Source organism: Trichomycterus rosablanca, chromosome 4 (assembly GCF_030014385.1).
Source record: "Trichomycterus rosablanca isolate fTriRos1 chromosome 4, fTriRos1.hap1, whole genome shotgun sequence".
NCBI lineage: Eukaryota > Metazoa > Chordata > Actinopteri > Siluriformes > Trichomycteridae > Trichomycterus > Trichomycterus rosablanca.
Genome location: NC_085991.1, coordinates 5,654,725 through 5,706,909, shown reverse-complemented (window position 1 = coordinate 5,706,909; position 52,185 = coordinate 5,654,725). Strand labels below are relative to the sequence as shown.

At 42.5% G+C, this 52,185-nt stretch overlaps 1 protein-coding gene across 1 annotated transcript; it reads left to right on the top strand.

Moving 5' to 3' along the window:
- The first annotated feature begins 8,902 nt into the window (after window positions 1–8,902).
- On the top strand, window positions 8,903–51,415 carry slc4a2a (solute carrier family 4 member 2a). The gene is made up of 23 exons (XM_062993876.1): window positions 8,903–9,008; window positions 15,106–15,261; window positions 28,193–28,355; window positions 28,835–29,094; window positions 29,177–29,313; window positions 29,922–30,148; window positions 32,502–32,638; window positions 36,003–36,183; window positions 36,672–36,807; window positions 37,811–38,009; window positions 38,128–38,233; window positions 39,475–39,659; window positions 40,068–40,284; window positions 41,286–41,489; window positions 41,600–41,748; window positions 42,679–42,873; window positions 42,964–43,179; window positions 43,815–43,904; window positions 44,448–44,614; window positions 45,030–45,283; window positions 45,384–45,553; window positions 46,018–46,191; window positions 47,053–51,415. The coding sequence occupies exons 2-23, from the start codon at window positions 15,202–15,204 to the stop codon at window positions 47,131–47,133; spliced, it is 3,708 nt and encodes a 1,235-aa protein (XP_062849946.1). The 5' UTR covers window positions 8,903–9,008; window positions 15,106–15,201; the 3' UTR covers window positions 47,134–51,415.
- The last annotated feature ends 770 nt before the right edge of the window (window positions 51,416–52,185 follow it).

Here is a 52,185-nt window from a genome sequence, read left to right as displayed (position 1 = left end):
ATCTAGATCACCAAGCAGGCAGTGTAACATGAATCAAGTTGAATGGGAAATAAACAGATCATGGACAAAATAACAGAAACAATATATTTATTTAATGAAGCATATAAGGAATAGAGCAAGCATGTACCTCCTTTAATTTTTGGATTGCTGTCATGCATGTCTACAATAGTTTGTGCAGGATGTTAAGGCTTTCTTTCTTTAATTAATGATGAAATTGGAAATCTACCTCACAGTATACACTCCAGAACCTTCCATAAAGTTTTATAGATGTTTAGATATAAAGTGATTAACTTCATAAGTTAAAATAGGTGTTCAGTTCTATCTTGCCTTTTTTTTTTTAACAGGATGGGGAATTCTCATCCTAAAATATGGAAACTTGAACAGGAGGGAGTGCTTGCGTCACAGGGTGCACCTGGTCCTGGAAGATTGCACCAGTGTTGCCACTGTCCATTTTAAGAATTCCCAAGATCTTACAACAAAATTGTGAATTTATGTAGCATATTTTCACAATTATTCACAAAAACAAATCCAGAGTTAACTGACAAAGAAAAAGTGGAATCATTATCAGTATTAATATTCACAAATTGCAATATTTAAAAAAATTAAGGTCTTTCAAACCCAGAGAGTGTCCTGTCTAGTCTGATTCACTATCACTGTTGTTCTCCGAAAGTCCGGTAATAACATTAATTGATTATGCTTAATTGCCATAAGAAAATCATATTTGTAAGTGTTTACACTACAACGATTGATGCAGATTTATGCCTGCAATCTATCACAACAATTACCAAAAGTAAAATGCACTAATGACAACAGACGTGACGTCATATTCTCACGTCCAAGAAAATGCAAGTAGGTAAAGAACTAAACTAAATGTACAGTAGGTGTAGAAATGGCCAGAGACAACCAAAGCTTATTATTTAGTAGTAGTAGTAGTACGCTTTGTCATTCCTTATTTATGACTGTAGACCATAAAATTGCAGGCAGATTTTAATTGCTTGAGCACAAAATAAAAATCCCAAAATTACTTGGCAAAATTCCCGAAATCCCAAGGAGTGGCAACACTGCCTGTAAGATTGGATATTTGTTGGCGCCCTAATAGCAGTCATACCAATTTTTTTCTTAGTGGTGTGCTTGCATGTTAGCCATCGTGAATAAATCTATAAATTTCATATACAGGTCCTTCTAAAAAAATTAGCATATTGTGATAAAGTTCATTATTTTCCATAATGTAATGATAAAAATTAAACTTTCATATATTTTAGATTCATTGCACACCAACTGAAATATTTCAGGTCTTTTATTGTTTTAATACTGATGCTTTTGGCATACAGCTCATGAAAACCCAAAATTCCTATCTCAAAAAATTTGCATATTTCATCCGACCAATAAAAGAAAAGTGTTTTTAATACAAAAAAAGTCAACCTTCAAATAATTATGTTCAGTTATGCACTCAATACTTGGTCGGGAATCCTTTTGCAGAAATGACTGCTTCAATGCGGCGTGGCATGGAGGCAATCAGCCTGTGGCACTGCTGAGGTGTTATGGAGGCCCAGGATGCTTCGATAGCGGCCTTAAGCTCATCCAGAGTGTTGGGTCTTGTGTCTCTCAACTTTCTCTTCACAATATCCCACAGATTCTCTATGGGGTTCAGGTCAGGAGAGTTGGCAGGCCAATTGAGCACAGTAATACCATGGTCAGTAAACCATTCACCAGTGGTTTTGGCACTGTGAGCAGGTGCCAGGTCGTGCTGAAAAATGAAATCTTCATCTCCATAAAGCTTTTCAGCAGATGGAAGCATGAAGTGCTCCAAAATCTCCTGATAGCTAGCTGCATTGACCCTGCCCTTGATAAAACACAGTGGACCAACACCAGCAGCTGACATGGCACCCCAGACCATCACTGACTGTGGGTACTTGACACTGGACTTCAGGCATTTTGGCATTTCCTTCTCCCCAGTCTTCCTCCAGACTCTGGCACCTTGATTTCCGAATGACATGCAAAATTTGCTTTCATCCGAAAACAGTACTTTGGACCACTGAGCAACAGTCCAGTGCTGCTGTTTCTGGTTCAAAAGTGGCTTGACCTGGGGAATGCGGCACCTGTAGCCCATTTCCTGCACACGCCTGTGCACGGTGGCTCTGGATGTTTCTACTCCAGACTCAGTCCACTGCTTCCGCAGGTCCCCCAAGGTCTGGAATCGGCCCTTCTCCACAATCTTCCTCAGGGTCCGGTCACCTCTTCTCGTTGTGCAGCGTTTTCTGCCACACTTTTTCCTTCCCACAGACTTCCCACTGAGGTGCCTTGATACAGCACTCTGGGAACAGCCTATTCGTTCAGAAATTTCTTTCTGTGTCTTACCCTCTTGCTTGAGGGTGTCAATGATGGCCTTCTGGACAGCAGTCAGGTCGGCAGTCTTACCCATGATTGCAGTTTTGAGTAATGAACCAGGCTGGGAGTTTTGAAAAGCCTCAGGAATCTTTTGCAGGTGTTTAGAGTTAATTCGTTGATTCAGATGATTAGGTTAATAGCTCGTTTAGAGAACCTTTTCATGATATGCTAATTTTTTGAGATAGGAATTTTGGGTTTTCATGAGCTGTATGCCAAAATCATCAGTATTAAAACAATAAAAGACCTGAAATATTTCAGTTGGTGTGCAATGAATCTAAAATATATGAAAGTTTAATTTTTATCATTGCATTATGGAAAATAATGAACTTTATCACAATATGCTAATTTTTTGAGAAGGACCTGTATTAATGATTTTACCAGGTTCACTTTTCACTCAGTTTCTATTTTTAGTCTTTAGTCTTTGTCTGTCATGAGTTAATAATATCCCCGTCCGTATGTTTATACAGTCTGCTTAAAAATATTGGCTCAGACCTGTCTGTCTGGATGAAAGCTCACAAGTGTGTTGGCTCAGACTGACCAGCAGGTCTGGCTTAAGTAGTGTCAAGGCCATTCCAGTGTGGTCAAACAAGGTGTTACTCAATGAAAACAGGCACTAAAATAAATCGTGTCTTTGTCTGGTAAGTTAGCATTAGCAGCTTACCTTTTAGAGGCCAAAAGATCAATTTCAAATTCTTTCAACCACTCCACAATTCTTGGCAACCCTGGTAAAGATGAGTTAAATGGGTTGTAAGAGACCTTTTTGTGAATTAGCTTCATCTCACATGGAAAAAAGAGAGAAATCTCCTACTTTTAGTACATTTATTTAGAGAAAGAGACAAATTCCTAAAAAATAATAAATAAATAACTATTTTTAACAAAAGTGCATGTGCTACAATTGTTTGCACCCCAATACATGTACAGCAGTTGTAGCTTAGTGGTTAGTAATGGACTAGTAATCAGAAAGCGCCCCACCACTGCTCGGTTGCCACTGTTGGACCCTTGAGCAAGACCCTTAACCCTCTAACCTTCATAGTATTGTATAGTCACAACTGAGTCACTTTAGATAACAGCCTCTGCTAAATGGCAAACATGTAAGACATTTTAGACATAAAATGTAACTGAATATTTTGTTCTTAGGTGGGCAGTGGTAAATTATTAAATGCTAGCCTACTACAGCCTACTCAGGATTCGAATCCCCATAGGTTCTGCCATCCGGTTGGCTGTCTAGTCTACATACAGACATGATTGGCTATGTCTGTGGAGGGATGGATTGTGTTCTAGTCCAGGGTGTGTTGTTGCATAGCGCCCAGTGATTTTGGGAAAGCTGGACCCATCATGACTCGGACCAGGATAACATGAGATTCAAGCTGTAAAAAATATATTTTGCCCTGAAGGTAACACGCAGCAATAACAACTGACTTGGATCATTTGCAAGGCAAAACAGGCAAACGACTCAAAGATGGGTTATAAATTAGGTGAGTTTTGGTTTAGTTTTATTTAATTTTTTCCATGGAAAAGTATAAATACATACAAATACAAATAGTCTTGATGGTATAAGTGTGTATAATGTTTTGTAATATGTATTCTGTGAGTGGCAGGAAAAATAATGATATCAAGTTCTGTTATATTCAAGTCGTTTAGCTCATGTCAGATGTATCAATCTGTGTTCTATACAATTTAAACAGTACATAATGTAATACCACCTAACAAGGCTGTTATAGACATAGTGTACCATCTTTACAGTACACTGCTTCCTTAAGTGACGTTTATTTATCTTATTTACTTGATAAGTCGATATTATGTCTAACCCACAGAATATTTTGCTATCAGATAAGTTCAGCATGTAAGAGGGTCATATAAATGATATGGCAAAGAAATACATTCTGTTCTTGAGAAGCTTGAGCTTTACTTTGTCATAATTAGGCCTTAATAATGAAATGTTGTGTTGTAGAACATCTGGATGATCATAGTGCAATATTAAACAAACCCCTTACACCATAGTGATGGCAAGAGCAAAGTATAAAGAAAAAAAGGAATTGCCCATAATCCAAAGCTTAACCACCTCATCTGTGAAACATGGTGGTGGAGGTGTCATTACTTAAACATGTATGGCTGTTGCTTGTACTGGTGCACTTGTCTTCATTTATCATTGGTGTACATGTATTAATAAACGTATAAATAGCCTATTACAAATCTCCACAGATAAATAAGAAATAAACAATATCCAATTGGTATATCACCATTTTTTAAAGCATAACACAGCAACACTCACAAATAGTACATAAGTCGAACAGCTTAAACAAAAAGAAGGACTGAAGTATGGCAGAATGCAGAATTAGTGAGTATTTATAATAATCTTTGTGCTTTCTAAAGCCAGTACATACAAACATTGTCTTGTAGAATAGGTGTGTTTGTATTATGAACTTATTACCAATTAATTGTCATACAAACATCATTAGTCAATGCTTTTGTTGACTCATATATAAATCTTCATAGTAATGTACTAAACACAGGCATATAAAAAGTATTTTCTGCCTTTAGATGGTATGTTGTGATAAACTATATGGACAAAAGTATTGGGACACGCCTTATGAATTTTAAATTTGTGTGTTTTAGCCACAACAAGTGCTAACAGGTGTTATCAATTATATAACGGAGAGTTTTTGCTTCCAACTTTGCAGCATCTCTATCAAGACATGATGTAAACCTTGGTTTAAAGAAACTCGGACCTTCACAGAGCCCTGACCTCAGTTCCACTGAACAACTTTGTAATGTATCGGAACATCAACTGAGGCTCTCTGATCAATATCAGTGCCCAGCCATACGAATGCACTTTTCAGTGGGTACAAATTCCCACAGACAAAGCTTTCTCAGATGAGCGGCTGTTGTTATAGCTGAAAAGATCACATTGAGGTCACTCAATACCATTTTTTTTTAAATGGGATGTCCATCAAGCTCATGGTCGGGTGTCCAAATACCTTTGGCTGTACAGTGAATGTTAAGGAAAGACATGGCAATTAAATTGTATTACTTAAATACCCAAATGCCATGCTGTTAAAACAAGTCTGTCACATCCAGGTCATTTTTACAGTAGTGGCCGAGTTGCCACCACTAAATATTACCGTGTTACATAAATTATAAGTCATTAATAATTCAGTGACCTGAGCAGAACATGACAAACTGGAACGATGCAGTGATGTGAATACACTGATGAAGGCATTAATAATGAACCCTGTGTTCAAATATGCTAGTTAATTCTAATCATTAAGTGATGAAATCATTGTGGCTTCATTTGCACATTGTTTGTTGGTCTTTAGTGTAAAAGGTTATAAAAGGTGCAGTCCTGCACCCCAGGGTTTAGCTTTGTAAATCTCATGAAGTGCGGGTTTGTTAAGACTGAGTCAGGTGCTTATTTATGTGGATTTTTTTTCTCAGTTTTATTTATTAGCTTTTTCACACAATACAAACAGAATAATTTACATACAGTTTACAGATTTCAGCTTTTTCGACAGCGTTTTTCCTGAGAATTAAACGTTAGATAACTAGAGATACACAGAACAACAATTTAAAAAAAACCCTGGCCTGTTTCATATTAATGCCACACCTGTATGTTATTCAAAAAAATTATACTGATGATTTAAAAATGGATAAAGAGCAAATGACTACATCTAGAACCTGTCTGAATCAGGTGGAGGCTAGACAAAACCATCTGGATAACCAATAGACTGGAGGTGCTCCACATATCTAAGAAAGGGCTCCCAAGTGTTCCTAAATCTAGAGAGGGAGCAACTCACTGTGCTTCAGATTATTTTCCACACTACTTTTCGTGACTAACACACGCCCCCTCTGACACGTGTGCAGTAGCCGACTGCATCTTTTCACCTACACGAGGCGAGTTCATATGAGGCTCGGTCTTGCACATGGAGAGTCACTCGCTGATCTCCAGTATCCCCCGTCTCTGCATAGGCAGCATCGATCGGTCAGTAGAGGTCGCAATTGCATCAGTTATAAGGAATCTCTTCTGGCACCTCCCCTACGATGAGCCAATCATTGTCTGTGTAGGCGTTCAGCCTTCAGTAGCAGAGCTAAGATGTCAGCTCTGGTGTGCTAGCTTGTTTTACTATTGTGCCACCTGGGCGCGCAGGGTTTTTTCCAATTTAACAAAATGGAAAATCTCCCTAATCCATGAGGAAAACAAGAATGAGCTAGGCCGTCTCCACCACAACAGGGTCAGTCGCCTAGCCAAAAGATCTGTAAAGGCAACCAAATCGGCTTCACATTCAGATAACCGTAAAGAGAAAGAAGGAATTCCAAAAAGAGCTGATGCGGATTTTTTTGACGTGTACTTTTGAACCATGTAGCAAATATTCTGAACAGCGATGTCTTCCTGTCGGTAAGCTTCATCAGCACTGGCTGTTCCTTTTTGCTAACTCACGCCGCTATGACTTTGAGACTGTTGCCTCTGACACATTTCATCAAGTGTTTGTGACTAATACGTCCATAATTTGACCTAATCAGAGCTTCATCAGCTGGGCTTTGGTTCTGCAACAGCTGGATTATATTTTGAAGTGCCAATCAGATATAGGTTTTTTTAATAGATGATACATGCTGTTAATTTGCAATCGACCTATTATGCTCTTTTGTTCTTACATGTACATACAGATGTGGCTAAAAAACAACAAAAAATTTGTTTTTTCAAAAATAAATTTGAAATCAAGAGTGTTGTTGATGTTATTCTTTATTTCACAGTGAAAAAAACAAATCAAAAGCAAAAAGTATGTTCTAATCATAATATAAAATGAATCACATGCTTTATTGATTAATAGTAACATATTGAACATGGCAGTGATGTAAAACGATAAGACAGACATAAACAACCAATTCAGCATTACAAGTTCATTACAAGCGCTAACTAATCATGCTAATAGAATTTAGAAATTCTGTTTAAATGTAAAAGCTCTTCCTGACAACATTATAAGATGTGTCATTTTTATAAGATGATAAAACGTAGTTCCTGCTTTTATTCTGGAACATGATGCAAAATATCCACATTTATGTTTGTAAGCAATCGGCTCTTGGCTGCTTTTTAACGTGTGTATCGGGTCATTATCTCTTTGGAGGACCTAGACTAGACTATATGTTCTGGTCCAAAAAGCCTTGGTGGTCCTTTGACTTTATAGCACCCTGCACAAATGCAACCTACTGGCTAAGGCAGCAAAGCAACCCCAAAACATTACTGAATCTCCTCTATGTTTAACATAGGCTGGTGTTCTTCTGTTTCCCCCCCCCCCCACTGAAAGCCTAATTCCATTAAAGCCTCATCTGTCCAGAGCACGTTCTCTGAAGTTATACAGTGGAAAAAGTCTACACACCCCTGTTACAATGCCAGGTTTTTAAGGCTGATATGAATCATTTCTGAACTTTTCCACCCATAATGTGTACAATTGAATTGAAAAACGAACTGAAATCTTTTAGGCAATACAATAATGTGGTTAAGTAAATAAATGCCTGCCCTGATTTTATGAATTTCTGACAGCATTTGGTCTGTTTGCGTAGTCTATTATTATGGCACATCATGACTTGGCAATCTTTGCCCACACTTGCGTGCAAATACACTCCAGATCTGTTCGATCATGACAATACAACTTCGAATTGTGAAACCGAACAGTCAGTTGTGTTATTTATATGATATTTGCTCAGCTCACAGACTCTTGTTTAGGTGGGAATGTTTGGTTGAGGTGGTTGAGTTCGGTCTGATTAAAATAATGTAATTCGGGTGCTGAAAAGAAATCAATTGTTTGCCTGAATCCTCCTCTAATGCTGGGTTTACAGAACGGTGTACCTTTCAAATCCCACAGGCATGTGGGAGGAGGAACATCATTAGCAAAACTAGATCGGAACTCTAAATCAAGCGGACGAACCCACACGCTGAAATCTCTCGCTAAATTTAATCAGAGGTTTGGGGTGAATGTAATTTTCTCAAACGTTGCTAAAAGCTTCTTATGTTACTTGGCTAATCTTTGTTGACCTGTACTCTTGCTGGTCAGTCTATTGTCCAAAACGAATTGGACTTTAACGCATGAATGATCACATTCAAAGTGCTTTGTGTGATGAAGTGCACTTCAGGTCACGCTGCCTTCTCTTTACAGTTCGGTGAAGGTGCGCAGACTCGCCCGGACCGGCATCCTCATGCACCAGACTTTGAATTTGAATGTTCGAATATCTGTAGCTTGTGTTTAGGTGCCGAGGGTGTGTCTATAAGCGTGCGTCTGTGTGTGGGCCGGATCGGAGAGGTTTTTCGGAGCCTTGAGCCGAGTCATGTAGTCACATGTTCATCAGAAGGAGGAAGCCTAGTGGAGAGGGCAGAGCGAACGGCGCGCATGTGGATGTGTGTCAGAGCTAGTGTGGGAATGTGAGGATAAAGTGTAGGGGCAGGGTATCAGACAGCCAGGAAAACACTGCCGGTCTCCAATCACACACTTTTCTTCTCTTGTGCCCCTCCCTCTACCTCCCACCCTCTTTTTCTGTCGCTCGTAACGCCTGGACGGGCATACAGTAGGCTTGCCATCGCACTAAGATGACCACTGTGGCTGTAGGCTCCCTGCAGTGAGTACTCAAAGGTAAGCCAGACTATTCTCTCAGAGAATGTGTGTGTGTGTGTGTGTCATGGCTCACATACTGGCTGTCATATTTTCAGTCTGTAACCAGCCCTCTGGCAGTGTCATTCATAGAGAGCATACCCATGATTCCACAGCCTATCCTTGTCTGTCTGCATTTGACTGTGTGTGTGTTTAGTGATGTTGGCAGAATTCGCCCATCCTGTAACTTTATTTTGCTCGTCTCCTAATTGCTGCCGTGCTTGAAAAGGGCACTAACTATCTGGGTGAAAAAAGGATGCCAATTTGTCCCAAAAACATTAACACCCCTTCCGGTCCTACAGAATGTTTCCTGTTTAACTTTTTTTTTTTTTTTGTGAATTTTCCTCATTCTGCTGGTGAAAGTCTGACAGAAATATGCAGGCAGCAGCCGCATATCAGATCTAGATGCTTTGCTGGTTCACTGCGGCTTTCGTCTGTCCTTTCAGCTGTCCTCTGTCCCAGTGCGGATCTCAGAATGGCCCTAATGATGCAGTGTACCGTTACGAAGAGTATCAAAACAACACTGACTTTAACTTTGGCTTGCACTGACAACCGTGTGTGATTCAGCAAATTATTTCTTTGATAATTTCTTGGCTGTTCATAGGTCTGCATACCTGATTTGAGACACAACCCTCCTTATTTATTCAAGCTTGGAACCAGCATTTCTAATGACTAGGCTTTTTGGCCACCCAGCCCCTCAGACATAGCCGACCATGTGTGTGTAGATGCCCTATTGGCCGATAGCACCGCTGAGATCCAAACCCCGGATCCCCGGCTGGTGTATTGTACCGCTGTGTCACCCAAGCGCCCTTGATACTCTCCTAAAATGTTAAATCTGTATTGGTTTCAATTTAACAGGGTCTATTATAGGACAGTATCTGTTATCATGGCTCATATAATTGTTGCTTATATTATTGTAACAGTAATAATAATATAGCACTTTTGTGTGTGTGTGTGGGGGGGGGTAATAAAATTACATGTTATGTAAAAATCAAACCATAAGGAAACGACACATCTGGTCTGCCTTTTTCCTTACCCAATTTCACCTCAATGTAATCATTGCCAATCACTGCCATCGGTTCCTTGGTGCTCTTTGATGTGTGTAACGTGTGTATTGGGTGCCTCAGATCCATGTCTGAGCTTTCTGACACTAGACTATATGTTCTGGTCCACAATGCCTTGATGGTCCTCTGACTTCATAGCACCCTGCATAGATTCAAGATTTATAGTGGCTAAGACAGCAAAGCAACCCCAAAACATCACTGAACCTCCTCTATGTTAAATCTCAATCAGATTTAATTTAAGAGAGTCTATTATAGGACAATATCTGTTATCGTGGCTCATATAATAGTTGCTTATATTATTGTAATAATAATAATAATATAGCACGTGTGTGTTCGTGGGAGGGGGTTTATAAAAATAAATATTGGGTAAAAATCAAACCATAAGGAATTGACACATCTGGTCTGCCTCTGGTCTCACCCCATTTCCCCACAATGTAACCACACCAATTCCCCATTTTTTCAAAAAAAAAAAAAGTGTAGTGCCCTGTCCTGTTAATTCAGGTTATTTGTGTATTTTTATTAGTTTGAAGTAAAATCTATTTACATGTCCTTCTCTAGTAACATTTATGAATACGAATACGCTTTATAATAGTCAGCGTTGATATCGACCAGTCAGGCATCTATACAGACATGGTCGGTTATGTCTGAGATGCTGGGTGGTCGAAAAGCCATTGGAAGGTGCACCTGTCAGTGCTCTCTCAGTGCCGGTTCCAAACCTGGATAAAATAAGATAAGATTCCTTTTAGGGGTGGGTTTATAAAATCGATTTTTCGATTTTAATCGATCTTTATTTGAACGATCCGATATCGATTCATATAAATGCGAGATCGATTTTTTAAATACGCCCCTTTTTACGGTGCACACGGAAATCTATTACTATTGTTACCCCCTTTAATTTCGCGTGACCAGCCACTGTTTTTTCATGCAACGAGATCTGACCTGCACATCAGTTTAGCATGACAGAAGCTCAAGTTATGACCACTACACAACTTTTTGCACTGATTTTCGCTCGGCTCTGGATTCGGGAGGAACTCTGTGTTCGCTCTGCGATCAAAACTCGGCTCTCAATCAATGTGAGAAACAGCGAGGGGAAACACAGGGGAGAGGTTGGAAACAGGTGGTGGAGCGCAATATAGTTTCTATCAGAATACATCAGCACACGCGAGATCGTTCTCTACAAAACAAAATATTTATTAACCTCCAACTCACTACAGAACGATCCATGCTGCTCGTGTTGCCAAATCCACTCAGATTCATTTATTTCATCAGCGCACAAACTTTGATTGCTCGCTACTTGTTGATGTGCATGTTTGGACGTGGTATCATTAAACCTTTCATCACTTCTCACGTGTGTTTTCGTGACAAAACGTAGTTTTGGAGAGCAGAGAAGCTCGCCTGTGATTCCCTCTGGTGATGGATGGTGTAGTGTAAAACTCCCCATCGCCGATCAGTCGTGTAGTGTGAACATTACAGTGACCACGTGTTAATCAGAGTGTCGTGTAGTGTAAACTTGGCATAAGCTGTACAACAGCCAGGTGTATGTTTACATTACATTTACAATGTTGTAGCATGTCAGACAAATGGAAGAAAACAGTATCATTCATTTTTTATTATTATTTCATTTGTCTGACATGCTACAACATTGTAAATGTAATGTAAACATACACCTGGCTGTTGAATGTTACTGTTTTCTGTTTTGGATTAATTATTTATGTAAACAAAATACACAAATATTTTTAATAATGAGTGTTCTTTGTACAATTATCACATTCGTTCTCTGAACATCTGTACATATGTAAACAAAACCTGTTAATGTAACTCAAACATGCCTAAATGTGTTGAATCGAAATTGGATCGAAAATCGAATCGAAAATCGAAGATCAAATCGAATCGGGACCTGGTGAATCGGAATCGAATCGATCCAGGAAATTGGTGGCGATACCCAGCCCTAATTCCTTTATTGATCCCCATGGGGGAATTTCGAGTAGGGTTGTGTCAGGAAGGGCATCCGGTAGTGTGTCTCAAATAACTCACTGTGATGACCAGCTGTAAGAAAGAGCAAGAAACTAGGAACTGAAACTAATGTAGAAACTTCTGAAACTTTGAGACTTAAACCATCTTTACACCTACTTATCTAGAGAAGATCTAAGGCTAAATGACTGTTCATACCTCTCCAGTTTTAGAAGGAGCAAAGCAGGATGTTTCAGGTCAACTAATGATCTCTGTGGTAGATAAAGCACTGTTAAAAAGAGAGAACATTGGATGGGTTTGATGTCATTCTTTGCTGCCATCGTTTTACAAAAATTAGGCTAGAAATATAATCGCTGAGGCGTGTAATATAATGTCTTACTACTGATGCTGTAGAAAGTGCAGTGCCCCTGTGACAACCAGCTTGGCCCCCCTAATGAGTGAGTCACCTCACTCCTGCGAACACAAGGCGACAAAGCTGCACACCAGAGTGACCCACATTTTCCAGTCGGACCATTTTAAGGGGTTTTTAGACTGAAAACTGCATAAATAAAATGTTGAATTCTATTGAATATCGACTGTTTCCTCTTAATGCCCACAATGCACATTTGGGCAGAAAGTAATTGGCCCCTCTAACATAGCTTCTGACCCCTGCCTGACCCCCCCACCTCACATGGTCTAGAACCGCCACTGTCGCCATCGATCCAGACTAGATTATCAGCCCTGGTACAAATAGCTGACCTATTAGCTCTCCATAAATGACGCTACCACCGTCATGATTAAAAACGAATAGAATGCCTTTATTTGTCAGTATACGTATACAGATGTACAGTACAATGAACATTTTTGGAATGTTTGGAAGCTGGGGTCAGCCATTGTATTGGCACCCCTGGAGCTGAGAGGGTTAAGGGCCTATTTCAAATGCCCAACAGTGGCAACGTGGTAGAGCTAAGATTTGAACCCACAACTTTTTGACTGATAACCCAAAGCTCTACCCACTAGGCTACCACTATCCTTTCGCAGCTGGGATGGCTTTGTTTGGCAGATTCTTTGTATCCAAGAGTGTTTTTTATATTATAATCTCTTCAATCCTCGGGATGCCTATGTAGATGTGATTGGCTAATAAGCAGGGTTGCGTCAGGACGGGCTTCGGGCAAAAAAACAAAAACAAATGCCAAATCAAATCAAATGTGCAGACCTGACTGATCTGCTGTAGTAAACCCTAATTAAGGGGTGGCATGGAGGCTCAGGTGGTAGTACTGTCGCCTCATAGCAAGAAGGTCCTGGGTTCGATCCCCAAGGTAGACTGGTCCGGGTCCTTCCTGTGTGGAGTGTGCATGTTCTCTTTGTGTCTGTGTGGGTTTCCTCCGGGAGCTCCGGTTTCCTCCCACAGTCCAAAGACGTGCAAGTGAGGTGAATTAGAGACACTAAATTGTCCATGACTGTTTGACATTAAACTTGTGAACTGATGAATCTTGTGTAATGAATAACTACTGTTTCTGTCATGAATGTAATCAAAGTGTTTAAAACATGACGTTAAAATCCTAATAAATAAATAGTGATACCTAAATACGGGAGCAACAGAAAGAAAAAACACCCTAAATAAGTGAGTGGCAGCCTGACCTAGATAGTGTGTCTATGCTTCACTGTGAGTTTGGTGCCTTCTTCAGAACAGTCTTGCATCCTTCTCCAGAACTTTCCATTCTGTGCATGTTCTTGTATTCATTTTGAGCATCTTTCTAACTGATCAGCTAGAATCAGGTGTCGGACTGTGGGTTACATGACGATGCTGTTTCGCTCTACTGTCTGTATGTTTATGCCAGGTCGGCGGTTGGCCTCTGTGGTGGAAAAAGCACTTTTAAATAAAGAAGAACCTAGAATGGTTTAGATGTAATTCTTTGTTGGCATCATTTGACAAAGAATCAGGCTAGGAATATAATCTTTGAGGCGTGTAATATAATGTGTTATCACTTGTAATAGCTGGGTGGATGCAGCTTGGTCTAGTTTTAGTTCTCCTTCTTTGGAAGGTGCAATTCTCTTAATCGTTTTGATTGCTCTGAGTATTAGTGGCTTTTGCAGAAGCTTTGACATTGCCAAGGCAAGTGAACTCCAGACATGTCTTAACATATCAGGTGCACTCTGAATACGAGATGCCCAGTCATCCTGTGCTGAATGCAAAACCGAGGACAGCTCACCTCTGCAGAAAGCGAACCTATCTTTCTCGGGGGGTAAAAAGCATCCTAACTAAAAACGTCTGTTGTGCACAGAGAGTGTTTCTAAAATCTGGTTTAATTCATAATGGAAGGCAGCACTGTCCCCTCACAACAAGAAGGTTCCCAGGTGGAGCGGTCCAGGTCTTTTCTGTGTAGAGTTTGCATGTTCTCCGTTTTCCTCCCACAATCCAAAGATGTTCAAGTGAGGTGAATTGGAGATACAAAATTGTTCATGACTGTGTTTGGGATTAATTTTAAATACATATATTTTTGTTTATGCATTTTCTCCCCTTTTTCTCCCTTTTTAGTGCGTCCAATTGCCCGATTGCGTCATGCTTCCTCTCCACCAATGCCGATCCCCGCTCTGATTGAGGAGATCGAAGCTAACCCACGCCCCCTCCGACACGTGGACAGCATGCCGTATGCATCTTGTCACCTACACTTTGACGAGTGCAGTGCAGCTCTGCTTTTCCCGTCTCTGTGCAGGTGCCATCAATCAGCCAGCAGAGGTCGTAATTGCATTAGTTATGAGAGAGACCCTATCCGGCTTAATCCCACCCTATCCGGCTTAATCCCACCCCATCTGAACAACAGGCCAATCGTTGTTCATGCGGCTGCTCAGCCCAGCCAGCAGGCAGAGCTGAGACTCGATACGGTGTATTCCAGATCCCAGCTCTGGTTCCAGCGTGTGTTTTTAGCGCTGCGCCACCTGAGCGGCCAGTTTGGGATTCAATTTGAACTGTGTAAAACACGACATTAAAATCCTAATCAACCAACCAATAAATAAATATTAATTAATTGATGTGATCTTTGTTTTTTTGTTGTGTTTTTTAGGTTATGCTGCCCAGAACAACCCAGCTAAGTCTGAGCAAAAGAGAAAAAGGCTAAACCACACAGATACACTACCGCGGACCTACCTTACTTTGAGTCATGAGTGACTCCCAGGATGTTGGAAACAGCGGCATCGCTGCAGGATTGGCCGGACACCTGGTGAGTATGTGCAGTCAGACTGTCACAGAGGTTCATTCACACCTTTGTCAACAGCATGAATTACCTGTTAACTCAAGATAAGATGTGTGGTGAAACGCCAGCGCTCTTGTTTAACCGTTGCCTGTTTAAACAGTGTTGATAGTTAAAGCAGTAGTTAAAAGGGGCTTGTAAGACTTGAAATTGCTTTTTAAATAACCTTTTTTTAAAGTTCAGCCAGAGGTCAAAGGGCAGTTGTATCCTAGTGGTTAAGGTAGTGGACTAGTAAACAAAAGGTTGCTGGTTCAAGCCCCACCACTGCCAACGTGCCACTGCTGGGCCCTTAACCCTCAATTGCTTAGACTGTATACTGTCACATTACTGTAGGTCACTATGGATAAAAGCATCTACTAAATGCTGAGAATGTAAATGTCGAAGCTTGTCGCTGCCGCCACCCCAACCCTCGTTTGAAGAGGGTTCCGTTGTGCACAGCCTCTGGTTGCTTTTTTTCACCTGCTAGGGACAGGGTATGACAGACTGCAGTAGCACATTCGTAATCAGCCCCCTCTGTGCAGGCGTCTCGGTCAGTAAGCAGAGGTTGTAAGTGCCCCAGTGACAGGAAACCCTGTTTACCTCCCAAGCGTGTGTCCGTGCAGTCGCCGGCTGGCTGCCAGCATAGCTGAAGTTCAAACTCAGGAGCTTGAAATCTCAGCACTGTTTGGCTAGCGCTGCCCTATCGCCCATGCAGACCGCTCTTTAATGACCCGTGTTTACATACCAATAATAATCCCCAGGGAATTCTGGCACTTTCCATGAGGTGCTTTAATAAAAAAACACAGAAACCTTAAAACCAGCAGCCTATGCAAATATTCGTGGATACATGTGCGCACAGTAGCTTCAAAATCTCACATATCAAACATCAGATTTGCATGGATTAATGTTTGGACTAAGACAAATGATGCCTTTAACCAAACAATGCCTCCTGCTACTGTGAAGTACTCTAAGTATTCATGATGCCTCAGGGACTTGAGAAAGAACTGAGAAAATGCCTGAGACAGTAAACACATTTTTTAAATGTTTGCTGTGGGGATTCATTTATTTAAATCACAAAACTGTTCCAAAGTCTTGGGGCAACTACAGAAACGGTGCCATCATCTTTGAACCTGATCGGAAAGCGTTGAACGGCTAAGAGCAACTGGTTGGAGAAGTGTAGGGCTGGTCAGGTGGAATAAAAGCAGAGCCAGACCATACTTTAAAAACATACTTATACTAAAAAGAGGGAGTATCACCACTGGTTTTGCATCACTGCACTGGTTACCAGTTAAATACAGAGTTATTTATTATTAGTTATTTATTTATTAGGATTTTAATGTCATGTTTTACACTTTGGTTACATTAATGACAGAACCGGTAGTTACTGGTTACACAAGATTCATCAGTTCAGTTCAAGTCTTTAATATCAAACACAGCCATGGACAATTTTGTATCTCCAGTTCACCTCACTTGCACGTCTTTGGACTGTTGGAGGAAACCGGAGCTCCCGGAGGAAACCCACACAGACCCAGACCTTCTTGCTATGAGGCGACAGTGCTACCCACCGAGCCACCGTGCAGCCCTAAAATGCAGAATTAAATTCAAAGTTTTTAGTTTAAGTCAGGAGCCTTATACTAAAGCAGGGGTAGCTCATTGGTTAAGGTACTGGACTAGTAATCATAAGGAAGCTGCCACTGCTGAGCCCCTGAGCAAGACCCTTAACCCTCAATTGCTTGAACTGTATTTAGTGATAACTTAAGCTTGAGATTTCCCAGGTAAAACAAATTCAAATGTTCAATACTAATGGAAATAAAAGCATAAACTGAGTGAAGTTTCCAGGTCCTTAAAAGACCGAATGTGTTGATGTGTTCTCTTGATGCATGCTCAGTAATCCAGGTACACAAATCCACAAGAATCATGTGTGGCTTTGGTGTGTTGTCACATTCACAAGTTGAAAGAAGCGTGCTCTTATAACAGCGTTTATTGTGTTTATTCATGGTTTTACGCATCAATGTATATCCAAACACTATTCAAATAGGATAAAAGCTATTATATGGGTAAAAGGTAGCCTTACTTCGTCCTTAGTTCCAGGTCACCAGGCAAACATGCATTATTGACCTGGACATTCTTGTCATTTCTGCTTTAATGCTCTAAACACATGTTGTAAACACACATGTACTGTGGAATGTGTAAATGCCAGAAGGAAAGCAGGTTGATCCTCTGATTCTCTGTTGTGGGTGACATGCAGTGGTACAACAGCTTCACGACCGAATTCCACTGCAGCTTAACCGACTAAAAGCAGCTTTGATTTAGCCAGAGTACTTGGCGTACTTTGTGTGGGTCATAGCAAAAAGTCCTGGGTTTGATCTCCAGGTGGAGTGGCTCAGGTCCTTTCTGTGTGGAGTTTGCATGTTCTCTCAGAGTCCGTGTGGTTTTCCTCCGGGAGCTCTGGTTTCCTCCCACAGTCCAAAGACGTGCAAGTGAGGTGAATTGGATAAATAAAATTGTCCATGACTGTGTTTGACATTAAACTTGAACTGATGAATCTTGTGTAACTAGTAACCACCTGTCCTGTACCTTATATGAATGTAACCAAAGTGTAAAACATGACGTTAAAATCCTAATAAATAAATAAACATTTTATCATTTGGGTGGAAGCTTTTACTGCAAACCCTAATACAGTTCCTTAACCATCCCATCTACAGTGCAAATAATAACATCATCGTGGTCCGTAACTATAGCGATCGGCCCATTTGTTGCTGACGGACGTCAAGCCGTTCTGTCAGCCTCGCAGCTGCGATCGGCTCCTCCGTCTCTAGTGTCTCTGGGAAAATACGCAGTTTCTCTGGTTCGATATTTTTATATGTTTTTAAAGGCTGATCCACACCAGGTGGTGGGAGCGCTTGCCAAGAGCAACACAGCAAAGCTAATCTGTCTTGGTGTCCAGTGGTGGACATTTATAGCCGAGCTGGTTCAGTTCAAATGACTCTTCAAATGAATCATCAGTGCTTCCAGTTCATTAGTGCTCAGCGGGGCAGGGAGAACCACATCAAACCGGACTGAAGACTGAGCAGATGGAACTATCTGACCAGTCCTTGTCAGGTGCCAAGCAATTAGACTAAAGGGTGTCCCTAAAGTCTGGAAATATCACTAACTATAACAATCTACAGTATATGTTTACTAAAATACACACTCACACAAATTTCATCACAAATAGTGGAAAACACATTCAAGATGTTATTGATTAATATTCTAATTAAATGAAATTTATTGAAAATATGCATTTTGCCTATGTGTCCAGACTTTAGGGACACCCTGTATATAAACATATGCATTTTTTTTAATTAGCGGAGGTTAGTTATGTCCTACTTTTGCTTGGTTTGGAGAGACTCTGAATCAAGTTGCTGCTCTCAGTCAGTGAGGTAAGTATTACAGTGTGCCGGAAAGGGGAAAGAGCAGGTTTATCCCACACAGTGCTCAAAAAGCAACAATGATTCAGTCTCTTAATGGCAGTTTTCATGATAAATTAGGTGTAATTTTAAAGCTGCAACTCCAAATTTCATCTCCATGACTTTTCACCAGCTGTGCAGGCTTATTTCAGGACGTGTTAAGAGGCCCTCTACTCTTTTTCTTTTTTTTTAACACTGTTGCAGCCAAATTACCTTGTCAGTAACTATTTATTCCTCTAAGCAATTTGAACCGAACTAATAATACAGGTCACAGTATCAAAATGTTGGTAGTCAATACCAGTTCTCAGTTGCAACTGCAGATATCTATAGTAATAAAATGTCATTAACTGTGCTTAAAACAGTTACAGAAGTATTTAAAAGCGCACTTTATGGCCATAACTCCTAGTTATTGGGTTTAAGTGTTTCGGCAAATGAGCACCTTTATGGAAGAATTGTGGTTAAAATGTCTTATTTTGGTGCTGACTTAACTTTTTTGAAAGTAGAAGGTAATATTTAGCAACAAACCAAGAAGCTAATTTGAATCATTTGAAGGATGGGTGTGTAGTTACATTCATTACCAGACAAATAGTAGGTTGAAATGAAATAAGTTTCATTATTTTTGAAAATGTTGGTTTTATTCTCTGCTCTTTCAAACATTAAAGCTTAGTCATTGTTTTAACATTGTTGCAGCCAAATTACCTTGTCAGTAACTGTTTATCCCTGTAAGCAATTTGAACCAAACTAATAATACAGGTCTGGTTATCGAAATGTTTTCAGTTGCAACTGCAGACGATTTCTTATCTATAATAATAAAACCTCATTAACTGTGCTTAAAACAGTTACAGAAGTATTTAAAAGCGCACTTTATGGCCAAACATATGTGAACACAACTCCTAGCTATTTGGTTCAAGTGTTTTGGCAAATGAGCACCTTTATGGAAGAATTGTGGTTAAAATTTCTTATTTTGGTGCTGACTTAACTTTTTTGAAAGTAGAAGGTAATATTTAGCAAACTAAGACGCTAATTTAAAAAATTTGAAGGTTGGGTGTGTAGTTACATTCATTACCAGACAAATAGTAGGTTGAAATGAAATAAGTTTCATTATTTTTGAAAATGTTGGTTTTTTCTCTGCTCTTTCAAACATTAAAGCTTAGTCATTGTTTAAACATTATTACAGTCAAATTACCTTGTCAGTAACTGTTTATCCCTCTAAGCAATTTGAACCGAACTAATAATACAGGTGTGGTTACCGAAATGTAGGTAGTCGATACCAATTCTCAGTAGCAACTGCAGGCGATTTCTTATCTATAGTAATAAAACCTCATTAACTGTGCTTTAAACAGTTACAGAAGTATTTAAATGCACTCTTTATGGCCAAACATATGTGAACACAACTCCTAGCTATTGGGTTTAAGTGTTTCAACAACACACATTGCTAACAGGTGACAGATGTATAAAATAATTTCATTTTCATTAACAGTATCCGTATAAGGTTTGTGCAGAAAACACTGGATGCAAGGCAGTTCCCTGGACAGGGCTCCAATTCATCATACCCCTTGCCTGCCCAGACATAGCCAGACTGGCCAATAGCTAGCGAACGCTTACTTAGCAGTGATCACCAGTAATGTTAGCTGAAAAGCCTGATAAACAAGGCTTAACAACAACTGGTTTAGTTAGTCTTTTTCCGTTTGCAAAATGTTCAACGAGAGCAAAGAAAGTCTGTCGCCGTCTGATGCACCCCACCCATGTTAAATAGGAATTGGGCAAGAGCGGGGCTAAATATTAAGCTACATCCAATCCTTTAGTCATTTTACTGGCTCCTTCATTAAATTATGCCAGCTAATGAAATGAATTTACTGTATTTTGATGACGATTTTTTATAATCCATTGGTATTTTTCTTACCAGTTGATTAAGCTTTAATGAGACAATTTGGTTACTGCTGTGCCATGATATGCCATCTTATGTAGCCCATTCTTCTCACCTCTCTACCTTCTGTACCAATCCGAAAGAGCAGAGAATAGAACCACACACCAAACCTTCAAATTATTCAAATTAGCCTCTTGGTCTGTTGCTAATTATTGCTTTCTACTTTCAAAAAAGTTAAGTTAGCACCAAAATAAGACATTTCTAACCACAATTGGTTAAAAGGTGCTCATTTGCTGAAACCATGTGTTTACCGGCCAATGAGAGTTTATCACAGAGTCAGAAGTAGAACTTGTGGAGATGTTCTTAAGCACACACCCTGATTTTAACACAAAGCTTTTATTCGTGCCCATACTTGCTGATCGAAAGAAGGCCTAACCTCAAGTTTGTGGCCTTTCACTCTGTTCGCTTCTGTAATCTGGACCCTAATTCTGAATGAATTAGATAGGTCTGGGATAGACGAAGGGATGGTTGATCAACCACGCATCTACTGGATCCTGTACTGTTAGATACAGTCACGTCATCACTGATGAAGCATTTATTTCCTGAAAGAGTTTGCAGTATGCATAAACATCCATGTAAACAGCTATCCTTGGGATGTGGTGGGGGGTCGAACTCACTAGCGATTTATGTTATGCTTTAAGATCTCAGTGTACTTTTCTGCATTAATGCTGCCATCACAGAAGTGTAAATGGCCTTTGCCAAGGGCACTGACACCACTCCATGCTAGAACAAACCCTGGCTTTTGGTCTTTGGTCTGGAGCACACAGCGTCCATTTTTTCCAAAAAAGACCTGCAATGCTGATTCATCTGACCACAATACACGTTTCCACTGTGAGATGATCCATCCTAGATGCCTCCGAGCCCAGAGAAGTCGACGCCGCTTCTGGACATGGTTAACATAAGGCTTCTGTTTTGCACAGTAAAGTTTTAAGTGGCATTTGTGCATGTAACTCCGTACTGTAGTGCTTGACAAAGGTTTGCTAAAGTAATCCCTCACCCATGTGGTTATATCAGCTATTGTTGAGTGGCGGTTCTTGATGCAGTGCCGTCTGAAGGATCGAAGATCACCGGCGTTCAGCTTAAGCTTGCTCCCTTGGCCTTTACGCACTGGAATTCCTCCAGATTCCTTGAATCGTTCAATGATATTATGCACTGTAGAGGGAGAAAAATGCAAATCCCTTCCAATCTTTCTTTGAGGTTCATTGTTTTTAAACATTTTAATAATTTTCTTACATATTTGTTGACAAACTGGAGATCCTCTGATCATCTTTGCTCATCGAAGACTCTTTCCTGGATGCAGCTTTTGTACCAAACCATGATTACAATCACCTGTTTGGAATCACATCATTATTTAGTTTTTTTCCACCTCATTACTAGCTCTAAATTGCCCCTGTCCCAACTTTTTTTGGAATGTGTTGCAGGCCTGAAATGCAGGAATGGATGATTATTAACAAATGAAATGAAGTTGAGCAGACAAAACATGAAATATCTTGGGTTTAAACTGTCTGCAATCAAATAAAAGTCAAAGTAAATGTAAGGAACACTGCATTTTTATTTCATTTGCTTTTTTCATGCTGTCCCAACTTTTTCTGATTTGGGGTTGTAAGATACACAAATGCTTTGTGCCTTGAGGAGCTGTTAGTTTATTAATTGACACTATCTGTGATGTTCAGAATAAGGTCATGGTTGCTGTATCTGACAGGCTGTTACTGAGAGGGAACAGTCTGTGATGTACATATCACCTCAGTGCAGTTTCTTTATAAAAACCCGTCCTAGCACAACGTCCATCAGGATTATTCTGAACGTCAACAGCACTGACAAATGTCCCGATGCGTCAGCGTTTCAGCACAGTGTTTTCACCCCGGCTGTTGTCTCTTCTGTATCACGGTAATGTAATTCAGCTACCTGATCTCGATCCATCAGGGGGAGCTTTGTGCTAAATATTAAAATAGTGTCCAAACAGACACCGAAGCGGCTCAGTTCCTGTGGGAAAACGTAACCCAATATGTGAGCTTTGTGCGCTTGGATTGGGGTGTGAAGGTGGGGACCCGTTTGAAAAACATCTCGCAGCACCAGAGCTGAAAACAGGCTCGGCTCACATCGTCAGGGTTTGTTTCTCCAGCGAGGTGGATTAGCGTTACTTTAGACGGGCGTCCCTGACTCAAGGCCAGATATGCTGTACCTTTACTTGGACTGAAAATAATCAGATAGTGTTGTGTACAGTAGTGAGTGCGTATTTAATCTCTTGTTTATTGTACGACTGGTAGTCACGGTGGCAGTAGAGATATTGTGTATGTCACAGCTGATAGTGAAATGCTGATAGACGCTAATGATATCAGTAGCCGACGAAGATACACTATATGGGGAAAAGTATTTGGACATAGCTTATAATTCTTGAATTTATTCTTGAGTTTAAACACCGATCAGCCATAACATTAAAACCACCTCCTTGTTTCTACACTCACTGTCCATTTTATCAGCTCCACTTTCCATATAGAAGCACATTGTAGTTTTACAATTACTGACTGTAGTCAATCTGTTTCTCTGCATACTTTGTTAGCCCTCTTTCATGCTGTTCTTCAATGGTCAGGACCACCACAGAGCAGGTATTATTTGGGTGGTGGATCATTCTCAGCACTGCAGTGACACTGACATGGTGGTGGTGTGTTAGTGTGTGTTGTGCTGGTATGAGTGGATCAGACACAGCAGTGCTGCTGGAATTTTTAAACACCTCACTGTCACTGCTGGACTGACAATAGTCCACCAACCAAAAACATCCAGCCAACAGCAGCCCGTGGGCAGCGTCCTGTGACCACTGATGAAGGTCTAGAAGATGACCGACTCAAACAGCAGCAATAGATGAGCGATCGTCTCTGACTTTACATCTACGAGGTGGACCAACTAGGTAGGAGTGTCTAATAGAGTGGACAGTGAGTGGACACGGTATTTAAAAACTCCAGCAGCGCTGCTGTCTGATCCACTCATACCAGCACAACACACACTAACACACCACCACCATGTCAGTGTCACTGCAGTGCTGAGAATGATCCACCACCCAAACAATACCTGCTCTGTGGTGGTCCTGTGGGGTCCTGACCATTGAAGAACAGGTTGAAAAAAGGTTAGAAAGATATGTAGAGAAACAGATGGACTACAGTCAGTAATTGTAGAGCTACAAAGTGCTTCTATATGGTAAGTGGAGCTGATAAAATGAACAGTGAGTGTAGAAACAAGGAGGTGGTTTTAATGTTATGGCTGATCGGTGTATATTTATAGCTGAATAGATCACATAGATCTCGCTGTTTTAATAGCATTTGTTTTTGAAACGAGACCCCCAGTACGCTCAGGGTCAGGTGTCCAAATACTTTTGACCCTACACTATAAGTGTAAGGGGGTGTCTTGTGCAGCAATGAGCCAATAACATCTAATTACACTGTTGGGTCTGTGTGGGCTTGTTTGCAGGTTTCTTTGCCTGTGCTGTTTTCACTGTAACCGCTTCATTACTTACGTACACACTTCAGCTTAAAGTCGGCCCACGGCGGCCCAAACGCTGATGATGCACAGATTACATCTGGCCTCTGGCTTCCTGTAAATAAATATTGGTGGCCTACTGTAAACAAGCTTGCTAGGACGATGCTAAATTAAGTTCTGTTGTTAACTTGAACCAATACAGCTGGAGTTAAAGAAAGTCCATCACCAATAGTGAATTATAAAAGTCTACACAAAATGTTTTGAAAAGATTCATGGGTAAAAATGCTAAACAAATTGCAAGACGGTGTCTGAAGGAAAATATTACTGTGGTCTAACAATATAATTTAGTACAGAACAAGCAGTATGTCTTGCTAAAACAGGCAGTTCGGATCAGCCGGCTAATATCAGCCCTACGGTTAAACCTGGTGGTTGTGGCAGCATCTTGCTTTATGGATGCTTCTCAGCGACAGACACAGGGAGGCTGGTATGAATCAAGGGTTGGATAAATGCAGTCAGGTACAGGAAAACCTTCAACAGAGCACCCAAAAATTCAGACTCGCTGACCCAAAGCATACACTCAAAACAACACTGGATTGGCTTTGGGGCAAATCAGCCAAAGTCCAGACTTTAACCTCATCAAACATCTTTAAAGAGACCTAAAGATTGCAGTTCACAGACCTTCACCATCCAATCTGATGGCGCTTGAGAGGATCTGCCATGAAAATTGGGATAAAGTGCCTAAATCCAGATGATAAATATGTGTCTGAGAAGATTTGCAGCTGTAATTGCGACATACAAAGAATGTACAGTCTGAATGCTCGCTGTGATGCCATATTTTTCCCAGTGCTCCATGTTTTATTTAATATTTTTGGCATTCATGTTGCCCCTTTTCAAACTGGTACCTCATGGCTGTCCCAGTTGTAAATGACCATGAAAGTTTGGTTTATGTAGCCTACCTTTTGATATGACAGCGAGCATGACCGGTACAGTCTCCATTATTATTAGGTATCTGCACATCTTTTTTTATTTTAATTATTAAGCCTTATTATATGGCCAAAAGTATGTGGACACCTTACATTTTTGGACATCCCATTCCAAAACCAAGTGTTGTAGGCACTGTCAGTTTGTCTTGTAATCCAATCACCAGATCATGTGTTGTTTCCTCTACCGCTGCAGACCTCCACTCCAGTCTAAGAAAAGCTGTGTGCCTTAGCCCAGTGCTTCTTTTTCACCTTCACGAGGCAGGTTTCTATGGAGATCCGTATCGTGCACCTAGAGTCACGCGCTATTCTCCATTATTCCCCGTCTCTGTGCAGTGCCATCGATCAGACAGCAGAGGTCGTAACTGCAGCAGTCATGAGGAATCCTCTCAAGCGGATCATTTTTCATGAGTTCGAGATGTCAGTGCTGGTGTGTTAGTGTGTTTTACCACCCGAGCATCTCGTCCTTGCTAAGCCAAACAAAATTTGACTGACTGTGACTGATTGTCGTAGCTTTAAAGAGGAACGCAGAAAGAAGAGAAGAAGATAGAAGATATACTTTATTTGTCATATATACATATACAGTTGAACACTACAATGAAATTCTTTTTTTGCATATCCCAGCTTGTTTGGAAGCTGGGGTCAGAGTGCAGGGTCAGCCATCGTACCGCGCCCCTGGAGCAGACAGGGTTAAGGGCCTTGCTCAAGGACCCAACAGTGGCTGCATAGCAGAGCCTGGATTTGAACCACCAATCTTCCGGTTGATAGCCCAAAGCTCTACCCACTAGGCTACCACTGTCCCACTGTGAAAGATTTCTTTTCCAATCTGGAAGCTTTAACTTGACTCAATATTTTTTTAAAGGTTTTCTCTTTAGGTTAAGTATGTACAATGAGAAGAAACCGTTAAGTTTGAGTCCATTGTTCTCACAGCACGCTTGAATTTTTTGGAATGCCTCGACAGCTGTGCTAAACCTGTATCGTTGTGCATGATTGCATCACAGTAGGTGTGCCAAGTTTGGGATACCTGTCTTACTACAGAGCCTTTCTTTGTTCTGTTTAAACAAACACAACGTTGTCACACAGGGTTAAGTCATTTCCTATGATAACATCAAGCCCGCTTTTGTCAAACATAGCTACAGTGTATCACAAAAGTGAGTACACCCCTCACATTTCTGCAAATATTTCATTATATCTTTTCATGGGACAACACTATAGACATGAAACTTGGATATAACTTAGAGTAGTCAGTGTACAACTTGTATAGCAGTGTAGATTTACTGTCTTCTGAAAATAACTCAACACACAGCCATTAATGTCTAAATGGCTGGCAACATAAGTGAGTACACCCCACAGTGAACATGTCCAAATTGTGCCCAAAGTGTCAATATTTTGTGTGACCACCATTATTATCCAGCACTGCCTTAACCCTCCTGGGCATGGAATTCACCAGAGCTGCACAGGTTGCTACTGGAATCCTCTTCGACTCCTCCATGATGACATCACGGAGCTGGTGGATGTTAGACACCTTGAACTCCTCCACCTTCCACTTGAGGATGCGCCACAGGTGCTCAATTGGGTTTAGTCCATCACCTTTACCTTCAGCTTCCTCAGCAAGGCAGTTGTCATCTTGGAGGTTGTGTTTGGGGTCGTTATCCTGTTGGAAAACTGCCATGAGGCCCAGTTTTCGAAGGGAGGGGATCATGCTCTGTTTCAGAATGTCACAGTACATGTTGGAATTCATGTTTCCCTCAATGAACTGCAGCTCCCCAGTGCCAGCAACAGTCATGCAGCCCAAGACCATGATGCTACCACCACCATGCTTGACTGTAGGCAAGATACAGTTGTCTTGGTACTTCTCACCAGGGCGCCGCCACACATGCTGGACACCATCTGAGCCAAACAAGTTTATCTTGGTCTCGTCAGACCACAGGGCATTCCAGTAATCCATGTTCTTGGACTGCTTGTTTTCAGCAAACTGTTTGCGGGCTTTCTTGTGCGTCAGCTTCCTTCTGGGATGACGACCATGCAGACCGAGTTGATGCAGTGTGCGGCGTATGGTCTGAGCACTGACAGGCTGACCTCCCACGTCTTCAACCTCTGCAGCAATGCTGGCAGCACTCATGTGTCTATTTTTTAAAGCCAACCTCTGGATATGACGCCGAACACGTGGACTCAACTTCTTTGGTCGACCCTGGCGAAGCCTGTTCCGAGTGGAACCTGTCCTGGAAAACCGCTGTATGACCTCGGCCACCATGCTGTAGCTCAGTTTCAGGGTGTTAGCAATCTTCTTATAGCCCAGGCCATCTTTGTGGAGAGCAACAATTCTATTTCTCACATCCTCAGAGAGTTCTTTGCCATGAGGTGCCATGTTGAATATCCAGTGGCCAGTATGAGAGAATTGTACCCAAAACACCAAATTTAACAGCCCTGCTCCCCATTTACACCTGGGACCTTGACACATGACACCAGGGAGGGACAACGACACATTTGGGCACAATTTGGACATGTTCACTGTGGGGTGTACTCACTTATGTTGCCAGCCATTTAGACATTAATGGCTGTGTGTTGAGTTATTTTCAGAAGACAGTAAATCTACACTGCTATACAAGTTGTACACTGACTACTCTAAGTTATATCCAAGTTTCATGTCTATAGTGTTGTCCCATGAAAAGATATAATGAAATATTTGCAGAAATGTGAGGGGTGTACTCACTTTTGTGATACACTGTATGTGTGGAATTTTGCCTGTGGATTGATTTCATATAGTGATTTCATGGGCAAGAATACTGGTACCTCTGCACTTTTTTCAAACACACCACTCCCATTGTTTGCACAAAATTAGTTTATATTTACAAAGTCCTATTAAGTTGGTTAGCTAAATAATTGGAAGTCATTTCTTTGTACTTTTGTGAGTTAAGTAAAGATTTAAAAGAATAAACACATTAATAACACGTTCTTGTTTTTACTGCATTTTACAAAGTGTCCCAACTTTTCCAGAAATGTGGTTTGTAAGTAGAAATGGCAGACAGGAAATAATGCCCGTATGGAGCTGCAGATCTGAGTGTTGTTTACACTTTCCTGTTCTGTTCACTCAGCACACTGCGGTGCCCCTTTCCCCTCTTCGACACGCCGATGGTGACGATGACGACGGGGACCTGAATAAAACTCTGGGAGTGCAGCGCTTCCAGCAGATCCTCTCGCCAGCGCCGCGCCTGCCTGCTGAGCAGCACCGCACCTTTAATGAGGAAGACTTTGAATGTGAGAACAATCTTCATCACCTTCATCACTAATGCTCTGTTTACAGCGGTGTCCTAAATCACCTAGATCATGTCCTTAATATATCATATAATGCACAGTTACCCAGATGCCCACCACTGCTGATATCCGGGGTTGAATCTCAGCTGTGCTATTTATGTTTTTATGTTACGATGAGGGTGGGAGGAGTAGTAATCGCTCGTGTCTAAGAGACTGAGACAGAGCTTATAGTCCGGATTTAGCGCCGTCTGATTTCCACCTTTTTGGATGCTGAAAGCGTCCTGCCTTGTTTTCCTGTTCAACCAGCCCCGCCATGTTCCAACAGTTTTCCAACAGAACCCTGGGCTAGCGTACTTTACCACTGTTCCACCCAAACGCCCTGAACACCATCCTTGATTAACATCACTAATAAACAAGACAATCAAAGACCATTACAAGCTGCCTTTTACAGTTCTTGACTCTGATTGAACGTGCGTTTTTAGACCACCGGCAGTCGAACATGCACACCCACCACCCGCTGTCCAAACACCTCCCCTCTGAGGGCCGGAGGAAGAAGAGCGGCCGCAAGAGGAAGGGTGGCAGGAGGAGAGGCTCCACCAGCAGCGGTGGCGCTCCCACTATAGAGGAGGACGAGCAGGAGGAAGAAGGAGAGGAGGAGCCCTGCAGCCCTCCGGATGGAGAGTGTAACACTATCACCTCTACACCCGATACGGATACCGAAGTGCAAATGGAGCCTGTGCAGGTATTTCAGTGCACATGCACATACATGCATTCGAATACGCAGTGCAAACGTATTCTGACCATATTTACTGTTTGGTCCACAGTTCTTTGTGTGTGACGAGTCCAGTAACTCCACTGTGGTCAAGGGTGACAATGGTCTGTCGTCTAGACAGCTTGTTATTGTTCCTGAGACAGCCCTGCTTGTCAGCAGTGGAGATCTGGAGGATGCCTCTACCACTGAGTAAGTTCTACACACACACAGTATATATCAGCGACATGGTGGCTCGGTGGGTAGCACTGTCACCTCACAGCAAGAAGGTCCTGGGTTTGATTCCCAGGTGAAGCGGTCCAGGTCCTTTCTGTGTGGAGTTTGCATGTTCTCCCTGTGTCTGTGTGGGTTTCCTCTGGTAGAGGTGAATTGGAGACACAAAATTGTCCATGACTGAGACAATGAATTTGTGTGTGAGGTCGGTTTTGCATATGGAGAGCCACGCCCCGATCTCTGCGCTCCTCCACTTTCTGGACAGGCGCCCTGGGCAACCAAGGTCCTTACACTGTTGAAAACCCCACCGCTTAGTCTGGTCTTTGCAACCCAGCAGACTGGAGGCCAATTGTGCCTGCTAGAGGGCGCCCAGCTGACCGGTAGCAGAGCTGAGATTTGAACCTGAGAGCTTAGAATCTCTGTGCTGGTGTGCTAGCGGATTATCTGAAATATTTGTCCTTATTTTAATACCATTTGTTTTTAGTTAGGGATGTCCAAAAATTCATGGTCAGGTGTCCAAATACTTCTGGCCATATAGTGTATGCTCTGTTCACACTGTTCTCTATGGTTCTTCTCTCTTCTTTTAGCGAGGACTGCACCTGTGGGCAGCCCAACGGCAGGAGAGCATCTGTTCCCTCCGTGTACCCGCTCTCCAGCCCTGATGCCAACTCCAGACCGGCACGCTGCTACGACCTCCAGGAACGCCGGCGCACCGGAGACCTGACGGCCACCGAGCTGGCGTGCTACCAACGCATGCCGACTGACGAGAGCGAAGCGCAGATGCTGGCCACCGTCGACCTGGATGGCATTAAGAGTGAGTGTGTTGGGTTTAAGTGTGTTTAAGCCATTACATCAGTGGAACAAGAAATCACGGTGACATCATGAGCAACATCAAGTTTCCTGTGTGTCTGTGGGTCAGCTGACATGTTTTTGTGGCGTCTGTTCCACTGTCTGTGAATAAATCACAATGTCTTCACTTTATCTCGTCATCTTGGCCTCAGATCAGGAATGTGGCAATTTTCTAAGCATCTCGAGCGTCCCACAACAACTGTGCTCAGTTTTTTTTCCTTCTGTTGCGTATGTAAAAGAAAGAGGCAGGATTACAGAGAATTTCCTCTGATGCTGAACAATAAATCACATTGAATCTCAGGACAATGAGTTACACTATATGGACAAAAGTATTGGGACACCCCTTCTAATTTGTGAATGCACTTGTTTTAGGCACAACAGTTGCTAACAGGTGTAATAAATCAATTATATAAAGGGAATTATGTGCTTTCAACTTTGCAGCAACAGTTTAGGGAAGGACCTACAGCATGACTGTACCCCTGTGCACAAAGCAAGCTCTATGAACAGCTTTGGAATGAGCTGGAACATCAACTGAGGCTTCAGTCGTGCAATAAGCTTATGGTCCAACATGCTCAAGCTCGTGGTCCAACAAGCTCAAGCTTATGGTCTAACAAGCTTAAACTCATGGTCCAACAAGCTCATGGTCCAACAAGCTTAAACTCATGGTCCAACAAGCTCATGGTCCAACAAGCTTAAACTCATGGTCCAACAAGCTCATGGTCCAACAAGCTCAAGCTTATGGTCCAACAAGCTCATGGTCCAACAAGCTTAAACTCATGGTCCAACAAGCTCATGGTCCAACAAGCTGGAACATCAACTGAGGCTTCAGTCGTGCAATAAGCTTATGGTCCAACATGCTCAAGCTCGTGGTCCAACAAGCTCAAGCTTATGGTCTAACAAGCTTAAACTCATGGTCCAACAAGCTCATGGTCCAACAAGCTTAAACTCATGGTCCAACAAGCTCATGGTCCAACAAGCTTAAACTCATGGTCCAACAAGCTCATGGTCCAACAAGCTCAAGCTTATGGTCTAACAAGCTTAAACTCATGGTCCAACAAGCTCATGGTCCAACAAGCTTAAACTCATGGTCCAACAAGCTCATGGTCCAACAAGCTTAAACTCATGGTCCAACAAGCTCATGGTCCAACAAGCTCAAGCTTATGGTCTAACAAGCTTAAACTCATGGTCCAACAAGCTCATGGTCCAACAAGCTTAAGCTCATGGTCCAACAAGCTCATGGTCCAACAAGCTTAAACTCATGGTCCTACAAGCTCAAGCTCATGGTTCAACAAACTCAAGCTCATGGTCCAACAAGGTCATGGTCCAACAAGCTCAAGCTCATGGTCCAACAAGCTTAAACTCATGGTCCAACAAGCTCATGGTCCAACAAGCTTAAACTCATGGTCCTACAAGCTCAAGCTCATGGTTCAACAAACTCAAGCTCATGGTCCAACAAGGTCATGGTCCAACAAGCTCAAGCTCATGGTCCAACAAGCTTAAACTCATGGTCCAACAAGCTCATGGTCCAACAAGCTTAAACTCATGGTCCAACAAGCTCATGGTCCAACAAGCTTAAGCTCATGGTCCAACAAGCTCATGGTCCAACAAACTCAAGCTCATGGTCCAACAAGCTCATGGTCCAACAAGCTTAAACTCATGGTCCAACAAGCTCATGGTCCAACAAGCTCAAGCTCTTGGTCCAACAAGCTCATGGTCCAAAAAACTCAAGCTCATGGTCCAACAAGCTCATGGTCTAACAAACTTAAGCTCATGGTCCAACAAGCTCATGGTCTAACAAACTTAAACTCATGGTCCAACAAGCTCATGGTCATGGTCCAACAAGCTCATGGTCCAACAAACTCAAGCTCATGGTCCAACAAGCTCATGGTCTAACAAACTTAAGCTCATGGTCCAACAAGCTCATGGTCTAACAAACTTAAACTCATGGTCCAACAAGCTCATGGTCATGGTCCAACAAGGTCATGGTCCAACAAACTCAAGCTCATGGTCCAACAAGCTCAAGCTCATGGTCCAACAAGGTCATGGTCCAACAAGCTCAAGCTCATGGTCCAACAAGGTCATGGTCCAACAAGCTCAAGCTTATGGTCCAACAAGCTTAAACTCATGGTCCAACAAGCTCATGGTCCAACATGCTCAAGCTCATGGTCAGGTGTCCACATACTTATAGTGTACGTTCTTACTTCACTGGTTAGAGCTAAAGACATCCGGTCAGTTCATTTAAACTGTGTGTAAAGTTTTTGTATTCTGTAATAATAACTTGTAGTTTCTGATGCTAATACTGATTCTGTCTGTCTCAGGTCATCGCTTTGAAGACGTTCCCGGCGTGCGGCGTCACCTGGTCAGGAAGTGCAGCAAAGGTCAGGTGGTTCACATCAGCAAGGACCACAAAGAGCCCAGCGGACGCAGCCGCAAACTGGACAGGACCCCGCACGAGGTATACCACTTTCTCTATGCTTATTTGGAGTAAATGGTTGTGTCTGCTGCTCACAGTGGACAGATCAACCGCTTTATCCTGGTCAGGGCCGCAGTGGGTACGGTTTCACCCGGAATCACTGTGTAAAAGCTGCACCAGTCTATCACATGGCTTCGGCCACCCCCTCTTTTTTCCAGATACAGCCAATCATGTCTGTCTAGGCGCCCAACCGGCCGATAGCATCACTGAGATTCAAACCGTGATCTCATTGGTGGCGGACCAGCGTAACAGACCGTTGTGCCACCCAAGCGCTGCCATTATTTTCATACATTTTAACTTGTAACTTAAAAGCTTGTAGTGTTATTGGAATGACTTGGGGTTTAAGAATATGTGGCCAAAAGTATGTGGACACACAAATATTAGGTTGTTGGACATCATATTCAAAAAGCATTGGCAAAAATATAGTGTTGGACCCTACTTTGTGACTATAAAAGGCTACTGTGTTCTGGGCGGGCTTTCCACAACAATTTGAAGTGTGTCTGGAGAAATTTGTGCCCATGAGGTAAGAGCATCTATGAGGTCAGGCTTAACTCCCTTAACTTAAATCATGTCTTTATTAGGACAGGAATGGGCCTTCCTTAAACTGTTGCTACAAAGTTGAAAGCATTAAATACAACAAATTTTATAATCCAGTTAGTAAGAGCTTAATAATTAGGAGTGGTGTCCACATACTTCTGGTTATTTAGTGTGTGTACGTAGTTTTTCTTGCCATGTCAGATCATTCTGGCAGCTTAACTGATTTGGCACCCCCAAACACACGTTCATTCTGTCAGTTCTGTTCATTGTAGAATAATATTAGTAAACAGTGAGGAGTGTGTGTAAGTAACGTATTTGAGACCCCCGGGGCGTACTCACACTGATATTCTTTATCAGAGGAGATCGTGGCCTCACGCTGCACGCTACAGCAGGGCCCAGATGGCCCGGCAGCTCAAGGTACGACTGCTCGGAGCACATCTGAGTGGCTTGCTTCACTTTAACCTCATTCCCTAAAATAACTGCACTTGTGTGCACCAGGAGAAACTGCTGGTTTGTGTGTTTACTCAGTGCTGCACAGTTTTTATTTATTTCAGCGTTTATTTCGAAATTGAACCCTGAATTACCGAATTTTTATTCTGTACATTTGTAAACTTGCTATTTAGTTCTTAATTGTAATGCCAAATGCTATGTCACTCACTCACTCACTCACTCACTGTCTTAACCGCTTATCCAATTAGGGTCGCGGGGGGTGCTGGAGCCTATCCCAGCTTTTCAATGAGCGCAAGGCACACAGTAACACCCTGGACGGGGCGCCAGTCCATCACAGGGCAGACACACATACACACATACACACACCCATTCACCTACGGGGCAATTCAGTGTCTCCAATTAACCTGGCTGCATGTTTTTGGACTGTGGGAGGACACCGGAGCTCCCGGAGGAAACCCAAACAGACACGGGGAGAACATGCAAACTCCACACAGAAAGGACCCGGATCGCCCCGCTTGGGGATCGAACCCAGGACCTTCTTGCTGTGAGGCGACAGTGCTAGCCACCGTGCCGCCCTGCTATGATGCCTAAATAATATATAATTTAATACACTTCATTGTATTGGACAGTGGTAGCCTAGTGGGTAGAGCTTTGGGCTGTTCATCGGAAGATTGTCGGTTCAAATCCAGCCTCTGCTATGCAGCCACTGTTAGACCCTTGATCAAGACCATTAACCCTGTCTGCTCCAGGGGCGCCGTACAACGGCTGACCCTGCGCTCTGACCGGATATGCGGTAAAAGATATTCTATATTTATATATGACAAATAAAAACTTCTTCTGTGTTTATCAAAAAATACACCAGATTAAATAATCAGATCATGTTTAATAAGCTTATAATCAGCACAGGTTTAGGGTTTATGGTGGGTATAAATCACTGCTTCTTTTACTCAAAAAAATGTTTATTCCGTCACGTTTTGTCCGGTCATGTATAAAGAGCAATGATGTAATCAGTTAATGTACATAACACCAATTATTATAGACGTTTTGGATAAAAGTTCCATTCAATTTTAAAAAGTATGACTGATTGTGCAGCACGTGTGTTTTACACTGGTGTGTTTGTAGCTTTACTCTTCTTACACTTTTGGCTAATGAAGTCTCATCATGTGTGAATAAAACATCCCCGCTAACATACAGACGGGTATCAAATTAAAGAAAAAACTGACACATTTTCCCCCCAGTTTTCCTCCCAATCTAGTCGTATCCAATTACCAGATTGCATTACGCTTCCTCTCTACTGATGTTGACCTCCACTCTGACTGACGAGAGCCGTGACTAACACACCCCCTCCGACACGTGCGCAGTATCGACTGCATCTTTTCACCCGCACGAGGCGAGTTCATATGTGGATCAGCTTTGTGTACGGAGACACACACCCTGATCACATTATCCCCCATCCCTGGGCAGGCGCACCCTCCCTGAACAACAGCCAATCAGTGTTCGTGTAGTCACCCAGCCTGCCGGTAGCCTGTCAGGTGTGCTAGAATGTTTTACCACTGCACCACCTGAGCGCCTATGCCATCCGTGTCACTGAGAGTCACTTTGATGTTTTTTTACGTCCTGCCGTCATGATTAAAGCACATGCCGCTGACTGTCTGGAACCGTTCAGACTTAGTTGATCAGGTTTTTCTTTAATGTCACTTGTCTGAATGTCTGGTGTGTCTTGAAGTTTAATATCGATTAACTAATTCTGAGGTGCCTAGCTGACCTACATGATATGGTCGAAAGTATTCGGACACCTGATCATGAGCTTGCTGGACATCCCATATTAAAATAGAGCGATTTCTATGTGATTATTTCGACTCGAACCACAGCCACTCCTCTGAGAACCTTTCTCACAAGAATTTGAAGTATGTTGTAGGAATTTGTGCTCATTCAGTCAAAAGAGCATTCTTATGGCTGGGGACTGATATTGATGTTCCGGTTCATTCCAAAGCTGTTCAGTGTGGCTGAGGTCAGGGCTCTGTGCGGGCCACTGGAGTTTCTTCAAAACAAGCTTTATGCACAGGGGCACAGTCATGCTGGAACAGGAAAGGACCCTCCCTAAACTGTTGCTGCCAAATTGGAAGAATGTAATTTCTTTTCCATAATTGATTCATTACATGTGTTAGCAATTGTTGATGCTGTTGTAATTCTGTAATTCAGAAATTAGAAGGGGTGTCCCAATACTTTTGTCCATAGAGTGTTTATTGGTTTCCATGTGCATGAGTGTGTTCTCACCTTATAGCATGTTTTGTCATGTAAAAAAAATGACACTGTTGTAAATACTGACATCTAAACCAAATTACTGGTGTTTGTTTAGGTGTTCGTCGAGCTAAACGAGCTGGTGATTGATAAGAATCAGGAGATGCAGTGGAGGGAGACGGCTCGCTGGATCAAATTTGAGGAGGATGTAGAAGAGGAGACGGACCGCTGGGGCAAACCTCACGTGGCCTCGCTCTCGTTCCGCAGCCTGTTAGAGCTGCGAAAGGCCATCTCGCACGGTGAGGACACAGCCTACAGATTAAGCTAGTAGACGACCATGCACCTTACACCAGTTTGCTGTTTCAAATGTCAATTATTGCAAATTACACACACTAGCCCACCAGTGCTAAGATCTCGAACTCTCCAGTTTGAATCTCAGCTCTGCTATTGGTTGGCCAGGCGCTTACACAGACACGATTGGCTGCATCTGAGGGTGGGCGGGTCATCCTCATTATTGCAATTGTGGCCTCTGCTTGCTAGTTGATGGAGAGCAGTGCGTGACTCTCCGTACGTGATACTGCTCTCTGTGTGATTCATCTCTAGCAGGTGAAAAGAAGTGGTTTGCTACTGCACACGTGTCAGGTGTACTGCACATGTGCATTAGGTACAGCCCTCCTCGGTCAGGGTAGGAGTCTGCAGCAACAGAGGAGATACAGCCAAATAACTGGATATGACTAAATCGGGATATAAATGCTGTATGTGAGCTAATATTGGTCATCATTGGCAGGTGTTGTGATGTTGGACCTGGACCAGAGGACTCTGCCTGGCATCGCTCATCAGGTGGTGGAACAGATGATCATCTCTGACCTGATACGAGCAGAAGACCGGGCCAACGTGCTCCGAGCACTCCTGCTCAAACACAGGTCAGCAAAAACACATCAATGAAGCGCACTATATGGTATTTGCACACAGTGACATGTATGTGATCTTTTCAGCTAGAACAGCCGAGATTTTGAGGTGTGTCTGTGGGAATTTGTCCCCATTCAGTCAAAATTTAGTTCATTCAGTCCAATACCTTACCTGGTGGCAGATGTAGCCTAGTGGTTAAGGTACTGGACTAGTAATCAGAAGGCTGTCGGTTCAAGCCCTGTTGGGCCCTTGAGCAAGGCCCTTAACCTCAGTTGCTTAGATTGTATGTTAAGTGGTTAGGGTACTGGACTGAATGGACTGAATTCTGACTGAATGGGCACAAATTCCCACAGACATACTTCAAAATTTTGACTGTTGTTTTAGGGAACCGGCAACCTTCTGATTACTAGTCCAGTACCCTAACCAGAAGGTTGCTGGTTCAAGCCCCACCACTGCCAGGTTGCCACTGTTGGGCCCTTGAGTAAGGCCCTAAACCCTCAGTTGCTTAGATTGTACGTTAAGTGGTTAGGGTACTGGACTAGTAATCAGAAGGTTGCCAGTTCAAGCCCCTATTGGGCCCTTGAGCAAGGCCCTTGACCCTCAGTTGCTTAGATTGTATGTTAAGTGGTTAAGGTACTGGACTAGTAATTAGAAGGTTGCCGGTTCAAGCCCCACCACTGCCACTGTTGGGCCCTTGAGCAAGGCCCTTAACCCTCAATTGTCTAAATTGTATGTTAAGTGGTTAAGGTACTGGACTAGTAATCAGAAGGTTGCTGGTTATACCCCACCACTGCCACTGTTGGGCCCCTGAGCAAGGCCCTTAACCCTCAATTGTCTAAATTGTATGTTAAGTGGTTAAGGTACTGGACTAGTAATCAGAAGGTTGCTGGTTTAAGCCACACCACTGCCAGGTTGCCACTGTTGGGCCCTTGAGTAAGGCCCTTAACTCTCAATTGCTTAGTATTATGTGACAACTATGTGTCAAAAACTCAATTTAATTTCTTATCTCTCATTCAGTCACCCGAGCGATGGAAAGGAGCACAGCTCGTTCCACAGGAACATCTCGACGGCGAGTCTCACCTCTCTGATGAGCCATCACCATAGCAACAACCACATCAGCCCTCCCGAACCTTCAGCCACCGACCCGCTCATCACAGGGGTGACCGACTCGGACACGCACGCTCATGGCGAGATAGAGAAGAACGAATTGCAGCAGGTAGTTCAGTGTGTGTGTGTGTGTGTGTGTGTGTGTGTGTGTGTGTGTGTGTGTTCCATACAGATTCACTGCATATGTGTATGTATATATATATAACCACTGCTTTGTGTTTTAGCAGAAAGATCATCCTCCAGTGCTGGGCATGCACAAGTCCAAATCCAAGCATGAGCTCAAGCTTCTGGAGAAGATCCCCGAAAACGCAGAGGCGACCGTTGTCCTCGTGGGTCAGTTGTCCAGTTTGTTTCCACATAATAATGAATATAATGATTAGAATTGTGTATTTATGAGAGGCTTAGAATGGGCCTGTTATTTAATACATGTAAGCAGATGGCAAGACCAGCACTTATCTCCCAGCCTAGTCATATTCAATTCACACTGATCAACCAAAACATTAAAACCACTGACTGGTAAAAGTTGTAGCCTAGCAGTTAAGGTACTGGACTAGTAATCGAAAGGTTGCTGGTTCAAGCCCCACCACTGCCAGGTTGCCGCTGTTGAGCCCTTGAGCAAGGCCCTGAACCAGCAATTGCTTAGACAATACACTGTCACAGTTCTGTCAGTTGCTTTGGAAAATCGGATCTAAGCTGGATCAAAAATACACAGACTAGACATAACATTATGACCACTGACAGGTGAAGTGAATAACACTGATTATCTCTTCATCACAGCACCTGTTAGTGGGTGGGATATATTAGGCAGCTTGTGAACATTTTATCCTCAAAGTTGATGTTAGAAGCGTGAGGATTTGAGCGAGTTTGCTAAGGACCAAATTGTGATGGCTAGATGACTGGGTCAGAGCATCTCCAAAACTTCAGCTCTTGTGTGGTGTTCCTGGTCTGCAGTGGTCAGTATTTATCAAAAGTGGTCCAAGGAGGGAACAGTGGTAAACCGGCGGCCAAGGCTCATTGATGCACGTGGGGAGCGAAGGCTGGCCTGTGTGGTCCGATCCAACAGAAGAAGTTAATGCTGGTTCTAATAGAAAGAAGTCAGAATACACCGAGCATCACAGTTTGTTGCGTATGGGGCAGCAAAATGGGGACAAACACAATATTAGGAAGGTGGTCATAATGATGTGCCTAATCGGTGTATACACACCACACCTTTAATATTGGCTTTAATGTCCATCAGCAGCTTCTTACCACAATCAGCCACTTAAGTAAACCAGTTCTTGAAGTTGATAAGCTGGACACAGGAATAATGAGCAAGCTTAAGAATCTGAGTGACTATGACAAGGGTCAAATTGTGATGGCTGGACCACCCGCAATTTCCCCTACTTTCCAGACATTGTCCCGCCCCTACAGACACACAGCCAATTATGTGTCTGTGTAGGAGCCTGGTCAGCTGATAGTAGAGCTGAGATTTGAACTCGGAAGCTTGAGATTTCAGCACTAGTGGGCTAGCGTGTGTTTTTATCAAATTTCTGATTGGTTCTATAAATAAATAAATATATGCTGTTACTCCACAGGTAGGGTGGATTTCCTGGACCAGCCGTCCATGGCATTCGTACGGCTGCAGGAGGCAGTTCTGCTGGAGTCGGTCCTGGAGGTGCCTATACCGGTGCGATTCATATTCGTCCTTCTCGGACCACCGATCGCCAACATGGACTACCATCAGATCGGCCGCTCCATTTCTACACTCATGTCTGATAAAGTAAGTTTAGTTTGTTCGCTGTTCGATGTCTATATTTTAAATGATGTAAACACACTAGAACATGTGACTTTCTCTGAATTTGTAGCATATTTCTCAATAAATTAGCTTGTAAAAAGGTCTTTCAAGCAAAGAATTGTTGTTTTTCCTTCCTTTCGGCTGCTCCTGATTTTTAGGGGTCATCACAGTCGATCATTCAGCATCCCTGAATTGGCACAGTTTTACACCAGATGCTCTTCCTCAAACAACCCTGCTTATTTTATCCAGGCTTGACGAACTATAGCTTCCATTCTTACATGACCTCTAATTAATATTACGAAGTTAAAAATCTAGGTTCTCTTGGTGTTCGCTGTTGTGTTCCAATATATGATGTACTTGCTGAGCATATCTGTCTATCTTCTCCCTTCACAGCATTTTCACGAAGCAGCGTATTCGGCAGACGAGCGCGGGGACCTGCTGACGGCCATAAACAGTTTCCTGGACTGCAGTATCGTGCTTCCTCCATCTGAGGTTGGGGGTGATGAGCTGTTGCACTCGGTGGCTCGCTTCCAGAGAGAGATGTTGCGCAAGAGACAAGAGCAAGAGGTCAAACTCCAAGCTAAAGAGCCCAAGAGGCCAGAGGATGAGGGTATATATACACATACACATACACACACACACACACACAACCACAGGCCCTTGAACTTCAGAATGTTTATGTGTTAAACAACACACACTGCCATATCTTTCCCAAACTAATCATGCTGTGGCGCTCGGGTATCCCAGGTCTAATCTTCTAGCTTACCACCGTTGAAAGCTTTAGCTCTTACGCTCTTAGGTTTGAATCTCAGCAGTGCATTATCTTTTTATGCATTTTCTCCGCTTTTCCTCCCAATTTAGCCAATCCACTGCTGGGGACCCCAACAGCGTTCAAGGAGGGTGAATATATTCGCGTGACACACTCTCTCTGATGTGTGTGCAGTCCACCATTCCCCTCGGTGGATTCGTGTGTGAGGTCGACTTTGCGTATGGATAGCCACGCCCCGATTTCTGCAGTCCTCCACTTTCTGTAACCAAAGTCTGGTCTTTTTCACCCAGCAGACTGTCTGCTGCAGGTATTAGCCAACTGTGCCTGCTAAAGGCACCTAGCCTACTGGTAGCAGAACCGAGATTTGAACCTGGGAACTCAGAATCTCTGCGCTGGTGTGCTAGCGGAGTATCTTGCTGCGCCGCCTGGGCGCCTCACAGCAGTGCTTTTGACCTGGCCGACCACTCAACAGGCACAATTGGCCATGCCTGAGGGAGGAACGTCAACAGGGGTTGATTGCTGCTGCAGAAATGAGGCGTCTACTGTCAGGTTGATGTGCTTGCACGATTGGGCATAGCATAACTCTTCAAAAATTATATGGCTCTTTGTCAGGATCCGCTGCTGGTAGATAAAAAGAACGCAATTGCAATAGGGGATTTCAGTAGAGGCAATGAAAACAACCCCTCCCCCCTTCAAAATATTAATTCTGTTTAACTACTATAGCCCTAAGAAGAGAGTTTTATAGAACAGCTATGTAGTTAGGCCTAATCTTGCTTTATTGTAGATAATATACTTCTTAATGCTAATGTCCGTCTTTGCGTAACTTTGTTTTGCCTGTGCAGCTCTTTTGCCACCGAGTAAACCCAAAGAAGACCCCCTGCGAAGGACAGGACGCCTGTTCGGCGGGCTCATAAGAGACGCACGCAACCGCTACCCCAAATACCTCAGCGACTTCAGGGACGCCCTGAACCCTCAGTGCATGGCTGCCGTCATTTTCATCTACTTTGCTGCTCTTTCTCCTGCCATCACCTTTGGAGGACTCTTGGGTCAGTTAAACCAGACGGTGTATGCATTTTATTCATGCATTAAAATGACAAAATTGAAAATAAATAGAAGTAGTGAACGTAGTGTTCTGAGCTGTTTTTTGTTCTTACAGGTGAAAAGACGGAGGGGTTGATGGGTGTATCGGAGCTGATCATTGCCACTGCAGTACAGGGGATTATCTTCAGTCTGCTTGGAGCTCAGCCAATTTTGGTGGTTGGATTCTCTGGACCGTTACTAGTGTTTGAAGAGGCGTTCTTTTCTGTAAGCGTTTTGTTTTCATTCCCTTATAATTATCCATTCGAATTTTCCTCCATGCACATATTATTAACGATTATGTATGTAAATAAAAAAATAGGTTTCAAGTTCAAGAATGTCAAAATACTGTCAAGTCGAAATACTGTATTATGGCCATAGCAACCTCCTCATGTTAAAATGAGGGATGTGCAGGATTTGATAAAGTTCTACTCTTGTATCAGTTTCACAAATATTGAATTTATTTATTAGGATTTTAACGTCATGTTTTATACTTTGGTTACATTCATGACAACAGGTAATCACTGTCACAATATTCATCAGTTCCCAAGTTTAATGTCAAACACGGTCATGGACAATTTAGTATCTCCAATTCACCTCACTTGCATGTTTTTTGAATGTGGGAGGAAACCGGAGCTCCCGGAGGAAACCCACACAGACACAGGGAGAACATGCAAACTCCACACAGAAAGGACCCGGACTGCTCAACCTGGGAATCTAACCCAGGACCTTCTTGCCAGAGGGATATTTTGCTAGCACACCAGCACCGAGAGTCTGAACACCTATCAGGCACAATTGGCAGTACCTGCAGCAGACAATAACTGGCCACAGTGTCTGCTGGTTGGGATGACCGAAGTGGGTGGGGTCTTCAGACGCTGTGTAAGGACCCTGATCAGCAGATAGAGGCGCCTGTGCAGAAGCATGGTGAAAAGACGGGGTCCGCTAGGACTGTGCACGGGTCGGCGGAGGCGTGAGCAGAAATATACTCAAAACTTGGTACTGTTAGAGACTTCCTGGGCAGCTTACAGTAGCCCATTATAGCCCGGACTTCACACTTAATATTTGTACCTCTTTAATCAAAGTTAAAAATGCTGCTTTCCATTATTAGGAAGGACTAGAACACAAAAATGTAACCTCATTATTTTATGTCTGTGACAGTTCTGTAAGTTCAATGGAATGGAGTACCTGACAGGCCGCGTCTGGATCGGCTTTTGGCTGGTGATCATCGTGGTCATCACGGTGGCCTTTGAGGGCAGCTTCCTTGTGCGGTTTGTCTCACGTTTCACCCAAGAGATTTTCTCCTTCCTCATCTCCCTCATCTTCATCTATGAAACTTTCTCAAAGCTTGTCAAGGTAGATAAAATATTAGTTCTTTTAACCAATAAAAACATGGCACTTCTGCAGTCCTGCTGATGTGTAACCTGGGCTTTATCTGTCACGCAGATCTTCAAGGACCATCCTCTCAAACCCTGCAACGGCACAATGGAAAGCAACACTACAGCGGAGTTAGCAGGCAACTTCAGCAGCCCGGCAGATGTGCCTGAGAAAGTTCTGAACCAGCCAAACACGGCCCTGCTGTCCTTAGTGCTCATGTCAGGAACGTTCCTCATCGCCTACTACCTGCGCAAATTCAAGAACAGTGCCTTCTTTCCTGGCAGTGTAAGCTTGCTGAATATAATCAGTCTCAGAAATGCTTCGGTTTGGTTAAAGTACATTCAGTTATTGTCTGTTTACCACTGTTTTATGCTGGTCAGAGTCACAATGGGTTCGATTTATTGGGCAAAAGGCAGAAAACACCCTGGACAGGTCGCCAGTGCAGCACAGGGCACACACACCTACATATTAGTACCAGTTAACCTGTCTGGAATTGTGGGAGGAAACCAGAGCTCCCGTGGACACCAAAAGAACATTCAAGCTCCACACAGAAAGTTCCCTGGCTACCCAGCCCGGGAATCAAACCCAAGTCCTTCTTGCTGTGAGGTCTAAATCTATAATACACTGTAAATTCTATATCCTACTATATGGGGGCGCTTGGGTGGCACGTTGGTAAATTACACTAGCCCACTACCTCTGGTATCTAAGGTTTAAATCCATGCGGTGTTATTGGCCAGTCTGGCATCTACATACAGACATGATTGGATGTTAGAGAGTTAAGGTGGCTGAAGATGCATTTTCACCCAGTGATTCCAGGGAACGTGGACCAACTGCGATCCTGACCAGGATAAAGTGGTGGTAAAATATGAAAATGAACTGAAATTCTTTAATAAAGAGGGTTTGTTGTTGTTTTTTTTCAGCTTCGCAGGGTGATTGGAGATTTTGGTGTTCCCATTGCGATCTTCATCATGGTTTTGGTGGACACCAGTATTAAAGACACATTTTCACAAGTACGTGGTTCAAAAAACCCATTAGCACATTATTATTGCACTTCTTTTATAAACCCTGTATCATATTTGCTTCTAAAGAGCAAAGATGCACATGGTTTTATTAAGTTTTGAATTTGAGACGTCATACTATGCTAGCACACCACTGTATAGTGTTTAGAGTCATAAGTTTGGATCTTAGCAGAGCAGCGGACCTGGCTGGGCATTCCAAACAAACATGTATGAGGATAGGAAGGTCAGAGGGCTTCTGTTCTCTCTGCTATTGTGCCAAATGCCATCTCTGGGGCTGATACAGGCACTTATGCGAATGTTGGGGGTGGGGGGTTACATGGAGTATAGTGTGGCTCTCCATAATTGATACAGCTCTTTGTGGGAAACCAACACTGGCAGGTAGGTGATAAGCGTTCGCAGATTAGACTTGCAGCAGTGGATTTACAAACAGGAATTGGATATGATTAAATTGGGAGTTTAAGAATAAAGTCCATGGAGTGTTCACTAACCATTAATATTAAAGCTGTCCACCATGTTCCATCTTTCCACCCACAGAAGCTGAGCGTGCCGGATGGTTTCAACGTGACCAGCCCGGAGAAACGCGGCTGGGTGATAAACCCACTGGGCTCCGACGGTCAGTTCCCAATCTGGATGATGGCTGCCAGTATTCTTCCTGCCCTGCTTGTGTTCATCCTCATATTCATGGAGACGCAGATCACCACGTACGCCATTCTCATTACATTTCACACCACATCAGTAGTGAATGCAGTACTTGTACAGATTATTGAAGCCATGTAGGCTTGAATCAAGTATGCCGAGCTGTAATCTTTAACGGCATCAGATGGTGGAATGTTTAATATGCTACCTATATTACTGGCAAGAGCTTGAGAGGGGGGATTTCTCCTCATTACCGCTGCAAAAGGTGACCCCGAGGTTGGTCAAAGCATTCACGTGGGGTGTAACATGGCTCTGTATGCGTTTATAATCCACCCCTGACGTGTGTCAGAAGGGCTGAGTGCTAGTCTGCAGCTCTTCTGTCCCAACGCGGTGGTGAACTAAAACTTTAAACAGGCTAAAATACCTTCTGTTAGTGTTTTTACAACATAAGGGTTCTGATTGTATGTTTCTCTATTTCAGTCTCATTGTCAGTAAGAAGGAGAGGATGCTGGTGAAGGGTTCTGGCTTCCACCTTGACCTGCTGATCATTGTCGCTGTGGGTGGCATTTTGGCCCTGTTCGGCCTGCCGTGGTTAGCCGCCGCCACCGTGCGCTCCGTGACCCACACAAATGCCCTTACTGTCATGAGTAAGGCGGTGGCGCCCGGTGACAAACCACGCATCCAGGAAGTAAAGGAGCAGAGGGTGACTGGACTTCTTGTGGCGGTTTTGGTTGGTGAGTTTGGGTGGTTTATTGAATCCTGCTCTGGGTCTGATGGGGGTAGATTTGGGAAAAGTTTGGACTGACCAATTTTGTGAATTCTGTGTCCTTGTAGGTCTTTCCATTGTTATTGGAGAAGTGTTAAGGCAGATCCCAATCGCTGTGCTGTTTGGGATTTTCCTCTACATGGGGGTGATGTCGCTCAACGGCATCCAGCTAACCGAACGCATGATGCTCTTACTAATGCCCCCTAAATATCACCCAGACCACATGTATGTCCGGAAGGTACGTCAGCTTCGATTTTTACTACAGATCTTTCTTCAGTTCCTCTCTTAGCATCCATTCTTATACATTCAAGGACGTTCTTCAGATTTATCTCATCTTCTAATTAGCAACAATTAGAAAAGTTCAGGCACTCTGGTTAGCACCAAAAAGACCTGGTTTAGAAGTTTAGTAGTACTATCGACCGGCCAAATATCTACACAGGCATGATTGGCTAAGGGATTCCTTATTGCTGCTGCAATTGTGACCTCTGCTGGCTGGTCAAAGATGCCTGCACAGAGATGGTGAATAATGGAGAGCAATGCGTGACTCTGTACCCAATACTGCTCTCCGTGTGGAGGAAGCCTTTCCTCAGCCTAGAATATAATAAATAAACAAATCGAATAAATAGAATACACAGTATGTATCACATTATAATTAAAAACAGAAATTACAAACCGGACCCTGTGTTAACATTTGCGTTTCAGGTGCGGACTCTGCGGATGCACTTGTTCACGGCCGTTCAGATCGTCTGTTTGGCTGTCCTCTGGGCCGTCATGTCCACCCAGGCTTCACTAGCTTTCCCATTTTTCCTGATCCTCACCGTGCCCATGAGAAGGTTCCTGCTGCCTCGGATCTTCACCCAGCGGGAGGTGCAATGTGTGAGTATTTCCCCTTTATTCAGGCATTTCACATTGAAATATAAAGGCAAGGCAGAAGCCCTGGGTTCAGTTTGTCCCATGCTGTTCGATGGGGTTGGAGTCAGGGCTCTGTGTGGGTCTGGCTTTGTGCACAGGGGCTCGATTTTATACTCCTGTTAGGGCGCATATACATGAGAAGCGACAAAACTGTGAGCCCTGGCACAAACTGCAGCTTTGTTCAGCGCTTGGCTTGAGCGGTGCGGTAAAACGTCATCAAAGTGCGAATACGAGACGAATTTGGGTAACCAAATCCAGTCTGATCCGTCCAGTATCTGTGTTTATCTGGATTTTCCTCACTGTTTCACTTTTAAACTTTTGTTACAGCTCTGAGAAATTGTGAGAATCAGCTTTTCTGAGAGTCGGAAACACTTATCATTTATAAAAAAAGCTTAACATGACAATGTATTAAAAGAACGACACAGGAGCACTAAACCTCTCTTAATTATTACTGCTCATAAGTTCTCTCCACTAAAGAAATTCCTTGCTCATTGTTTTAGTACAATAAGTCAGGTTAAGATTTGTTGGTATGTCCTGAGTCGCTTTTCCCACGTCATATCAAACAGTTCGTCTCATTGGAGGCGCTTTGAACAGGTCAGTGGCAAACTGGGTTAAAGTTTGGTCAGGTTGGGTTTGAGGGCTGCGAGAAGTGCAAAAATCACAAGCTTAGCAGCACCTCCACACTCCATAAGAAACGACTCCACACCCGGCGCGGTTTGCCGCTTCTCATGTGAATGCACCTTTAGTGATGTGTAATTAACATCTCAGTTATACTAACTGGTTTATGTCTTTTTTTTAATTTTTTTATCCTTCTTTCTTTTACAGCTTGACGCTGATGACGCAGAGCCCACATTCGACATTAGAGACGGCCAAGATGAGTACACTGAGATGCACATGCCAGTATGATGCTGATCCCGCCGACTCAACTGGAACTCGCACACAGTGATAGAGTGAAATCATAATTCAATCCTGGATCTTTTATCATGTAAAGGCTTTGACAGGTCAGTGACCTTGTCACTGCAGATTTGTTCCCGAGAGCACAAGAGTCCTGTCTAAAGAGTCGTTTTTATAGCTTTTATTGCTCCATCTCTAATTAATTACTTGGTTATATATATATCTATTTATAAATATATGAAAGTATTTAACAGTTCCCCGGGTGTCTTATGTAGTCTTTGCTGAATTATCGTCATTTTATCCAGAAGGCTCGGTGTGTACCGAGGCTGTACTAACACTCGAGCTTTGTATATTTGTGCAGTAAGTACAAAGCGTGCGCACCCCTCCCCACAAAGCACTTTATGACCAATCATACGCTTTTGTCAGTGTTTGGAGTTTGCAGTTTTTTATCTCTGGTGGAAAAACAGGGTGAACTAGATAAACTGAACAAACATCACGCTGACAATGTTTAAATAGCTATTTTTTAACCAGAGCTAAAAAGAGAGGAACGGTTATCTCAGAGTCTGTTTTTAATGTGTGTATGTTTTAAGTATGTTGTAAAATGTGCATACACTGAGCTGCCGGATTTAGGTACACCTACCATCTATCAATCATCGCTCATTTAATACGGGTGCACTAAGTAGGAATAAAGTTACTAAGGGTAGCACAGACGTTGTGGTTGTGGGATGTTGGTGGGTGTTGTGCTGTTTAGCAACGTTCCTGGAATTTTTTAATCACTGTATATTTACTTTACACTTTGATTCACCCACCTTGTGATTTACTTTAGGAGTTGTTTAGTTAGACCTGTTGCAGTTACACTTTTTTCTTTATATTAGCAAACCACTGACATATCGACCCCTGTTGTTTGTATCATTTTGGAAAGCATCCCTGTTCCACTGGCTACATGTACAATCTGTGTGCAGAACATGCAAATGCATTCTATGCAAAAAAGGTTCTCCATTTGTTGGCACAAACTCTTTTTGGGGTCCTTTTGTTTCCTTATACCTTCCAAAACCATGCAAGCTGTGCAAGGATTACTCCAGTGCTCAAACTACTCAAGCTGCAGTATGAGCTGCAGTATTGCCCTGCGTTGGAATGGCACTGTCCTCGGTGTATTCCCACCATGCTCCAAGTGTCTTTTGGGAAGTGCGACCCACTGTGACCTTAAGCAGTATTGGTTGCACAGTGAATACATGATAAACAAACTATATCTGGCTTATTTTGTCCCTGAAGTTCTTTCTGCATCCTTTCTTTCCTGGGGGGGACAATCCCACATTTTAAATACCCCTGAGTTAGGCGCTTGTATTTACCCCAGGTCAGTACACTGACACTGATCTGGGTAGTTTCCAGATCAGTGTCACCGCCGTGCTGAGTATAATCCACCACCGGCCTAATATCTATCTGGTCAGTGATGGTTCTGTTGTGTCTAATTTCTACAGATGGACACAGAGGGATACAGAAGCTCACAAATCATTTATGAGAACAGAAGGGTGACACGGTGCACCTGTCTAGTAGGTGTAGCAGATAATTAGCATTAATCGTAAATCAAATATGAGTGTATCTAGTCAGCCGGGCAGCTCTTTGTATGTAAAGCCAAAAGGATCAAAAGACCGGAGTATTACAAGCTGTGGAACTTTATTCCCTTGTATGAAAAATATGAATATCTGAATATGCAAATGTAGGGTGGCTGCACCCAACCCGTGTTCGTTCCCTGGCTCCGGCTTCTCTGTGTTTTGTTGTGCTCTGGTTCATCAAGTCAAGTCAAGTTTTGTTCTGCTTGTTTGAGGTGACGAGTAAAATATTAACTAGAGAACATCAGGGTGGGTGCACGGCACCGGGGTTACTGTAGTTAATGTCTGTCAGGACTTTGATATGTCCAACACAAGTCATGAAGACCAGGGTTTAGTTTTCATCTCTGGTTTGCCTTCATTTTTGACCCAAACATGCAAAATGTAGATTGGCTGCTCTAAATAGCTGCTGGGACTGAGTGAGTGAATGGACTCGTCAGTGTTGTCCTGCCATGGATCTGGCTTTTGTCCAGGGTGTGTTCCTGCCTTGCGCCCAGAGTTTCTAGGTGTCTCTGTATCCAGGGAGACCCGTAACTGGAGGAAGCATTTTTTTATTAAGGAAATGAATGACTATACAAGTACAAACAATGTTTTTGTGTCAAAATTCAGCACAACAAATAGAAATTGTTTTCTGATCCTGTGGTGTGCCGACACCATAGAGCTTATTGTACTGTCGCTGAGCTGAAAGATAAATCACAGCAGAACACCAAGAAGTCCAGTGTATACGAGATTCTAAATTTTATGCTGAATTTCGTTGCTGTAACAATCATGTTTGTGATATTCAGTAGATCAGTAGTGATTAGGACTGAACAATAAGGGAATCATGGTCATTCATTAGTTTGCCATTTAGTCCAAAGGATTACATTTTAAGGGTATTGTGGTATAGACTTGTATACTGTTTAATATATTTTCGCTTTTTAAATAATACTAGGCGTCTGAATCATATAAACATCTAGTCAATGATTTACGAGGCTTTTGTTTAATATTATAGCCTGTTGATATTATTAGTTTATAGTGAGCTGTTACTTATCATAGAGGACGTTTCAGAACAAAAATGCAGTCCAAAGCAGAAATCTGGTTTTTTTAATTTTATTAAATGCCTTATTTTAGTTGTTCTTTGTCTATCTTTTCCATTTTATATGTTTAAAGAGGAACAATCATGCAGCATATCATACATAATCCCTGAAAGAAAATATCCACACCACTGAATTAGGGCTGGGCGATATTTTGACAGGAATGTGACCAGCGATAGAGGTTGGAGAGTTGTAGTGGAACTGGCACCTAACAATGCTGCCTAAATCAGCTGAACCAAGCTGGAGAAATAAGGAAAGCACTGTAGGGTCCTGGCAACCTGGCAAAACAGGGCAAATTGTAGATTCACTGTTCCAGATGTATAAATCTGTGAGTGAATGTGTTACACCAGGCTCCAGAGTTAAGTGCTTAGTGAAAATAAATGAATAAATTAAAGAAATAAGAAGGCATCCTAAAAGGTAATGAAATTTCATTTGTGCAGGACTCCAGTGGATTAGCACCAGATCGGTTTTGGAAAACAATGTAATATTTAACCTGACCATATATCGCCCACCCTACTTCAGAGGGAAATCTTCAAAACAAATAAACCGAGCAGTAGCTTTATAGATACTCTATTAAATGTTTGTTACACTACAGTGTTTTACCAGAGATGATCTAAGGAGCAACATGTCACTGGTTAAAGTAAATGGAATAACAAGTGACCCAAACTATAGTGATAGGCACGATTTCTCAAAGATTGGTACTACTTCTAATACACTAGTAACCTTAAGAACATAAAACAACTCATTTCTGGGGTAACTAGTTAAAACCATTGCTAAGAACCTAAGCCAACCAGAACAATCCATAAAGAGGTTCATATTAGCTATCTGGCGCAGGGATGTCCAATCTTATCGTCCTTTAGACCCCAACCAGGTCAATGGCACTTAATAACATGTCTCTTTCTGTCTCTTCTTATATCATCTCTGGTATAACTATATGTTTGTTTTAAACTGCTGATAATCTATGCATGCATGTCCTCATTTAGCAGTTAATCTACTTTACACAGTAACATCAGTCACAATTTCATCAGCATTTTTCTCAGGAACTCTTCTGAGGGTAAATAATTCATATCTAAAAGCTTTTGCAAACAGTATTTTGTGTATTTAAAATAGTCAAGCATGATTGTTCCACTTTTATCAGTTACTGGGCAGGGGTATACGGTGTGTAGATAATAGGAGGGTTAACTGTTACATGTGCAATCTATCCTTAGTTAAGTAGAAGAGTCACATTCCAGCTATAACACTCATAGATTTTACAATACAATACAAAAAGTATTTTTACTTGCGTTAATGATTGTAAATAATCATGATTACAGTAAATATTTGAAACTACATTTCATTTTGCTACTTCCTAAAGTATTTGTGTTACAGCCGACTAAGCTTACAACATAGTGCCTTCGATTATCACTGTAAAACATGCCGGATGAAACTGTGTAGTTGCTTTGCTTAATCCTAACCATAAAGTGAAGATGTGTAGCTGTGTGATGGTTAAATGTTGGAAAGTGAGTTCAGTGATGTGTGTGTGAAAGCTGCAAAATGGCAGTAAGATGACAGTTGTAATTCTTTTGTGTGAATGAATACACAGTACAGTTTCAATAAAGCAACTCAACATTCCTATTCCTGCCTTGTATTTCTTTTTTTACTGCAATTGCTGATCATTTAATTTATTAATGGAAACAATGTTATCTAACACCAACTGACTCGAAGTGATGATAATCTAGGGCTGATGGAATGCCAGCTGCTATATCAGCCTTGACTATATTACAATGGCATTTCTAAAGCTCTGGGACTCCAGTAAACCGGTATGAGAGCAAATATACCCTACTGACTTAAAAATGTCAGCTTTTTTAACCATTTTAAAACAGAAGCCTTGCAAGCAACATATATCAAAACAAACCACTAAAACAACCCACCCTAAAACACCAAAGGTTTTTTGGTGTTACTGATGGACTGATAAGTGGAAAGTGGAGCTATTTAAAGAAGCTTGGTTCTGTTACATCTGGTTTAAAGTAGCTACAGCATTTTACACTAAAAACATCAAACCCTTCAAACATGGGGGTGGCAGTGTGAGGGTGTGTTGATGCTTAGTGCTTTAACACCTGGGTGACTTGACGTCATTGACAAATTAATACAAATTAATACTGCCCTCTTAAGAGAAACCTGAAAGAGAATCACCAGATGTCAAGCTCATAAGCAAGTTGAATTGCCAACAAGACAGTGATCCAAAGCACAACAGCAAGTCAACCTTTGAATGGCTTAAATTTGACATAGCCAATTCATATTCTTCAAGAGGGAATAGGGGAACCTGGACACCCCACATGGAAAAACATTAACTGACCCAGGTCACCAGAACTCACGTTGCTGTGTGGTGCCCACAGCATGACCGT

Bases quoted from the DNA above. Each gene is read 5' to 3' on its own strand.
- slc4a2a (XM_062993876.1), top strand. From the start codon at position 15,202: ATGAGTGACTCCCAGGATGTTGGAAACAGCGGCATCGCTGCAGGATTG. The intron at 40,285-41,285 runs GTATATATACAC...TTGCCTGTGCAG, and splicing joins CAAGAGGCCAGAGGATGAGG to CTCTTTTGCCACCGAGTAAA. The intron at 41,749-42,678 runs GTAAGCGTTTTG...TGTCTGTGACAG, and splicing joins TTGAAGAGGCGTTCTTTTCT to TTCTGTAAGTTCAATGGAAT.